Source organism: Ranitomeya variabilis, chromosome 1 (assembly GCF_051348905.1).
Source record: "Ranitomeya variabilis isolate aRanVar5 chromosome 1, aRanVar5.hap1, whole genome shotgun sequence".
NCBI classification, from domain to species: Eukaryota; Metazoa; Chordata; class Amphibia; order Anura; family Dendrobatidae; genus Ranitomeya; species Ranitomeya variabilis.
Window position 1 is genome coordinate 340,624,552 of NC_135232.1, and position 72,089 is coordinate 340,696,640.

Consider the following 72,089-nt stretch of genomic DNA (forward strand, 5'->3'; position numbering starts at 1 on the left):
GAGTCCTGACACCCACATAGTATATTGCATAGCCCACATAGTATATTGCACAGCTCACATAGTATATTGCACAGCCCTCATAGTACATTGCACAGCCCACGTAGTACATTGCACAGCCCACGTAGTATATTGCACAGCCCACGTAGTATATTGCACATCCCACGTAGTATATTGCACAGCCCATGTAGTATATAGCAATGTGGGCATCATCATATATCTGTTAAAAAAAGAATTAAAAAAAAAATAGTTATATACTCACCTTCCGTTGGCCCCCGGATCGAGGCGAAGCGTTTACCGATGTGTTGTGAATTCCGTTCTCGGACTCCCTCCTGTGGTCACGAATGGTACTTTGGTTAGTTCTGCTCTTGGACTTCCTCTGGTGGCTTTGAGTGGAACTGCTGGTCACTGAGGTTGGCTTTCTCAGCTGCCCTCGTTTATTGCTATGCTGGCTTCCCTATTTAACTCCACTCAGATCGTTACTTCATGCCAGCTGTCAATGTCTCAGTATTGGTTCAGATCTCTCTTGGACTTCTCTGAGGACCTGTCTACTCCAGCAGAAGCTAAGTCCTTGCTAGTTCATTTGTCGTTACTGCTTCCTGAATATATTTCTTAGTACTGCTAAATTCTAATCTAGCTTGCTATCATGATATTTCCTTGCTAGCTGGAAGCTCTGGGGGTGCAGAGTGGCACCTCCACACCGTGAGTCGGTGTGGAGGTCTTTTGCTTACTCTGCGTGGTTTTTGTAGTTTTTTTATGCTGACCGCATAGTTCCCTTTTCTATCCTCTGACTATTTAGTGAAGTCTGGCCTCCTTTGCTAAAACCTGTTTCATTCCTGTGTTTGTGACTTTCCTCTTAACTCACAGTTAATATATGTAGGGGGCTGCCTTTACCTTTGGGGAATTTCTCTGAGGCAAGGTAAGGCTTCTTTTTCTATCTTTAGGGGTAGTTAGCTCTTAGGCTGTGAAGAGGCGTCTAGGGAGAGTTAGGTACGCTCCACGGCTATTTCTAGTGTGTGCGATAGGAGTAGGGTTTGCGGTCAGCAGAGTTCCCACTTCCCCAGAGCTAGTCCCGATTTCTAGTTTACTCATCAGGTCATTCTGGGTGCTCCTAACCACCAGGTCCATAACACCGATGCTCCTCGCGCGCTCTGATCCCAAGAGTGCAATGCGGTCTTGCGAGATCGCAATGCATGAAACGGTCACCGGAGCATCGCGAGGAGCGGGAAAGGCCTGTTCTGGATCCGAGGGGCCGACGGACGGTGAGTATATACCTTTTTTTTTTTTAATTATTATTTTTAACATTAGATCTTTTTACTATTGATGCCACGTAGGCAGCATCAATAGTAAAAAGTTGGTCACACAGGGTTAATAGCAGCATTAACGGAGTGCATTACACCGCGGCATAATGCAGTCCGTTAACGCTGTCATTAACCCTGTGTGAGCACTGACTGCGGGGAGTAAGGAGCGGCCAATTTGCTGCCGGACTGTGCCCGTCACTGATTGGTCGCAGCCGTCAGACTTCCTCCATGAAGCTCCGCCCTCGGCCGCACCTCCGCCGCTAGCTCTGCCTACTTCTGCATGTGGCCTGCATGCGGCCTGCATACCTATCTTTAACATTAGGTATGCAGGTCATGCGGCTGTATGCGGATGTATTTCTCCGCATCGTCAAAACGACGCATGCAGAAGCATCCGCATACAGCCGCACGATCTGCGTACCTAATCTTAAAGATAGGTATGCAGGCCGCATGCCGGCCGCATGCAGAAGTAGGCGGAGCTAGCGGCAGAAGTGCAGCCGAGGGCGGGGCTTCATGGAGGAAGTCTGCAGCCCTCCGCAGCTCCTCAAAACGCTAGTGTGAACTAGCCTAATAAAAGTAATCACCCTTTAGAGTATATATCGCATTTTATTGAAGAAACCTCCCAATGATAACAGTATAATCTCCAAAATGAATAAAAACTCAAAATGCACTGTTCCAAATTATTAGGCACAGTAGAATTTCTAAACATTTAATATGTTTTAAAGTACTGAAAATGCTCATTTGTTGAATTTGCAGCATTAAGAGGTCACATTCACTGAACAAAAAAGCTATTGAACTCTAAAACATCCTAACTGGCAAAGTTACATGTTAACATAGGATCTAGTGATGAGCGAGTGTACTCGTTGCTCGGGTTTTCCCGAGGACGCTCGGGAGATCTCCGAGTATTTGTTAGTGTTCGGAGATTAAGTTTTCATCGCTGCAGCTGATTGATTTACAGCTACTAGCCTGCTTGATTACATGTGAGGATTCCCTAGCAACCAGGCAACCCCCACATGTACCTGGCTAATAGCTGTAAATCGTTCAGCTGAGGCGATGAAAACTTAATCTCCGAACACTAACAAATACTCGGAGATCACCCGAGCGTCCTCGGGAAAACCCGAGCAATGAGTACACTCAGTTATCACTAATAGGACCCCTTCTTTGATATCACCTTCACAATTCTTGCATCCATTGAACTTGTGAGTTTCTGCTTGTATTTCTTTGCATGAAGTCAGAATAGCCTCCCAGAGGTGCTGTTTTGATGTGGACTGCCTCCCACCCTCATAGATCTTTTGCTTGATGATACTCCAAAGGTTCTCTATAGGGTTGAGATCAGGGGAACATGGTGGCAACACCATGAGTTTATCTCCTTTTATGCCCATAGCAGCCATTGACTCAGAGGTATTCTTTGCAGCATGAGATGGTGCATTGTCATGCATGAAGATGATTTTGCTCCTGAAGGCAATTTCTGCTTTTTATACCATGGAAGAAAGTTGTCAGTCAGAAACTCTATATACTTTGCAGACGTCATTTTCACACCTTCAGGAACCTTAAACCCTTAATTTAATATTTTGCTGCACAACCTTTTGAGGCAATCACTGCAATCAAATGATTCCTGTAACTGTCAATGAGACTTCTGTACCTCGCGACAGATATTTTGGCCCACTCCTCAAGAGCAAACTGCTCCAGTTGTCTCATGTCTCGTGTCTTGTGTTTGAAGGTTGCCTTTTCCAGACGGCATGTTTCAGCTCTTTCCAAAGATACTCAATAGGATTGGGTCAGGGCTCAGAGAAGGCCACTTCAGAAAGTCCAATGTTTTCCTCTTAGCCATTCTTCGGTGTTTTCAGCTGTGTTTTGGGTCATTATCCTGTTGTAAGACCCATGACCTGCGACTGAGACCAAGCTTTCTGACTATAGACAGCACATTTCTCTCTAGAATCCCTTGATAGTCTTGAGATTTTATTGTACCCTGCATAGATTTTAGACACCCTGTGCCAGATGCAGCAAAGCAGCCCCAGAACATAAGAGCCTCCTCCATGTTTCACAGTAGGAACAGTGTTCTTTTCTTGATATGATTCATTTTTCCGTCTGTGAACATAGAGCTGATGTGCCTTGCCAAAAAGTTCCATTTTTGTCTCACCTGTCCATAGGACATTCTCCCAGAAGCTTTGTGGCTTGTCAACATGAAGTTTGGCAAATTCCAGTCTGGCTTTTTTATGATTTTCTTCAACAATGGTGTCCTCCTTGGTCATCTCCCATGAAGTCCACTTTGGCTCATACAACGACGGATGGTGCAATCTGACACTGATGTTCCTTGAGCTTGAAGTTCACCTTTAATCTGTTTAGAAGATTTTCTGGGCTCTTTTGTTACCATTTGTATTATCCATCTCTTTGATTTGTCATCAATTTTCTTCCTGCAGCCACGTCCAGGGAGGTTGGCTACAGTCCATGGATCTTAAATTTCTGAATACTATGTACAACTGTAGTCACAGGTACAACAAGCTGCTTGGAGATGGTCTTATAACTTTTACCTTTAACATGTTTGTCTATATCTGGCACTGTGTTAATTGATTGCTCATGGTACTATAAGTGTGGTGTTAACACACGGATGCTACAGTAAATACAAATATACATAGATTTTGAATACTTCAGGAAAAACTGGCACATTAGTGATTATCTAGGTTATATTTCTGGAGTGAAATCTTCAGCAGTATATACCATTGTGGAACTTGTCATGAAAATAGTGTCCTGCAGTCTAAAATTAAGCCTGGGGTCACAAGGCCATTGATTCTCTTATGTGGGAGAATTGGGGCCAACTATGTAAATACTAATGGATCAAACGCTATCAGAGGTGGTTCCAAGTGTCAGTGCACTGAGAGAATCGCAGCACAGGTGTGTAGAAGGTGAGGAAAGTAATTTCTTGAAATTTTTAGTAATGTGATGCACAAACCTGGCACTGTAATGGGCAGCTGATTTTCTGTCTGATTTATAAGTCAGCTGAAGCAGAAAGCTGAGCTCATTGTTGTAGGTTTCCAATATCGCATGAGTTTCGGAGGTCCAGCAAGCTGCTCAGCCTGGGCAAGTAAATTCAGTATAATGACAAAAATTTCTGATAAAATCTTGGCAGCTTTATTACACTTTCATTAAAATCAGGTCACAAACAGGACAGGGTTCTGGTGTTGGACTTGAACAGTCTTAATCGTAACATTATAAAAAGTAACATTATAAAATAAGGTCCCATGCAGGTCCGATGTGGTCCAGCGCTTCTCACAAGGTTCCCTAAATCTGGCCCTGTGGACTGTGAATAGAAGTAACATTACTGACATCTCCGCTCTTCATAGTCACCAGGTACTGACATCACCGCTCATCAAACTTGCTGGTTCATGCTGTGTTCAGAGAGAGCTGGTGACTGTGAATAGCAGTAAGGTTACTGGTATTCAGAGTCACTGGGGATGGAATCGGGGAACGTTGTGGGAAGTGCTGGACTACCTTTGACCTTTTATTATAATAAATTGGTGAACAAGGGGTAGCTGTTATGACCCCAATGGCAGAGGGTCTCAAAAGTACATACCAAGTCTGCAAACACAAAAAACCAGCTCATAGGGTAGTGGTAACTGGGCTGACCATATATCTAATCCTAGCACCACAAATAGCAGCAGCCGGGGAACGTGCCTACGTTGGTTCTAGACGTCTCGCGCCAGCCGGAGAACTAACTGACCCTAGAAGGGAAAAGATAGACCTTTCTTGCCTCCAGAGAAAAGACCCCAAAAGTTGGATACAAGCCCCCAACAAATAATAACGGTGAGGTAAGGAGAAAAGACAAACGTAAGAATGAACTAGATATTTAGCAAAGAGAGGCCCACTGACTAATAATAGCAGAATATAGTAAGATGACTTATATGGTCAGCAAAAACCCTATCAAAATTTCCACGCTGGATATTCAAGAACCCCCGAACCGTCTAACGGCCCGGGGGGAGAACACCAGCCCCCTAGAGCTTCCAGCAAAATCAGGAATCACATTTAGTACAAGCTGGACAAAAAATAAGAGCAAAGCAAAATAACCAAAAAACAAGGAAGCAGGACTTAGCTTAATTTTGCAAGATCCAAGACCAGCAGACAGGAGCAAACAGAAAGGAACTGATTACAACGATGCCAGGCACTGGACTGAGAAACCAAGAAGTTTATATAGCAACACCCCTGGACTAACGACCCAGGTGGGTGCCAAACTGAGGAAAGACAATCCCAGAGTCATATCACTAGTGACCACAAGAGGGAGCCAAAAAAGTCTAATTCACAACAGGTAGCGTCTTGTTTTAATTTCTCTCTTTTTCTTTATCTATATCTTTGCACATCTTTAACCCATTACTTGCCAAATTAAAATTTTTACAAGTACGGATTTTTCAGAAAAGGGCGTCCCAATATTCAATTAAAAATGACAATGACGTGATTTCCTATTTTGAAAACATTCATTTTACAAACACAACACAAAAAATTGGACCTAATTATAAAAATTATAAAATCTTAGTTGCTAGAAGCTAAAGATTAGGCGTCCCAAAAAAAGGACATTGGTAGATAATGGGTTAACACCGAACATCTGCAATTTCTGATCTGCCTTCTATTCCGGTATGTGGCACACAGGCGACACAGGGATAACACACATGTGCACACGGATGACACACAAGTATACAAGGATGATGCACACGTACCATAAGGATTTCACATGGACACGCAACCCTGATAACACTGGTACTGTTTTTTCCTGTATCCTTAAAACAAAGATGTTTAATGGGGCCTTAATGAGCAAAATGGGCAAGGCTCAATTTGTGCCTAGACCCTGATGTACATGCCAATTGCCAGATTTATCATGCGTCTCACTAAACAGTTTTGCAAATTATCTTTAGATCATTTTCACACTTTAGTTTGTCTGGTAAATGTGCTATTTATCATGTTTGTGGATAGATCATTGACCCATTACAAATAATGCATCTTTTCACGTGTCTTTTTTTAGCACTTATTGGGCTCAATTTATCTTAAGTGTCTAAACTAAAAATTATCCTTGTTGCCTATTGCAACCAATCACAGCACAGCTTTTATTTTATTAGAGTTGTATAAAAATGAAAGCTGAGTTGTGATTGGTTGCTGCAGGTAACAATGAGAGTTTTTCTTCTAGACAGTTTTGATAAATGAGACCCATTGTCTGTTAAAAAAAAAAAAGGCAACTTACTTTGATCAGTGTTGTGCATCAAACTTTCCAAAGTAAGTCAATGGGTTTTTGAAAAAAATGGATAGCACACGGATGTCATCCACACTCTGTCCATATATTACTGTATGTTCATCTTTATACAAGAAACAAGAAAATATAAATCAAAATGATTGCAAAATTTGACACAAGGACCAAAAATGGATCCTGCACACTGAAAATAAAATGGTCTGCTTGTCGTGTACGAGAAAATAGATGGTGTGTGATACCACTCTTAGAAGGAAGCGTGACTAAGGCTAAGATTCCACGATAAGCTTTTGATGAGTTTTTGATGTTTCAGATTTTCTGCACCTATTAAGCAAATTAGGGTACTTGCATTTTTCATTGCATTTTTGAGTGCTTTATTATACATGCATTTTTATAACGCTTTTGACAGCGTGGTTTTTGTCTCTTTTTGGTGTGTCAAATCTTACATAAAGTAGCTTTCTGTTTTACACTTCCTGGTGTTTGGCTTTGTCAAAACTTTATCGGTACAGTTATGTGCAAATTACGTTTGATATGTTTCCGCTGCGAAAATGCACTAAACAGGCATGTGCGTTAATTATTTGCAGAATTTCTCCATCTTATGGACATGAATGCGGAAAATCTACACATAAAACTCAGCGTATCCGCAAGAGAGATTAACATGCTGCAGATTTGATACATGCACCGGAGGTCAGTTTACAATGAGTAAAAAAGAAGCACGATGGGCATGAGATTTCTATAAATCTCATCCAATTTGCTGGAAATGTGCAGCATTAAATACTCTCTGAAAGCTTATTGTGGGCACACAGCCTTAGCCCCTTTCTGCCAGCTGACGGGATAGTACATCAGCTGGCAGTATCCCCCGCTTTGAGGTAGGATCCGGTGGTGACCCACCTCAAAGCCACGTCATGTCAACTGTTTTCAACAGATGACATGTGCGCGCGATGGGCGCAAGTGGAATCACAATCCACCCGCGCCCAGTAACTAGTTAAATGCCGCTGTCAAACTCTGACAGCAGCATTTAACAAGCGCTGCCGACCGCCTGGCCAGAAGTACTCGCACCGCTAACCCTCGTCACGTGATCGGGGGTCATCGGTGCATTGACATCACAACCAGGGGTCTCCTTGAGACCTCTATGGTTGTTGATGGCAGATTGCTATGAGCGCCACCCTGTGGTCGGCACTCATAGCAATGCTGTAATTCTGCTGCGTAGAGGTGATCTGTGCATCACCTCTATGTAGCAGAAGCGATCGAGTAGTGGATACTTCTAGCCTTCCATGGAGGCTATTGAAGCATGCCAAAATTAAAAAATATATATTTAAAAAATATAAAAAAATTAAAAGATATAAAAGTTTAAATCACCCCCCTTTCACCCCATTTAAAATAAAACAATAACAAAAAAATCAAACCTACACATATTTGGTATCGGCGCATTCAGAATCGTCCGATCTATCAATAAAAAAAGGATTAACCTGATCACTAAACGTCATAGCGAGAAAAAAAAAATTCAAAACGCCAAAATTACGTTTTTTTGGTCGCCATGACATTGCATTAAAATGCAATAACAGGTGATTAAAAGAACGTATCTGCACCAAAATGGTATGATTAAAAACGACTGCTCAGCGTGCAAAAAATAGGCCCTCAACCGACCCTAGCTCACGAAAAATGGAGACACTACGGGTATCGGAAAATTGCGCTCTTTTTTTTTAAGCAAACTTTGGAATTTTTTTTTACCACTAAGGCTGGGTTCACATTGCGTTCCCCCAGTCCGCTAGATGGACTACGTTACACCGTTGCATAATGCGGTGTAACGTAGTCCACTAGCGCCGCCATTGACTGCAATGTCAGATGCATCGCTAGCGCACGCCCACAATGGGCGTGCGCTAGCCATGTGCCGTCATTGAGTGACGGACCCTGAGATGCGGGCTGCAGCATTTCCGGGTCCATCACTGCTAGTGCAGATAGAGCTAGCAGATGCTCTATCTGCGCTAGCGATGTGCCAAAGTCACATATGTGTTGAACGGGCTGCTGTAACGCAGTGTGAAGCTAGCCTTAGGCTTCTTTCACACTTCCGTCGCTTTAGGGCCATCGCAATGCGCCGTTCTGTGGAAAAAACGCATCCTGAAAAGTTGCCCGCAGGATGCATTTTTTGCACATAGTCTTGTATTACCGACGCATCGCGACGTATGGACACACGTTCCATACGTCGTGCACTGGATGCATCGGTATTTGGCAGGCCGTCGTATCGAAAAAACGTTCAAGGGAACATTTTTTCGTACGTTGTGTCCTGCATTTCCTACCACGCATGCGCGGCCGGAAGTCCACCCCCTCCTCCCTGGGACTTTACAGTGGGCAGCGGACGCGTTGAAACACTGCGTCCGCTGCCCACGTTGTGCAGAATTTGCATAACATCCGTCGGTACGCTGCGCCATCACTTAGCGATGGCTCCTTACCGACGGAAGTGTGAAAGAAGCCTTAGATAAAAGAGAACCTAGACATATTTGGCATCTGTGTACTTGTAATGACCTGGAGAATCATAATGGAAAGTCAGTTTTAGCATTTAGTGAACCTGACAAAAAAGCCAAACAAAAAACAAGTGTGGGATTGCACTTATTTTGCAATTTCATCGTGCTTGGATTTTTTTTCCCGCTTTCTGTTACACAACATGGTAAAACCAATGGTATGATTAAAAAGTACAACTCGTCCCACAAAAAATAAGCCCCAACATGCCCATATTGATGGAAAAATAAAAAAATTTATAGCTCTGGAATGAATGGGAGCAAAAAGCAAAAAAAGCTGCGGAGGTGAAGGGGTTAAAGTGTGCAATCATTTGGCTTAAAGGGAATATGTCACTATAATTTTTTATTAATTTTATTTTATTAATCTGTAGATATGGGGTTAATCTGCAGGTTAATAGCGTTACTAACATGCCCGTAGCCTGCACATAGCTGAATATTGGAGGGCAAAAATGAACTTTATTCTCCCCACAAGCGTTCCGTTTCAGTGACGGGGGGAATTATACTGAGCAATGGCTGTAACCGCACCCCCGACCTTGACTGACAGCCGGCCCAAATGTCAGTGTTTTTTAGTTTTACATGTTTACTACTCATAAATCATTATCTTAAGAGAACTTCTCAGAAGAGTTTTTATTATGTGTTTTGTTAAAACTGAGTGAAGACAATTTTCATTTTCAAAGGAAGTCTTTCTCAATGTCAAGGGACAGTCTTTATGATGAGCAATTTCTTATCTAAGAGTTCCTAAATAAATCTGATAGGATGACCCATAAAAGAAAGGTTAGGTAAGCACTCAATTACTTTTACACCAAATTTATTTTCCAGACTGAGAACTTGTCAAGAAAAGAAGGAAGATTATATGAAAAAGTTTTTGCGATATCCGTTCGGTTCAATTTACTCAACATGTTTTTTCAATAAAAAGAGTCTGACAGGAGCAAATCCACTCCAGCCTCTTGTTCTGACAGGCACAAAGCCAGAGGAGGCCAGGTAACAAGGGTTAGCTTACCAAAACACTTCAGGTCAAGAGAAGTAGGTTAGAGGTAGCCATCTGCAAGTCTGCTATCTAATGACAAACTGTATGCAATACTGAAAGTAATACTGACTTAATAATGCTCCACAATTTATGGACATAAACATGTTTGGATCATATAAATGCCATCATTATTTGTTTACTACAATTATCACTTTATTAATGCGGTATATGATGCAAGCAGTGCTGTTTGTGAAGGTTCTCAATCTCCAAAATGTTGGAAAAACTAGAATTTAAGCAAATTATTTAAAGTATTGAAAATATAAAAAATATACACTCGTCAACATTGAAACTTCAATACAATACCAAGAAGAAAATATTATGGAATTATGGAATTTCCATGATCGATATACATGTTACTGATATACAAATGGTGAAAATATGGAAACAACATTTTCAAAAGTTGAATGTCTTTGTAGATACAAAACTTCAAGATGCTGGCAGCTTCCTTTGCAATTGCTGACAAATAACGTCTCAAATGTGCTTGATGGGATACAATTCAGAAAAAGTTGCCGGCCATGGTAGCTTGTTTTGGCCACAAAGGCTGCTCTCAGTAACTAAAGCAACATGCGGCTTGGTACCGTGGTGTTAAAAAAGGCTTATGGCACACTGTCATGTTTCCTCATGAAGACTTCTTAATGACACTGCCCACATGATTTCCGACCCAATCTGCAGCTATGATTTCATCAAAGACAAAAGCTCTGAAGAACTCCACTCAAGCCTAAAATTGCCATCTTGCTCTGCACCATTATAGCCTTTGAGACCAGTGGTGTGAGGTCAATGGAAGACCTGTAGCTAGAAGTCTTGTTCCTAGCCCAATATCATGCAAACTCTGATGGTTTGTGAAGACATTTTTGGATGTGTTTGGCTTGATATGTGAAGTCTAATTTCACTTTCAGTATAAAATAGGTCAATACTTGCCATTCTTCTAATCTGATGTGATCACTTGGGTAACGCCATAAAGAGGCCTTCACAAGGTAACTACTCCTACTTCTGGGATTATAGTGTGGGGTGGCATAAAGAACTGTAACTGACCCAACTAGTCTTCATTCTATGTACACTAGCACTAGTATCTGGGTATTTTATTAATTTAGTCATAGACGTGGTTCTTCGGCTATTTATCCAAAGTGTCCCAGAAGTCGTTTTTCATTCAAATGTTTTTATTGGTGTTTTTAATCAATTTTTTATAGGAAAAACACAAACAATAAAAGCCTAAAAGGTAGGGGGAAGGAAAATGGGGAGGGCATGGAAGAAGAGGGAAGGATAACAAGATTTTAATAGGGGGTCGGGGGAAATGGGGTAAGGTATATGAAGAGAGGGGATAAGGTTATTCCTTTAAAAATAGGGAGAAGACAAGTGTACAAAAAAAATCATGTCTTTAAAATTTACATGTAACTTATTAAAATTATAGCATTGTCCTAATTATGAATCAAATACTGTAAAAAAAGACAGAAAAATTAGTAAGACACATGTGGCACATTAAAAGTATCTTAATACTGTATATGGACACTTGCCGGGGACGAGATGTACCCCATCGACCCATGGGGGGAGGTGGGAATATTCAGTCTATGCATGTAGAAAAGCCACGGAAACACCTGCCCCTCATCAGTGTGGAGTAGGAAACTGGCTATTGGGAGCAGTGCCTAGTGAAAGGACTATAAACATAAGGATGAGTGACCTCGGGTAGATCAAAACATCCAACACCGCGGAGACACCATCACGTGTTTCTCAACGCAGTGATCCAGAACACTGCCCCAATCCCTTAAGGGAAATATGCAAATGCATGTAAAAAAGCTGCGGAGACACCATCACGTGTTTCTTAACGCAAGCAATGAATAGCCAGGTCTTTCACCGGGAAGGAACAACCACGGGAAGGGCAGCATCCAATAAAGGAAAACCACCTATACCAAAACAGCTGCAGCTGTCTGTGGATGGATACCATGTTTTGGTATAGGTGGTTTTCCTTTATTGGATGCTGCCCTTCCCGTGGTTGTTCCTTCCCGGTGAAAGACCTGGCTATTCATTGCTTGCGTTGAGAAACACGTGATGGTGTCTCCGTGGCTTTTCTACCTGCATTTGCATATTTCCCTTAAGGGATGGGGCAGTGTTCTGGATCACTACGTTGAGAAACACGTGATGGTGTCTCCGCGGTGTTGAATGTTTTGATCTCCCCAAGGTCATTCATCCTTATGTTTATAGTCCTTTCACTAGGCACTGCTCCCAATAGCCAGTTTCCTGCTCCACACTGATGAGGGGCAGGTTCCCACGAGGCAGCTGTCTGTGGATGGATACCATGTTTTGGTATAGGTGATTTTCCTTTATTGGATGCTGCCCTTCCCGTGGTTGTTCCTTCCCGGTGAAAGACCTGGCTATTCATTGCTTGCGTTGAGAAACACGTGATGGTGTCTCTGTGACTTTTCTACATGCATTTGCATATTTCCCTTAAGGGATGGGGGCAGTGTTCTGGATCACTGCGTTGAGAAACACGTGTCTCCGCGGTGTTGGATGTTTTGATCTCCCCGAGGTCATTCATCCTTATGTTTATAGGAATATTTAGTCTATGCTTCCATTCAGTCAAAGTAGAGTTTGGATATAAGTTTGTAGACTTGATAAATATCTGGAAGAATGTTTCAGGTAGAATGTGAAAGGGGAAGAGAAAAAAAATAAAAAAAGCTTATGTTTTATTTGTAATCCGGTTGTTAAGGGAAGATTATAATCCAGTGGTAATAGTCCAAACTGTAAAATCATAATTAAACTCCAGATGAGATCCGAGGTAGTAACTAGAGATGAGCGAATATTTCAATGGTCTGCAGCAATCAGCCAGGCATGAGGTATAGGTGTCTGGGACAGCGTTTACAGCTTTCAGTTTAACGTCACAGTAAGATGAAGTGGGTGATGGATCAGTTTCGGCCTCCTTTGCTTGGAACTCTGATACCACATGCAACATGAATATCAGTTTCATAGACTACCATTGTCAGAAAGTTTAATGGTGCACATTGAGAGGCCTGACAAATTTCAAGGGAACGTAAACAGTTCCTCAGAGTGACCAGCGTTGGGGTCATATGTCTCCTGGGACTCTTGATGCTGGGAGCAAGGAGGACCAGGTTGAGGATTCAGAGGATTCAGAGGCGCAGCCTCTTCGCTACTGAGACTGGACTGTGTGGATGTAAAAAAGCTGTAAAAAATATATATATAGGCTGCTGCACAGAAATATTATGTAGCTCCAAAATAATTTGATCTGTATATGCTGGAACTACCTTTTATTATTTGCCTCTAAAAAGAGCTGATTAGTATATCATTGTAGTGGAGGAAACCCTCCCTATTTCCCTCTAATCCCACAGTCTGTTACTAATACTAACCTTATAAAGCACAATGGAAAATAGCAGAGATTTGCAGCCTGTACTTGCAATGATGATAGCACCCACGTGCCTGCCTTTCACTCTCCCTCCTATTAAATTTCTCCCTTCGCTTTCTCCATCTAACAAAGAACTAATCTTCAGCTCTTATAAGAGCTTTTTGTAATGAATAACTCCCTATACGCTCCTATCACTCACCCTACGCTTCCACTACTCTCTCCCTATGCTGTTTCTGGCTGCATTGTGTGCAAGATGACACCTTCAGCCATTAAATATCCCCTGTGACGCTGTAAGGCCAGTCAATCACCGTAATGCCTGTTGTGGATTCTGTTTTTGGGCTCCCTCTGGTGGTTACAAGTGGTACTGGGTGACTTTGGTGGGTTGCGGTCTCTGGTTTCCACCTGTCCATCATAGGCTGGGTTTTTCCTATTTAACCTGGCTTTCCTGTCATTCCCTTGCCGGCTATCAATGTAATCAGAGTGTTTCTGTTTGCCTCTGCTACCTGCTCCTATAATCTGCTGGACAAGCTAAGTTCTGATTTTCCTGTTTTTTGTGTTCTGCCTTATCATGTTTTTAGTCCAGCTTGCATACATGTTGTGAATTTGGATTCTGGGCTCCCCCGGTGGTTACTGGTGGAATTGAACTTGTGTCATCATCTTCCCTGTTCACCTGTTCTCATCAGATCTGGGTGTCGCTATATAACCTGGCTTCTCTGTTAGTTGCTTGCCGGTCAACAATGTTATCAGAAGCCTCTCTGTGCTTGTTCCTGCTCCCAGACATCTACTAGATAAGTTGGACTTTCGTCCTTGTTTGTTTTTGTTTTTTGGTTCCAGTTCACAGCTGCAGTTTCGTTACTGTGTCTGGAAAGCTCTTGTTGATCAGGAATTGCCACTCTGGTATTATGAGTTAATGCCAGAGTCCTAAAGTAATTTCTGGATGGTGTTTTGTTAGGGTTTTCTACTGACCATGAAAGTGTGCTTTCTGTCTTCTGCTATCTAGAAAGCGGACCTCAAATTTGCTAAAACTATTTTCCTGCTGCGTTTGTTATTTCATCTAAAATCACCGCCAATATATGTGGGGGGCCTCTGTCTCCTTTTTGGGCATTTCTCTAGAGGTGAGTCAGGTCTTATATTTCCCTCTGCTAGCATTATTTAGTTCTCCGGCCGGCGCTGGGCATATAGGGATAAAAAGTAGGACATGCTACCTGGCTACTTCTAGTTGTGCGGTAGGTTTAGTTCATGGTCAGTACAGTTACCATCTTCCAAGAGCTTGTTCCTATATAGGCTTATGCTAGTTCTCTGGCCATGGAGATCATGACAGTTTGACCGGCCCACTAAAGGGTTAAAATCCTTGGCTGAGAAAGGAGAGAAATAAGAAGTCTGCTGAGAGTTGTTTTTTTTTTTTTTTTTTTTTTTTTTTTTTGTGCTCTTAATTGGATCACTTGCCAGTCTGTCTATGCTGCAGTCTTTCTTTTTTTTCTCTCTCCTTCTAATCTTTGAATGGCTCTGTGTTCACCTGTCTATAATGGATCTTCAGAGTGTAACTGCAGGTTTGAATAATCTCGCCACGAAAGTACAAAGTTTGCAAGATTTTGTTGTTCATGCTCCGGTATCAGAGCCGAGAATTCCTTTGCCGGAATTCTTCTCAGGGAATAGATCTGGCTTTCAGAATTTTAGAAATAATTGCAAGTTATTTTTGTCCCTGAAATCTCGTTCTGCTGGAGACCCTGCACAGCAGGTTGGGATTGTGATTTCCTTGCTCCGCGGCGACCCTCAAGACTGGGCTTTTTCATTGGCACCAGGGGATCCTGCGTTGCGCAATGTGGATGCGTTTTTTCTGGCCTTGGGGTTGCTCTATGAGGAACCTCATTTGGAACTTCAGGCAGAAAAAACTTTGATGTCCCTATCGCAGGGGCAAGATGAAGCTGAAATTTACTGCCAAAGATTCCGTAAATGGTCTGTGCTTACTCAGTGGAATGAGTGTGCCTTGGCGGCTACTTTCAGAGAGGGTCTCTCTGATGCCATTAAGGATGTTATGGTGGGGTTCCCTGTGCCTGCGGGTCTGAATGAGTCCATGACAATGGCCATTCAGATCGATAGGCGTCTGCGGGAGCGCAAACCAGTGCACCATCTGGCGGTGTCCACTGAGAAGACGCCAGAAAGCATGCAGTGTGATAGAATTCTGTCCAGAAGCGAGCGGCAGAATTTTAGACGGAAAAATGGGTTGTGTTTCTATTGTGGGGATTCTACTCATGTTATATCAGCATGCTCTAAGCGTACTAAAAAGCTTGATAAATCCGTTTCCATTGGCACTTTACAGTCTAAATTTATTTTGTCTGTGACCCTGATTTGCTCTTTGTCATCTATTACCACGGACGCCTATATCGACTCTGGCGCCGCTTTGAGTCTTATGGATTGGTCCTTTGCCAATCGTTGTGGGTATGATTTAGAGCCTTTGGAGACTCTTATTCCTCTGAAGGGGATTGACTCCACCCCATTGGCTAATAATAAACCACAATACTGGACACAAGTAACTATGCGTATTAATCCGGATCACCAGGAGACTATTCGTTTTCTGGTGCTGTATAATCTACATGATGATTTGGTGCTAGGATTGCCATGGCTGCAGTCTCACAACCCAGTCCTTGACTGGAGAGCTATGTCTGTGTTGAGCTGGGGATGTAGGGGGACTCATGGGGACGTACCTTTGGTTTCCATTTCATCATCTATTCCCTCTGAAATCCCTGAGTTCCTGTCTGATTATCGTGACGTCTTTGAAGAACCCAAGCTGGGTTCACTACCTCCGCACCGTGAGTGCGATTGTGCTATAGATTTAATTCCGGGTAGTAAATACCCAAAGGGTCGTTTATTTAATCTGTCTGTGCCTGAACATGCTGCTATGCGAGAATATATAAAGGAGTCCTTGGAAAAGGGACATATTCGTCCATCGTCATCTCCCTTAGGAGCCGGTTTTTTCTTTGTGTCAAAAAAAGACGGCTCTTTGAGACCATGTATTGATTATCGGCTTTTGAATAAAATCACGGTTAAATATCAATACCCATTGCCGTTGCTGACTGATTTGTTTGCTCGCATAAAGGGGGCCAAGTGGTTCTCTAAGATTGATCTCCGTGGGGCGTATAATTTGGTGCGGATCAGGCAGGGGGATGAGTGGAAAACCGCATTTAATACGCCCGAGGGCCACTTTGAGTATTTGGTGATGCCTTTTGGTCTTTCTAATGCCCCTTCAGTCTTCCAGTCCTTTATGCATGATATTTTCCGCGATTTTTTGGATAAATTTATGATAGTGTATCTGGATGATATTCTGATTTTTTCGGATGACTGGGACTCTCATGTCCAGCAAGTTAAGAGGGTTTTTCAGGTTTTGCGGTCTAATTCTCTGTGTGTCAAGGGTTCTAAGTGCGTATTTGGGGTTCAGAGAATTTCCTTTTTGGGATATATTTTTTCTCCCTCTTCCATTGAGATGGATCCTGTCAAGGTTCAAGCTATTTGTGATTGGACGCAGCCCTCTTCTCTTAAAAGTCTTCAGAAATTTTTGGGCTTTGCCAACTTTTATCGTCGATTTATTTCTGGTTTTTCGGATGTCGTTAAGCCATTGACCGATTTGACTAGACAGGGTGCTGATGTTGCTAATTGGTCCCCTGATGCTGTGGAGGCCTTTCAGGAGCTTAAGCGCCGTTTTTCTTCTGCCCCTGTGTTGCGTCAGCCTGATGTGGCTCTTCCTTTTCAGGTTGAGGTCGACGCTTCTGAGATCGGAGCTGGGGCAGTGTTGTCGCAGAAAAGTTCTGACTGCTCCGTGATGAGGCCTTGTGCCTTCTTTTCCCGTAAATTTTCGCCCGCTGAGCGGAATTATGATGTTGGGAATCGGGAGCTTTTGGCCATGAAGTGGGCGTTTGAGGAGTGGCGCCATTGGCTTGAGGGGGCCAGACATCAGGTGGTGGTATTGACTGACCACAAAAATTTGATTTATCTTGAGACCGCCAGGCGCCTGAATCCTAGACAGGCGCGCTGGTCATTATTTTTTTCTCGGTTTAATTTTGTGGTGTCATACCTACCGGGTTCTAAGAATGTTAAGGCGGATGCCCTTTCTAGGAGTTTTGAGCCTGATTCACCCGGCAACTCTGAGCCCACAGGTATCCTTAAGGATGGAGTTATTTTGTCAGCCGTTTCTCCAGACCTGCGGCGGGCCTTGCAGGAGTTTCAGGCGGATAGACCGGATCGTTGTCCGCCTGATAGGCTGTTTGTTCCTGATGATTGGACCAGTAGAGTCATCTCTGAGGTGCATTCTTCCGCATTGGCAGGTCATCCTGGAATTTTTGGTACCAGGGATTTGGTGGCAAGATCCTTCTGGTGGCCTTCCCTGTCACGAGATGTGCGAGGCTTTGTGCAGTCTTGTGACGTTTGTGCTCGGGCCAAGCCTTGTTGTTCTCGGGCTAGTGGATTATTGTTGCCCTTGCCTATTCCTAAGAGGCCTTGGACGCACATCTCGATGGATTTTATTTCAGATCTGCCTGTTTCCCAGAAGATGTCTGTCATCTGGGTGGTGTGTGACCGTTTTTCTAAGATGGTCCATTTGGTTCCCCTGCCCAAATTGCCTTCTTCTTCCGAGTTGGTTCCCCTGTTTTTTCAAAATGTTGTTCGTTTGCATGGTATTCCTGAGAATATCGTTTCTGACAGAGGAACCCAATTTGTGTCTAGATTTTGGCGGGCATTCTGTGCTAGGATGGGCATAGATTTGTCTTTTTCGTCTGCTTTTCACCCTCAGACTAATGGCCAGACCGAGCGGACTAATCAGACCCTGGAGACATATCTGAGGTGTTTTGTGTCTGCTGACCAGGATGATTGGGTTGCTTTTTTGCCATTGGCGGAGTTCGCCCTCAATAATCGGGCCAGCTCTGCCACCTTGGTGTCCCCGTTTTTCTGTAATTCGGGGTTCCATCCTCGATTTTCCTCCGGTCAGGTGGAATCCTCGGATTGTCCTGGAGTGGATGCGGTGGTGGAGAGATTGCATCATATCTGGGGGCAGGTGATGGACAATTTGAAGTTGTCCCAGGAGAAGACTCAGCTTTTTGCCAACCGTCACCGTCGTGTTGGTCCTCGGCTTTGTGTTGGAGATTTGGTGTGGTTGTCTTCTCGTTTTGTCCCTATGAGGGTCTCATCTCCTAAGTTTAAGCCTCGGTTCATCGGTCCGTATAAAATATTGGAGATTCTTAACCCTGTTTCCTTCCGTTTAGACCTCCCTGCATCCTTTTCTATTCATAACGTTTTTCATCGGTCGTTATTGCGCAGGTATGAGGCACCGGTTGTGCCTTCCGTTGAGCCTCCTGCTCCGGTGTTGGTTGAGGGTGAGTTGGAGTACGTTGTGGAGAAAATCCTAGACTCCCGTGTTTCCAGACGGAGACTCCAGTATCTGGTCAAGTGGAAGGGATACGGCCAGGAGGATAATTCTTGGGTCACTGCATCTGATGTTCATGCCTCCGATCTGGTTCGTGCCTTTCATAGGGCCCATCCTGATCGCCCTGGTGGTTCTGGTGAGGGTTCGGTGCCCCCTCCTTGAGGGGGGGGTACTGTTGTGAATTTGGATTCTGGGCTCCCCCGGTGGTTACTGGTGGAATTGAACTTGTGTCATCATCTTCCCTGTTCACCTGTTCTCATCAGATCTGGGTGTCGCTATATAACCTGGCTTCTCTGTTAGTTGCTTGCCGGTCAACAATGTTATCAGAAGCCTCTCTGTGCTTGTTCCTGCTCCCAGACATCTACTAGATAAGTTGGACTTTCGTCCTTGTTTGTTTTTGTTTTTTGGTTCCAGTTCACAGCTGCAGTTTCGTTACTGTGTCTGGAAAGCTCTTGTTGATCAGGAATTGCCACTCTGGTATTATGAGTTAATGCCAGAGTCCTAAAGTAATTTCTGGATGGTGTTTTGTTAGGGTTTTCTACTGACCATGAAAGTGTGCTTTCTGTCTTCTGCTATCTAGAAAGCGGACCTCAAATTTGCTAAAACTATTTTCCTGCTGCGTTTGTTATTTCATCTAAAATCACCGCCAATATATGTGGGGGGCCTCTGTCTCCTTTTTGGGCATTTCTCTAGAGGTGAGTCAGGTCTTATATTTCCCTCTGCTAGCATTATTTAGTTCTCCGGCCGGCGCTGGGCATATAGGGATAAAAAGTAGGACATGCTACCTGGCTACTTCTAGTTGTGCGGTAGGTTTAGTTCATGGTCAGTACAGTTACCATCTTCCAAGAGCTTGTTCCTATATAGGCTTATGCTAGTTCTCTGGCCATGGAGATCATGACACATACATATGAATCTTTGCTGCTGGTTGCTCTAGTGGGCTGAAATTACTCCCCATGTACCATGAGTTGGCACATGGGTCCCAGTAATTTCAGGATGGTTTTTTGAAGAAAGGGTTTTTCGCTGACCGCCTAGATCTCTTTTGTATCCTTCTGCTATCTAGCTGTAGCGGGCCTCATTTTGCTAAAACTGTTTTCATACCTGCGTATGTGCCTTCCTCTTAATTCACCGTCATTATATGTGGGGGGCTGCTATCCCTTTGGGGTATTTCTCTAGGAGGCAAGAGAGGTCTCCTTTTCATCTTCTAGGGGAAGTTAGTTCTCCGGCTGGCGCGAGACGTCTAGAGTCCCTGTAGGTACGTTCCCCGGCTGCTGATAGTGTTTGTGTTAAGTTCAGGATCGCGGTCAGCTCAGGTTCCATCACCCTAGAGCTTGTCCTATTTTTGTGCTTGCCCTTTTGGTGATTCCCTGCCATTGGAAGCATGACAGTATAGCCGGCCCGAAAGTTTGGGCTGAAGCAGGAGAAAAAGAAGTGTTGAGGGGGATTTTTTTTTTTTTCTTTCCTCAGAGTTTTGCTGCCTAGCCCTTAATTGCTGTCTAGCTTCTTCTTACCTCTTCTTAACCCTTGAATGGCTCTGACCTTAGCTGTTTAACATGGATGTCCAGAGTTTGGCTTCCAGCCTGAATAATCTTGCTGCTAAGGTTCAAAGCATACAGGATTTTGTTGTTCACACTCCTATGTCTGAACCTAGAATTCCTATTCCAGAGTTTTTTTCTGGAGATAGATCTACCTTCTTGAATTTCAGGAACAATTGCAAATTGTTTCTTTCTTTGAAATCTCGCTCCTCTGGAGACCCTGCTCAGCAGGTCAAGATTGTTATATCTTTCCTGCGGGGTGACCCTCAGAATTGGGCATTTGCATTGGCACCAGGGGATCCTGCATTGCTCAGTGTGGATGCGTTTTTTCTGGCACTGGGATTGCTCTATGAGGAACCTAACCTGGAGATTCAGGCTGAAAAGGCTTTATTGGCCCTCTCTCAGGGGCATGATGAAGCGGAAGTATATTGTCAAAAATTTCGGAAATGGTCGGTGCTTACTCAGTGGAATGAGTGCGCCCTGGCTGCAAACTTCAGAAATGGTCTTTCTGAGGCCATTAAGGATATTATGGTGGGGTTCCCTGTGCCTACAGGTCTGAATGAGTCTATGACTATGGCCATTCAGATTGATCGGCGTTTACGGGAGCGCAAACCTGTGCACAAGTTGGCGGTGTCTTCTGAACAGGCACCTGAGACTATGCAATGTGATAGAATTCAGTCCAGAAGTGAACGGCAAAATTATAGGCGGAAAAATGGATTGTGTTTTTATTGTGGTGATTCAGCTCATGTTATATCAGCATGCTCTAAACGCACAAAAAAGGTTGATAAATCTTTTGCCATTAGTACTCTGCAGTCTAAGTTCATTTTGTCTGTAACTCTAATTTGTTCACTGTCATCCATTTCCGTCGATGCCTATGTGGATTCGGGCGCTGCCCTGAGTCTTATGGATTGGTCATTTGCCAAACGCTGCGGTTTTAGTCTGGAGCCTCTGGAAGTTCCTATTCCTTTGAAGGGAATTGACTCTACACCATTGGCTATGAATAAACCGCAGTACTGGACACAAGTGACCATGCGCATGACTCCCGTTCATCAGGAGGTGATTGGCTTCCTTGTACTGTATAATTTACATGATGTACTAGTGCTTGGTCTGCCATGGTTACAAACTCATAATCCAGTCCTGGATTGGAAAACAATGTCTGTGTTAAGCTGGGGATGTCAGGGGGTTCATGATGATGCACCTCTGATTTCAATCGCTTCATCTACTCCTTCTGAGGTCCCTGCGTTTTTGTCTGACTATCGGGATGTTTTTGAGGAGCCTAAGCTCAATTCGCTCCCTCCTCATAGGGATTGTGACTGTGCTATAGATTTAATTCCTGGCAGTAAGTTCCCTAAGGGTCGTTTATTTAATCTGTCAGTGCCAGAGCATACTGCTATGTGGAATTATATTAAGGAGTCCTTGGAAAAGGGACATATTCGTCCATCTTCGTCCCCTCTGGGAGCAGGTTTTTTTTTCGTGGCTAAAAAAGATGGTTCCCTGAGGCCTTGTATTGATTATCGCCTTCTGAATAAGATTACAGTCAAATATCAGTATCCATTGCCATTATTGACTGATTTGTTTGCTCGCATTAAGGGGGCTAGGTGGTTCACTAAGATAGATCTTCGCGGTGCGTATAATCTTGTGCGGATAAAGCAGGGTGATGAGTGGAAAACCGCATTTAATACGCCTGAGGGCCATTTTGAGTATTTGGTAATGCCTTTTGGACTTTCTAATGCTCCTTCAGTCTTTCAGTCCTTTATGCACAATATTTTCCGTGAATATCTGGATGAGTTTATGATTGTGTATTTGGATGATATTTTGGTTTTTTCTGATGACTGGGAGTCTGATGTTCTACAGGTCAGGAAGGTGTTTCAAGTCCTGCGGGCCAATTCTTTGTTTGTGAAGGGCTCAAAATGTCTCTTCGGAGTTCAGAAGATTTCTTTTTTGGGGTACATTTTTTCTCCTTCTACTATTGAGATGGATCCCGTCAAGGTTCAGGCGATCTGTGACTGGACACAACCTACATCTGTTAAGAGTCTTCAGAGGTTCTTGGGTTTTGCTAATTTTTATCGTCGTTTCATTGCTAATTTTTCCAGTGTTGTTAAACCTTTGACTGATTTGACTAAGAAAGGTGCTGATGTTGCTGATTGGTCTCCTACGGCTGTGGAGGCATTTCAGGAACTTAAGCGCCGGTTTTCTTCTGCTCCTGTGTTATGTCAACCAGATGTTTCACTTCCTTTTCAGGTTGAGGTTGATGCTTCCGAGATTGGAGCGGGGGCGGTTTTGTCACAGAGAAGTTCCGATGGCTCGGTGATGAAGCCATGTGCGTTCTTTTCGAGAAAATTCTCGCCCGCCGAGCGGAATTATGATGTGGGTAATCGGGAGCTTTTGGCCATGAAGTGGGCATTTGAGGAGTGGCGTCATTGGCTTGAGGGTGCTAGACATCGTGTGGTGGTCTTGACTGATCACAAAAATCTGATTTACCTCGAGTCTGCCAGGCGTTTGAATCCTAGACAGGCTCGTTGGTCATTGTTTTTTTCTCGTTTCAATTTTGTGGTTTCATACCTGCCAGGTTCAAAGAATGTGAAGGCAGATGCTCTTTCCAGGAGTTTTGTGCCTGACTCTCCTGGAGACTCTGGGCCTACTGGTATCCTTAGGGATGGGGTAATATTGTCCGCCGTCTCCCCAGACTTGCGACGTGCATTGCAGGAGTTTCAGGCGGATAAACCTGATCGTTGTCCACCAGAAAGACTGTTTGTTCTGGATGATTGGACCAGTAGAGTCATCTCCGAGGTCCATTCTTCTGCATTGGCTGGTCATCCTGGAATATTTGGTACTAGAGACTTGGTGGCCAGGTCTTTTTGGTGGCCTTCCTTGTCAAGGGATGTGCGTACCTTTGTGCAGTCTTGTGAAGTGTGTGCTCGGGCTAAGCCTTGCTGTTCTCGGGCCAGTGGGTTGTTGTTATCCTTGCCTATCCCGAAGAGGCCTTGGACGCACATTTCCATGGATTTTATTTCAGATCTCCCTGTCTCACAGAAAATGTCCGTCATCTGGGTTGTGTGTGACCGCTTTTCTAAGATGGTTCATTTGGTACCCTTGCCTAAGTTGCCTTCCTCCTCTGAGTTGGTCCCTTTGTTTTTTCAGAACGTGGTTCGTTTGCATGGGATTCCGGAGAATATCGTTTCTGACAGGGGATCCCAGTTTGTGTCTAGATTTTGGCGGACGTTTTGTGCTAAGATGGGCATTAATTTGTCTTTCTCGTCTGCATTCCATCCTCAGACGAATGGCCAGACGGAGCGAACTAATCAGACCTTGGAAACTTATTTAAGGTGTTTTGTTTCTGCTGATCAAGATGACTGGGTTGCCTTTTTGCCGCTGGCCGAATTTGCCCTTAATAATCGGGCTAGTTCTGCCACTTTGGTTTCCCCTTTCTTTTGTAATTCGGGGTTTCATCCTCGTTTTTCCTCTGGTCAGATGGAGCCTTCGGATTGTCCTGGAGTGGACGTGGTGGTGGACAGGCTACATCAGATTTGGAATCAGGTGGTGGACAATTTAAAGTTGTCTCAGGAGAAGGCTCAGCAGTTTGCTAATCGCCGTCGCCGCGTGGGTCCCCGACTTCGTGTTGGGGACTTGGTGTGGTTGTCTTCTCGTTTTGTCCCTATGAAGGTCTCTTCTCCTAAGTTCAAGCCTCGGTTCATCGGTCCTTATAAGATCTTGGAGATTCTTAACCCTGTGTCTTTTCGTTTGGATCTCCCAGCATCGTTTGCTATTCATAATGTGTTCCATCGGTCGTTATTGCGAAAGTATGAGGTGCCCGTTGTTCCTTCGGTTGAGCCTCCTGCTCCGGTGCTGGTGGAGGGAGAATTGGAGTATGTTGTTGAGAAGATCTTGGATTCTCGTGTTTCCAGACGTAAACTCCAGTATTTGGTTAAGTGGAAGGGTTATGGTCAGGAGGATAATTCCTGGGTGGTCGCCTCTGATGTTCATGCGACTGATTTGGTCCGCGCCTTCCATAGAGCTCATCCTGATTGCCCTGGGGATTCTCGTGAGGGTTCGGTGACCCCTCCTCAAGGGGGGGTACTGTTGTGGATTCTGTTTTTGGGCTCCCTCTGGTGGTTACAAGTGGTACTGGGTGACTTTGGTGGGTTGCGGTCTCTGGTTTCCACCTGTCCATCATAGGCTGGGTGTTTCCTATTTAACCTGGCTTTCCTGTCATTCCCTTGCCGGCTATCAATGTAATCAGAGTGTCTCTGTTTGCCTCTGCTACCTGCTCCTATAATCTGCTGGACAAGCTAAGTTCTGATTTTCCTGTTTTTTGTGTTCTGCCTTATCATGTTTTTAGTCCAGCATGCATACATATGAATCTTTGCTGCTGGTTGCTCTAGTGGGCTGAAATTACTCCCCATGTACCATGAGTTGGCACATGGGTCCCAGTAATTTCAGGATGGTTTTTTGAAGAAAGGGTTTTTCGCTGACCGCCTAGATCTCTTTTGTATCCTTCTGCTATCTAGCTGTAGCGGGCCTCATTTTGCTAAAACTGTTTTCATACCTGCGTATGTGCCTTCCTCTTAATTCACCGTCATTATATGTGGGGGGCTGCTATCCCTTTGGGGTATTTCTCTTGGAGGCAAGAGAGGTCTCCTTTTCATCTTCTAGGGGAAGTTAGTTCTCCGGCTGGCGCGAGACGTCTAGAGTCCCCGTAGGTACGTTCCCCGGCTGCTGATAGTGTTTGTGTTAAGTTCAGGATCGCGGTCAGCTCAGGTTCCATCACCCTAGAGCTTGTCCTATTTTTGTGCTTGCCCTTTTGGTGATTCCCTGCCATTGGAATCATGACAAATGCCACCGAAAATGGCACCGGCATTACTGTGATTGGCAAGCAAACCCAGCATGTTCATTGGCTGCAAATAGAGCGCCAAACATGCTGGGCGTGTCACTCGAATATACCGAGACGAATATCAAATTACTCGCCGAGTAACGAATAGCCCGAATACCGCACTATTTGTGCGGTATTCACTATTTATTATCCTCATCACTATTTATTATCGCTCATCACTATTTACTATCCTCTTTTTTCAGGCTATTCGATTTCTAGGATGACAATTGATTACTACTAATTTACTTAATCACCTATTTGTTACAATATGTCTCAAATTAACAATTTTTTTTTTTTACAGCCATACCATCTATGACTGCCATTCAGCATTCCATTCTCTTCTCACATATCATCATTCCCCTGATACACACACCGGCTATTCCGTTTCCATGTCTAAAATAGACGCTGGTGTCCGCTTTTTACGCTGCAAGTGCCGACTCTCTCCATGTTACAGTGAAACACCGCATACTTTGATGCATGGACCCTATCCCTAGGTACAATTGGTTATCCCGGCTGTCTCTCCTTCCGGCTGCTGAATATTTACATCTCCCAGTTCTGCTCCCAGTTAGTGCTTCCCTCATGCACTGGATGACACCACACACGTTTCATTTTGCTGTCTAGTATGAGTACGGCATGCCTCCTCCTTCACTCCATACTAAGTCTTTTGTCACTTCATTGCAGTGACTTTTTGCATGTTTCTCACAATCACAAGTATATAAATCTGGTATCTCTCTACATAAATGAATGTAAAAACTAAATTTTGTAAAATGCTACTAGATGATAACAAATGATTCATAATTGTACAAAGAAAAAATCTATTACATTCTTCACCAGTAAGGTTAACCAAATGTCATGGGCAAGTAGTGGCTGTAATTAGCCTTAGGACAAACAGCAGGTCTTAACTGCAGGAAGTACGGCTGTTGTTAGATAATCATTTATTTTGGCTACTAAATCTTCAAGTTTTTAGAGGAAACATAGACAATTCTGAGCAAATTCACAAATAAGATTTTCCATGTTTGACACAGTTAAAATAAACCAAGTTATTAGCATTTCCATTTCATACTGTCATTCTTATGTCGCAATTAATTATCTTCAAGGTTCATATTGCTTTTGCAATTATATTTACCAAGCAGTGAAATTATATTTAACAAGCTAGTGGTAAGCAAAAACCCCAACAAATTGATATTTAAAATAATAAATATAAAAAATGCTATAATTACAATAAAATTTAATTGCTATAAAAAATATCAAAATAAAAATATTTTTATCACATAGTATTGAGATGCTTCATGTTTTTATGCCGATAATTTTGTTTAGTGCATTAAAAGGTAGCAGTCATATACTTTTGTCATGTACTCTGTTAGGGCACCACCTTTGAGGGCTATGTCTGCTGCTGCTCAAGAACCTCTGTGACTTTACTCTTCTACTTGTAATAATCATTTGATGAATAGAGTCATGAACTTGAAATATACAATGGATATAAAATGTCTACACACACCTGTTAAATTGCCAGGTTTTTTCATGTTAAAAAAATACCAAGATAAATCATTTCAGGACATTTTCCAACTTAAATGTCGCTCATTATAACAAACATTTTTTTTTCTTTTTTCAATCAAAAAGATTTCAAAGAACCAAAACAGCATTCAATCTTTTGGGTCGGAGTCTATCAGTACTGCACATTTAGAATTGGGAATCTTTGCAAATTCTTTCTTGCATTAGCTCTTCAAATCTGTCTAATTGTGAGGGTGTCTCCTGTATACAGACCTCTTCAAGTCAACCCACAGATTTTCAATTTGATTCACGTCTGGGTTCTGACTGGGCAATTCCAAAACTTTTATCTTCTTTTGGCAAAATCATTTTTTTGTTGATTTGAAAGTGTTTTTAGAGTCATTGTCATGCTTGAAGGTGAAAGCCCTCCTTTTCTTCAGATTTTTAGCACAGGCATGAAGATTTTGATCCAAAATTTACAGATATTTGGAATTGTTCATAACTCCCTTCACTTTGACTAAAGTCCCAGTTCCAGCTGCCAAAAAAACAATCCTGAATCTAAATGCTGCCTCCACCATGTTTGACTGCAGGCATGGTATTGTTTTAGTCATGCGCAGAGTTGGTTCAACCTTGGTCTCATCAAGTCAATAACACACTTTCCCACATACTTTTGATATTTTTACAAAATCATAGCCAGGCTTGGATGTTTTTCTTTGTAAGAAAAGGCTTCCATCTTGCCACCCTACCCCACATTCCAGGCATATGAAGAATATGAGAGATTGTTGTCACATGCGGTACACAACCAGTAATTGACAGAAATTGTTGCAGCTCTTTTAGTGTTGTTGCAGGCTTCTTGACAACTTCTCAAACCAAGCTTCTTCTTGTCTTTTCATCAATTTTTAAAGGACATCCAGTTCTAGGTAATGTCACTGTTGTGCCAAGTTTAATTTACATCTTGGTTATAACCTTCACAGTGTTCCATGGAATATCTATCCACTAGAGCCAAAAATAAGCAAAATAAATATATTGGCAAATACCCCTTCTGGAAACTTTCCTGATGTCTTCTAACACAGGTGAAAGGGTTTATATCACAATATCACAGAATCAGAGATAAGCATACAGTAGAGAACATGCTTTTAGGTAGTGTGAATTCAGCACACAAATAGTTTTTCTTTGTAATGAAAAGTTCTACAACTCTCAGGTATATTTTCTGTATCAATATTTCATAATTTTCAAGATCTCTGCTTACAGATATTCAATTGGAAGTTTAATTGTCAAATAGGCAAAAAATCCACCCTGGTCATGTGGCAAACAGGTACACGGATCGATTCAGGACATAGAAGTGATAATTTTACTGTAAAAATGGTGATACATGCACCTGTGTGTCCATCTAATGGTCATCCCTCAAATTTTAGAACTGTTTTTATCCTTGCAAACTGTTAAATGTAAAGTAGAATAGGAAAGATTCTTTGACTACTTGTGCTCTGCCAATTTTTTCTTCATTGTTGAGTGCCAGCAGGATGCCAATCTTGTGGGGTTTTCATAAAATCTACAAGAATGTGAGATGTAAAACTGGATAAACAAGGTTCATTAGATAAATGTTTTACAGGAAGAAAACCTTTTCTACAGGCATTTCATAACATTCCCTTAGGATTAACATTATGATCGCTGGTATAAATACATAGAGAGGGCCAATCACACTCTATGATGGGACCCTAAGTAAATATTTGAATTTCCTGACATAAAGCAGATGATCTGCTGTGTGTGGTAAGACCTCTATTTTCTCTTTCTCCATGGCCAGCATAAATCACACACTCCTTCATGTGCTGTGTAACAATTTTATTGCATTTTGTGCAGTGAAACTTTGATTTTTCATTTACACAGTGACATTTAAAAACAGTAGGCTACAAAATAGTGTCTTAATAGCAATACGTATCCAGCAACAGGTTAATGTTTCCAGTCAGTATATTATTTTTGAGTGTCTTCACAGCCATACATCTAATACTTCTTATTGAAGCCCATAATAACCACCCATGAACTCTGTTTTATAGGTTCCACTGACAGAGGCTTTTCTATTAGAGAGCACTCGTTCATGTTGTAAAAATTTATGGTACTGTGAAAAAAAAGTATTTTCCTTTATCATAGTTTAGTCCCCTATTTGTACATACATTTTCAGAAAAAGGGGTTGTCTCAAGATCTTCTGCAGGAGTGTACTGCTACTCAGCCTCCTAGCTTCCTGCTTGCTGAAGAACATTATGCTCCTGACTTTTTGACACCTTGGACCAGCAGCATTGTTACACCACTGTCCCAAACTGTGCGCTCTTCAAAGCTGCAAGTAAAGGTAGATTTGACTCTAAAGCATTGGAGGAGTGAAGTGACAATGGAGCTGGCAGGACAGCTTTAGAATACTGCTTTCATCAACTCTATTGGAAAGTGATTGTAATTAGTGATGAGCAAGTAAACTCGTTACTCGAGATTTCCGGAGCACGCTCGGGTGGTCTCTGAGTATTTGGATGTGCTCGGAGATTTAGTTTTCGTAGCCACAGCTGCATGATTTGCGACTGCTAGACAGCTTGAACACATGTGGGGGTTGCCTGTTTGTTAGGGAATTCCCACATGTAATCAAGCTGGCTAAGAGATGTAAATCATGCTGCTGCGGCGATGAAACCTAAATCTCCGAGCACATCCAAACACTCGGAGACCACCCGAGCGTACTCTGGGAAACCCGAATAACGAGTATATTCGCTCATCACTACTTGTAATCACTGCGCTCTATGTCTAGGAGACCAGTCACTGCTAGACTGCAGAAGTGGCTAGTAACCTAGGAACTGATTAGTAAACAATAAAATTAAAGATTTTTAATAAGAAGTAAATTGCAAACTTATTTTAACAAGGACTTTTCAATTTTATGAATTTATCATGATGAAAATAACCCCTTATTTTGGACAAAAATAGAGTTTTGGTTATCACATTACATTTCATTTTTTTAACACTCATCACCATTTGTAAAAAGTACCATTCCAACACAAGTGAATCCCAGAAATCCCGAAAATTTTAAGTGTTGTCCAAACTACTGCCGAATGCATAGGTGATAAGTTGGGTCCTAAGGGCTTCTCTTTAGACTGTCTAGTTTAACCTTGATTACTTGGCGCCAAAAATTTGCACTAACTTTTGGTGCATTTTTTGGGATACTATGTCACCACTTCTTTTTCTAGTGATCCTATTCTGCCTTGTTGAGTAAGCCGCTAGAATTGTGGCCCATTTTCAGATTAGGACATGTTGCTCATTATAGTTATAAAAAAGTAGCAGAATGGACATTTCTAAGGACATTGTGATTGGCACAGTTAAATGAGCACTGTTATGCTGTGGATAGCTCTTATGGAAGACAGAGGCAATATGACTGGTGATGGGCCACTGTAATGTGCACTGTTAATAGGCACTATTAGGGGCAAAATATCGTATCTGTATGTAATGTGTGTGCTATTTCTATTATGTGAAACTTATTGTAAAGTACTTGAGGGTAGTGTAATACTATAGAACTTGACGGACAGACTGTACGGCCGGGGTCACACTTGCGAGTGCAATGCGAGAAACTCGCGCATCAATACCCAGGACTGCCACCAGCACTCATTACCGGAACGTTCAGCTGCATAGAAATACATATTGTACAAAAAAAGGAAAAGAGTCATAGCTAGATAAATAGAAAATAGATACCAAATTTTATTAAATACAAATTAAACACACCATACAAAAATTATGTTTAAAAGAAGCAACGTATAGAGCAATCAAAAATAGGCCAGTAAATGTATATTGGGTTAGTGACAAAATATCGCCCAAGATAGTGAGTGCCAGCAGACCTGCAGCACAACTAGGGATGTAAAATCTTAATTGTCACATGAAGAGAAAAACAGAACACTGGATAGTGACTAGTTAGTATAGCTTAGGGTGGACAGAGTAACTGTCATAATCAGGCTCACAGGTGCAACCAGCTACCAGCGGCTGATTTATAAAGCATATCCACCCATTAAAGTGTACCAAACTAACAAACTCCAGCGGCAAAAGTATATCAGCTGACAAAGAAAGATAATAAATATACATGTGAAGTCACATAACATTACCCGTCATGGTGTAGTGCAGGGCGGCTGGGACTCTCCCCGACGTACGTTTCAGTACGAATGACCTTCCTCAGGGGGCGTGGCTATTACTAGAAAGTGTCTCAGTATTTATATGCGTCCGAACTGATCACATGGTCAGAAGGCACCAATAGGAATAAGCTGGGCGCGCACCATCGCATCGCTGCCCATCACCGCACAGCGGCACCAAGAATCCGGACCCAGGTCACATGGGGCGGCCGGCGCCTGGCCGTCACCAAGCAACCTGGTACACGGAAGTCGGCACCGTCCCACGGCATGTTAGCAGACAGTGAAAAGGTACCGTGCGCGTCAGACTGCACCAGGGCTATAAAGAGATAATATATCGGCGTTTATACTGCAACCAGCAAGTGCTTTTTTCCGTGCTGCAGATACAACCATATAATATGTATTGAATCCGAAAAATGACACCCATTTAAAATGACACCCAAGGGGAGAAAAGAAGGGGGGAAGGGGGAAGGGAGGGGGAAAGGGGAAAAGCGGAGGAACAATAGGGAACATAAGCTGTATATTATAAATATTACAGTAGAGATGTAGTCCGTTTCTTCCCACCACATATAGCATCGGGTGAATAGATTTTCCTAATAGATGGCATAATTCCAGCACAATTTCCGATGATGGAAAAAAGAGGAGCACTTTTCTTCCATCCAAGTAATGCCATATGTAGTCATATGCGGAACAGATAAAGGTCATCACATTAGGATGTAGTCCATTTCTTCCCTCCACATATGGCACAAGGTAAGTAGATTTTCCTAATACATGGCATGATTCCAGCACAAATCCCAATGCTGAAAAAACGGGGAGCACTCTTCTTCCATCCGAGTGATGCCATTTGTAGTCATATACGAAACAGATAAAATTCATCAAATAAGGATGTAGACCATTTCTTCCCTCCACATATAGCACCAGGTGAGTAGATTTTCCTAGTAGATGACATAATTCCAGCACAAATTCCAATGATGGAAAAAAGGGGAACAATTTTCTTCCATCCAAGTGATGCCATTTGTTGTCATATACGAAGCAGATAAAATTCATCACTTGAATTCAAAAAGAAAAAGACAACACAGTGAATAGAAACGAACAAATAAAATGAATAAAATAGCCATAAAATCAAATCAGTGACAGGACGGCGACAGGGACACATGCGGGCAAACACAGAAAAACCCTGGTTACAGGAATGAGGCGAACCCTTGTGACTCGTTTAACCCATTCGGGGACATTGTCCCCAGAATGGTGATCCATCTACATTCCTTTTGGGCTAATAGACGTTTAATGTCTCCACCACGGATACCACACTGGACATGCTGGATGCCCCTCACCATGAATGATTTAGGATTGCACTGATGGAATAGTTTGTAATGCCTGGGGATTGTCTTCAATATTGTCAGGTCAGCGACATTTGCCGCTGCCTGGATATCTCGTACATGTTCCCTTGTGCGTATTCTCAATTGGCGCGATGTCAAACCAATATAGATTTTGGGGCATCCACATGTCGCATAGTATATCACCTGAGTAGTGGCACATGTGATATACTGTTTGATGGAGAAATTTTTTGCACCGTCTACTGAAGAGAAGTTGGCTATTCTCAGAGTGTTTTTACAGGCCACACATGTCCCACATGGGAAACAGCCCTGTGGGGGGCCTCGGGATGTAAAAAAGCTCTTGGTCACCGGAACATAGTGACTTTGGACTAGGATATCGGCCAGATTCCGGCTCCGTCTAGCCGTCATGAGGGGATTTTCTGTCAGACATTTGGCCAAGACTGGATCAGTATGTAGGACATTCCAATGTCGCTGGAGGCATTCCCTCATTTGGCCCCATCGTCCATTGTAGGTAGAGATGAACCTAATGTGATCCTGTCCGTCTTTCGTCCTTGCCTGAGAATGCAAAAGCGCAGCACGATTGCTTTTTTTGGCCCGCACATAGCCCCTTCTGATGCTTCTGCCGCTGTACCCGCGCACCCGGAACCTATCAGTCAGGTCCGCGGCCTGCCGCTCAAACCCCTCCTCGGTAGAGCAAATTCGTCTTATCCGTAAAAACTGTCCCACCGGGATGGCCCTTATAGTGCTCCCCGGATGGCTAGATTTAGCATGTAGCAAAGCATTGACCGAGGTGGGCTTCCGATAGACATCGGTCACCAATTGTAGATGTGCATTGGTAAAAATCTTGATGTCAAGGAAATCCACCTCGGTCCTGCTATATTTATAAGTCAATTTGATGTTAAAGACATTTATATTCAAGCCATCCATGAAGAGCTGCAGCTGCTGTTCATTACCTTGCCAAACAATAAATAAATCATCAATGTACCTTAGCCAGCACTGCACATGGTCCGCAGCCTGGGCGCCCTCCCCGCCGAAAACGCCCCTCTCCCAGAACCCCAGAAAGAGGTTAGCGAAAGAAGGCGCACAGGCCGCCCCCATGGCAGTGCCGCACTTCTGAAGGTAGAAGATGTCACGAAAAACAAAAAAATTATGGGACAGAACAAACTGCAGCAATTCAAGGATGAGGTCACACAAGGGGCCATCCCAGTTACTATTGGAGAGGAAAAAGCGACAGGCCTCAAGACCATCGTGATGCCGGATGCACGTGTACAGCGACTCCACATCAGCAGTAACCAGTATCATGTCTTGATCAAGTGACATGCCATCAATTCTGGCAAGGACATCCATTGTATCCCGGGCATAGGAGGGCAGAGATTCCACAAGCGGTCTCAGGTAATAATCTATAAATTTGCATACAGGTTCACATAGCCCTCCTATGCCCGACACAATGGGTCGACCAGGTGGGTCGGAGGGGTCCTTATGGATCTTTGGTATAAAATATATAGTGGGGATCCTTGGGAATTTAGTTAATAGTCCCTCCAAAACCTTTTTGGGGATAATCCCCTTCTCAAATGCCTGGTATAGGACCATTTCTAATTCAGTGGAAAAAGTCAATAGGGGATTATGATCCAAGCGTTGATAGGTTTTTTTATCTTTTAACTGCCTGGATGCCTCTCTCTCATATAGATGTTGTGGCCAGATGACTATGTTTCCCCCTTTGTCAACCGGCTTGATAACTATATCATTATAGTTCTTTAATTCATTTAGGGCCCTGCGTTGTAGGTTGGTGAGATTGTCATTGCCCCATGTTTCTGATATACGTCTAAAGTCGTCCATGACCAGTCTAGTGAAAATATCAACTGCTGGGCAGGCTGACAAAGGGGGGAAACGGGTAGACCGTGGATATATAGAGTGAGGGAACATACCTGAACCAGTGGGTTCCTGTTCGTTTAGTAATTCCTCAAGGGCATTTAAGGCTTCTTCTTCTGCTTGGTCAGTGTTAGATTGTTCACCCATACCCTTCGTGTGTAATTTTCTAAGGATCAACTTTCTCGAAAAGAGAAAGAGATCCTTTATAGCTGTAAAAGAGTCATAATTATTTACAGGGGAAAAGGTTAGACCTTTAGAAAGAACCTCAATCTGTGGTGGAGTAAGTATGTGATTAGATAGGTTGATTACCTGAAGATGACTGTTTTTATTTCTCTTATCCTGTTTATTTAGTTATGTGATCTTTCGTTTGGTCACCTGGGTTTCCTTATTGGGGAACATATTTATGGGTTCTGACACTGCCATAGTTGGCTTAGAAGAATCTTCACTAGATGCATAGGATGTCATAGATATAGATTTTGATCCAGACCTTCTCCTAGGTCCTCGTCTTATTTGACGTGCTTTACGGTTCCATCTGTATACAGTGTTGGTCTGCTTATCGCTTATATCCCTCTGAAATTTCGTAGTTTTTAGCGTACATATCTCCTTTTCCCATAGAAATACATGCAGCCTCACACTCCGGTCCCGAGTGCCAGTGGCAGTGCCGGGCATTGATGCGCGAGACTCACACAAGTTTCTCGCATTGCACTCGCAAGTGTGACCCCGGCCTAAGACTGAGAAACTGAACAGCGAGTGGGGAAAAAAAAGTACACTATTTTTTTAAATGGATTATTTTGCAATCTGTTTCAAACTAGGCACTGTCAGAATAAAATTGTTCAAAGAGCTCTTCGGCAAAAAAAAAAATCTTCATAACCTCCTCAAACTGTGTTAAAAGATGTTTAGAGAAAACAGAAAGTGTTCCACAAACTCCTCAAAATAGGAACATTTTTTAAAGTGGTTTCTGCTTCAAAACTTGCTGTTTTTGAACACTTCAAAAATCTCCTTTTGAACATACCAAAAAGACTGAAGCTGATATTTGATTAATGGAGACCTTTCTTTATAACTTTTAATCATATTCATAAATGTAAAGAATAGGATGAAAACTAATATATGTGCACATAAGTCTATTTAAGCCATGAAGCAATGCAATCAGAATGACTGATAAATAATATATCCTGGATAGGACATAATTGCTGGTATCTTTAAAAATCCTTCCAAAATTACAGTCATTCTTAGGAAATTACATCCTCAGGAAATCTATGTAATCAGAGCATCATTTAAGAAAGACTGTTGTGTTTTATAGGAGATGGAAGTAAATGGATTTGTAATTTATGTTATTAAGTAATTGTTGAGGCTCCGAGACAATGCCATTTATTTAGTGATTATGAGTTCCAGAAATGCTGCTGAAAATAACTCATTGATTGCTGGAAATAAGGCCAGGCTTACATGCTATGTTACACTATAGATTTAAGATGCAAGGGCAGTATAACACATGTGGGACATAGGGACAATGGTAGCATTGGCAGATTTATATATGTATATGCTGCCAGTGTCAAATGACCATTGAACATGTTTTCCAAAAAAAAATGTAACAATAAGGCCGGGGTCACACTAGAGAGTTTTACGGACGTATGAGAGGCGCAAAAACTACGCATTGCACACGGACCAATGATTCTCTATGGAGCAGCTTCTATCTGCTGTATATTTCTTGGCTGAATTTTACAGGCTGAGAAAATCGCAGCATGCTGCATTTGTCAGCGTATTGCACAAAAAATCAGCCAATGAAAGTCTATGGGGGCAAGAAAAATATGGATTACACACGGACCATGCATGTGACATGCGGGAAATACGCACCGGTGTTCTATAGAAATGCCGGTAATTCAGTGCGGTGTACAGCAAAATCACATTGACAGGTTAGAATAGAATAGATAGAATAAATGTCTGCACATAGTATAGGTATATATATATATATACATATACATACATATATGTCAATGAGACACATCTATATCTATCTATCTATCTATCTATATATATATATATATGTTTTTATATATATATATATATATATATATATATATATATATATATATATATATATATAAACAGTATATATATATATATATATATATATATATATATGTATACTAGATGGTGGCCCGATTCTAACGCATTGGGTATTCTAGAATATGTATGTAGTTTATTTATCAAGTTTTCAGAATAATGCAATTTATACACAGGATTAGTCTGTCGTCTGCGCCTGTCGCTCATTGGTCACGCCCGGCCGGCCGCGATCAATCAGTGAAGCTCCAGGTTTTTGAGGGCCCCGGGCGAAAGAGTCTCAGTGGGCCCCCCTCTTTAACACATACCACAATTCATGATGCACAAATACAGCAGAGAAATATACCACAGCCAAGTAGCATATAACACAGCCCACGTAGCATATAGCACAGCCACGTAGCATATAGCACAGGCCACGTAGTATATAGCACAGGCCACGTAGTATATAGCACAGCCACATAGCATATAATACAGCCACGTAGTATATAACAGCCCACGTAGCGTATAACACAGCCCACGTAGTATATAGCACAGCCACGTAGTATATAGCACAGCCACGTAGTATATAGCACAGCCCACATAGTATATATAGCACATCCCATGTAGTATATAGCACAGCCCACGTAGTATATATCACAGCCAATGCAGTATATGGCACAGCCCATTCAGTGTATAACACAGCCCATGTAGCATATAGCAGAGCCACGTAGTATATAGCACAGCCAAGAAGTATATAGCACAGCCCACGTAGTATATAGAACAGGTCACGTAGTATATAGCACAGCCCACATAGTATATAGCACAGCCCATGCAGTATAACACAGCCCACGTAGTATATGGCACAGCCCACGCAGTGTATAGCACAGCCCACATAGTATATAGCAGAGCCCACGTAGTATACAAAACAGCCCATGCAGTGTATAACACAGCCCACGTAGTATATAGCACAGCCCACGCAGTATATAGCACAGCCCACGTAGTATATAACACAGCCCACATAGTATATAGCAATGTGGGCACCATATCCCTGTTAAAAAAAAAAAGAATTAAAATAAAAAATAGTTATATACTCACCTTCCGGCGGCCCCTGGATCCAGGCGAGGCGTTTAGCGATGCTCCTCGCGACGGTCCCAAGAATGCATTGCGGTCTCGCGAGATGATGACATAGCAGTCTCGCGAGACTGCCAGCCGCGTCCAAACAGCGACGCGGGATTTCCGTTACAGACAGACAGACACGACAGATGAAAGTGACTCTTAGATGATTATATAGATAGATTTATATTTAATACAGAGCTATGTAGCATAAAAGCCAGTAACTCAATTGCCGACTTTTGCTATCTCCTTATCAAACCCGACAGGATATGAGACATGGTTTACACACAGTAAACCATTTCATATCCCTTTTTTTTTGCATATTCCTCACTAATAATGTTAGTAGAGTGTGTGAGCAAAAATTTGGGGTTAAAATAAAGGGTTAAATCGCGGAAAAAACTGGCATGGGCTCCCGGGCAATTTTCTCTGCTAGAGTGGGAAAGCCAGTGACAAAGGGCAGATATTAATAGCCTAGAGAGGGACCATGGATATTGGCCCCCCCAGCTAGAAACATCTGCCCCCAGCCACCCCAGAAAAGGCACATCGTAGACTTGCGGTGATGCACCCCCTGCTGGCATAAACTCATATGAACTCTAGCGTGGGAATTTTTATGAATATTTTCTCACGCTAGAGTTCATATGAGTCTATGCCACCAGGGGGTGCATCACCGCAAGTCTACGATGCTACGTTCCCCTGCTTTCAATTAATTCCCCAGATTTTACAAGCAGGAGCAAGAACTGCATTAGCAGGCTCCTGGTTGTAAAATTATTTAACCCCTTCAGATGGATTTACAGCTTGGGACGTGACTGAGCACCAGAAAGGTTTGGGATATTGTTGCTTTTTTCTTTTTTTTTCTTTTACAGAACGGCGGTCTTCAGGTGGATTAAGTGTACAACAAAGATTTTACAACCCCATGTGTATATTTATTTCAATAAAATACTTTATTCTTAATGTGTGTGTATTATTAACCCCTTAATATTATTGGATTAATAATGGATAGGTGTCTTATTGACACCTCTCCATTATTAACCAGGCTTAATGTCACCTTACAATAGCAAGGTGACATTAACCCTTTATTACCCCATATCCCACCGCTACTCGGAAGTGGGAAGAGAGAGGCTAAGTGCCAGAATAGGCGCATCTTACAGATGTGCCTTTTCTGGGGTGGCTGGGGGCAGATGTTTTTAGCCGGGGGGGGGGGGGCAATATCCATGGTCCCTCTCTAGGCTATTAATATCTGCCCTCAGTCACTGGCTTTCCCACTCTGGCGGAGAAAATTGCCCGGGAGCCCACGCCAGTTTTCTCTGCAATTTAACCCTTTATTTTAACAGCTAGAGCCCCCAAATTTTGTACACACACTCTACTAATATTATTAGTGAGGAATATGCAAAAAAAAAAGGGATATGAAATGGTTTACTGTATGTAAACCATGTCTCATATCCTGTCGGGTTTGATAAGGAGATTTTTCTGCTATCTAGCGCTGTATGAAATATAAATATATATATATATACTATATGTGTCTCACTGACATATATATATATATATATATATATATATATATATATATATCTATAATATAACGCTGGGAGCGTCACTCTGTCCGAAGCCTCTATAGACTGCGCAAGCGCACGCGCCGGCGCAGTCTAGGCCCCACAGAGCGACGCTCCCAGGAGATCGCGGTATGCGTAAACACTGAACGCTCACCGCGATCTCCAACGGAGAAGCAGGGACCGCCAGGAGGGTAAGTATGATATATTTACCTGTCCCGTTCCTCCGTTGCGCGCTGCCCCTCCGTCCTCCGGTCCACATCCTCTGCCTGTGACGTTCACAGTTCAGAGGGCGCGATGACGCGCTTAATGCGCGCCGCCCTCTGACTGAACAGTCACAGGCAGAGGACCCGGAAGACAGACCGGCGCGCAGCGCTGGATCAGGGCCAGGTAACTATAGCAAGTGCCGGGGGCCTGAGCTAGCGGCGACTCCGGCACCTGACCCCCACAGCGCGCCGGTGTCCCCGCCTGCTCAGGCCCCCAGCACCGCCGCGCACAGCCTGAGCCACCGCACCCAGCACAGCCTGAGCCACCGCACCCAGCACAGCCTGAGCCACCGCACCCAGCACAGCCTGAGCCACCGCAGCCAGCACGGCCTGAGCCACCGCAGCCAGCACCGCCTGAGCCACCGCAGCCAGCACCGCCTGAGCCACCGCAGCCAGCACCGCCTGAGCCACCGCAGCCAGCACGGCCTGAGCCACCGCAGCCAGCACCGCCTGAGCCACCGCAGCCAGCACCGCCTGAGCCACCGCAGCCAGCACCGCCTGAGCCACCGCACCCAGCACGGCCTGAGCCACCGCACCCAGCACGGCCTGAGCCACCGCACCCAGCACGGCCTGAGCCACCGCACCCAGCACGGCCTGAGCCACCGCACCCAGCACGGCCTGAGCCACCGCACCCAGCACGGCCTGAGCCACCGCACCCAGCACGGCCTGAGCCACCGCACCCAGCACGGCCTGAGCCACCGCAGCCAGCACCGCCTGAGCCACCGCAGCCAGCACCGCCTGAGCCACCGCAGCCAGCACCGCCTGAGCCACCGCAGCCAGCACGGCCTGAGCCACCGCAGCCAGCACGGCCTGAGCCACCGCAGCCAGCACCGCCTGAGCCACCGCACCCAGCACGGCCTGAGCCACCGCACCCAGCACGGCCTGAGCCACCGCACCCAGCACGGCCTGAGCCACCGCACCCAGCACGGCCTGAGCCACCGCACCCAGCACGGCCTGAGCCACCGCACCCAGCATGGCCTGAGCCACCGCACCCAGCACGGCCTGAGCCACCGCACCCAGCACGGCCTGAGCCACCGCACCCAGCACGGCCTGAGCCACCGCACCCAGCACGGCCTGAGCCACCGCACCCAGCACGGCCTGAGCCACCGCACCCAGCACGGCCTGAGCCACCGCACCCAGCACGGCCGCCCACAGCCACGCACAGCCGCCGCACCCAGCACAGCCTGAGCCACCGCACAGCCTGAGCCACCGCACCCAGCACAGCCACGCACAGCCGCCGCACCCAGCACAGCCACGCACAGCCGCCGCACCCAGCACAGCCACGCACAGCCGCCGCACCCAGCACAGCCACGCACAGCCGCCTGCACTCAGCACCGCCACGCACAGCTGCCCGCGCTCAGCTCCGCCACGCAAAGCCACCCACGCACAGCACAGCCACATACAGCCGCCCGCACTCAGCACAGCCGCCTGCACTTAGCACAGCCGCCCGCACTGATGGGGGCGCAGGATGGAGCAGCACATGATAGGGTGGAGCAGCACATGACAGGATGGGGGCGCAGGATGGAGCAGCACAGCCACCGCACCCAGCACAGCCACCGCACCCAGCACAGCCGCCCGCACCCAGCACAGCCTGAGCCACCGCACCCAGCACAGCCACCGCACCCAGCACAGCCACGCCCACCCAGCACGGCCACGCACAGCCGCCTGCACTCAGCACAGCCACGCACAGCCGCCTGCACTCAGCATAGCCACGCACAGCCGCCTGCACTCAGCACCGCCACGCACAGCCGCCCGCACTCAGCACCGCCACGCACAGCCGCCCGCACTCAGCACCGCCACGCACAGCCGCCCGCACTCAGCACCGCCACGCACAGCCGCCCGCACTCAGCACCGCCACGCACAGCCGCCCGCACTCAGCACCGCCACGCACAGCCGCCCACGCACAGCATAGCCACGCACAGCCGCCGCACCCAGCATAGCCACGCACAGCCGCCGCACCCAGCATAGCCACGCACAGCCGCCGCACCCAGCACCGCCACAAACAGCCGCCGCACCCAGCACAGCCACGCACAGCCGCCCACACCCAGCACAGCCACGCACAGCCGCCCGCACCCAGCACAGCCTGAGCCGCCGCACCCAGCACAGCCGCCGCACCCAGCACAGCCGCCGCACCCAGCACAGCCGCCGCACCCAGCACAGCCACCGCACCCAGCACAGCCACGCCCACCCAGCACAGCCACGCACAGCCGCCCGCACCCAGCACAGCCGCCCGCACTCAGCACCGCCACGCACAGCCGCCCGCACTCAGCACCGCCACGCACAGCCGCCCATGCACAGCACAGCCACATACAGCCGCCGCACCCAGCATAGCCACGCACAGCCGCCCGCACCCAGCACCGCCACGCACAGCCGCCGCACCCAGCACAGCCACGCACAGCCGCCCGCACCCAGCACAGCTGCCCGCACCCAGCACAGCCGCCTGCACTCAGCACAGCCACGCACAGCCGCCCACAGCCACGCACAGCCGCCTGCACTCAGCACCGCCACTCACAGCTGCCCGCACTCAGCACCGCCACGCACAGCCGCCCACGCATAGCACAGCCACATACAGCCGCCCGCACTTAGCACAGCCGCCCGCACTGATGGGGTGCAGGATGGAGCAGCACATGATAGGGTGGAGCAGCACATGACAGGATGGGGGCGCAGGATGGAGCAGCACAGCCACCGCACCCAGCACAGCCACCGCACCCAGCACAGCCACGCACAGCCGCCCGCACCCAGCACAGCCACGCACAGCCGCCCGCACTCAGTACCGCCACGCACAGCCACCCGCACCCAGCACAGCCACCTGCACCCAGCACAGCCACGCCCAGCCGCCCGCACCCAGCACAGCCACGCCCAGCCGCCCACGCACAGCACAGCCACATACAGCCGCCCGCACTCAGCACAGCTGCCCACACTCAGCACAGCCGCCCGCACTGATGGGGGCGCAGGATGGGAGCACATGACAGGATGGGGATGCAGGATGGAGTAGCACATACCAGGATGGAGACCATATACCAATATAAATGCTCGCCACCCGGGCGTAGAACGGGTTCAATAGCTAGTATATATATATATATATATATATAGACTGTATATATGTTTTCCCGAATATTTGAGCTCATGGATCCAGTATATGTCCATTTTGCAAGGTTGCGAGAAAAAAACACAGTTCGGATGCCATACGAATTACATACGGAGGAAGACATGCGTAAAATACGCAGCCACACCCTGCCTACGGATGACATACGGATCACTGTTTTGGGATCATTTCTGTGTATTACACCTGTAAAAAATGGACCATATTTTCATACGCCAAGTGTGACGCCGGCCTAAGGGGTTTATTTTATTGATAAATCAATTAAATGTATCAGATAGCATAACTGTACTAAAAATGCACTGTGTGAACATAACATGGCTTATGCCTTTGCAGATTGAGCGTTCCATGAGTATATCTTCAGAGAAAATCAGACATGACTTTTAATCCGAGCATGGACAACATCTGCATGTAGTTTGTACATTCTCCCCAAGTTTGCATGAGTTTCCTCAGGGTTCTCTAGTTTCCTCTCCTACTCTAAAAACATACTGATAAGTATGACATTCCTATGAAATTGGCCCTAATGTGTGCTTTTGTGATAAGGAATGTAGATTGTAAGTGCATTTAGAGAGACTGATGATAGTGATGGAAAATCTTTGTACAGTGCTGCAGAATGTGTTGGAGCTATATAAACAATGGGAAATAAATGATCAAAATTATCCTTAATTGATTCAAATAGATGCGAGCTCATCACCTTGATACAGAGGCAGGTAAAGATGAAACTCATGTTCAAATGTTAAAAAGCGCTTTCTCTAGCCACCTTTGTTGTACCAAGTTACATATGATGATTTGAGCTGAAATGGGGACAATGTTCAAGTACGGTAAGAAAGTCCAGGGTGCAGTTGTGCTTACCTTTTTGGGTTGTGAAGAGCACAACTTCCCCTAAAGCATGTAAGTATCAGCTACTTCTCTGAACTCATTACCTGTATTAACCCCTTCACCCCCGGAGCTTTTTCCGTTTTTCCGTTTTCGTTTTTCGCTCCCCTCCTTCCCAGAGCCATAACTTTTTTATTTTTCCGTCAATTTGGCCATGTGAGTGCTTATTTTTTGCGGGATGAGTTGTACTTTTGAACAACATCATTGGTTTTACCATGTCGTGTACTAGAAAACGGGAAAAAAATTCCAAGTGCAGTGAAATTGCAAAAAAAGTGCAATCCCACACTTGTTTTTTGCTTGCCTATTTTGCTAGGTTCACTAAATGCTAAAACTGACCTGCCATTATGATTCTCCAGGTCAGTACGAGTTCATAGACACCTAACATGACTAGGTTATGTTTTACCTAAGTGGTGAAAAAAAATTCCAAACTTTGCAAAAAACAAAACAAAACAAAATTGCGCCATTTTCCGATACTCGTAGCGTCTCCATTTTTCGTGATCTGGGGTCAGGTGTGGGCTTATTTTTTGCGTGCCGAGCTGGCATTTTTAATGATCACATTTTGGTGCAGATACGTTCTTTTGATCGCCCGTTATTGCATTTTAATGCAATGTCGTGGCGACCAAAAAACGTAAATCTGGCGTTTTGATTTTTTTTCTCATTACGCCGTTTAGCGATCAGGTTAATGCTTTTTTTTATTGATAGATCGGGCGATTCTGAACGCGGCGATACCAAATATGTGTAGGTTGGGTTTTTTTTATTGATTTATTTTGATTGGGGCGAAAGGGGGGTGATTTAAACTTTTATATTTTTTTTATTTTTTTCACATTTTTTTTAACTTTTTTTTTTTACTTTTACCATGCTTCTATAGCCTCCATGGGAGGCTAGAAGCAGGCACAGCCCGATCGGCTCTGCTACATAACAGCGATCATCAGATCGCTGTTATGTAGCTCAAATGCAGGTGTGCTGTGAGCGCCGACCACAGGGTGGCGCTCACAGCCACCGGCGATCAGTAACCATAGAGGTCTCCAGGACCTCTATGGTTACAATGTACAAGCATCGCCGACCCCCGATCATGTGACGGAGGTCGGCGATGCGCTCATATCCGGCCGCACGGCCAGATGCGGTAGTTAAATGCCGCTGTCTGCGTTTGACAGCGGCATTTAACTAGTTAATAGCGGCGGGTGATCGCTATTTCACCCGCCGCTATTGCGCGCACATGTCAGCTGTAAAAAACAGCTGACATGTCGCGACTTTGATGTGCGCTCACCGCCGGAGCGCACATCAAAGCGGGGGTCCCGACATGTGACGTACTATACCGTCACATGTCGGGAAGGGGTTAATTGCACCTGTTAACCTGTATAAAAGACACCTGTCCACAAACTCAATCACTCTCCAACCTCTCCACCATGGCCAAGACCAAATAACTGTCTGAGGATACTAGGGAAAAAATTGTTGACTTGCACAAAACTGGCATGGGCTACAGGATAATAGGCAGGCAGCTTGGTGAGAAGACAAAAACTGTTGGCACAATTATTTTAAAATAGAAGAAACACAAGATGACTGTCAATCTTCCTTGGTCTGGAGCTCCATGCAAGACCTCGTGGGGTAAGGATGATTTTGAGAATGGTCAGGAATCAGCCCACAACTACACAGGAGGACCCGTGTCCAGGCCTGTTTGAAGTTTGGCAGTTACCATCTAGATGACCCAGAGGAGTCAAGGGAGAAGGTCATGCGGTCAGATGAGACCAAACTAGAACTTTTTTGGTTTCAGCTCCACTCGCCGTGTTTGGAGGAAGGAGAAGTACAACCCAAAGAACACCGTCCAAACCCTGAAGCATGATGGGGGAAGCATCATACTTTGGGGGTGCTTTTCTGCAAAAGGGATAGGACGACTGCATCGTATTGAAGGGAAGATGGATGGAGTCATGAATCGCAAGATTTTGAACAACAATCTCCTTCCCTCATCAAGAGCATTGAAGATGGGTCATGGCAGAGTCTTCTAGCTTGACAATGACCCAAGACACAGCCAGGGCAACTAAAGAGTGGCTCCATAAGATACATTTCAATGTCCTGGAGTGGCCTAGCCAGTCACCAGACCTGAACCCAAAAGAAAATATCTGTAGTATATCTGTATGGAGGAGTGGACCAAAATCCCTGCTGCAGTGTTTGCAAACTTTGTCAAGAACTAAAGGAAACGTCTGACTTCTCTAATTGCAAACAAAGGTTTCTGTAACAAATTAGAAGTTCTGCTTTTCTATTGCATCAAATAATTATTTCATGCAATAAAATGCAATTATTTATGTAAAATCATATACTCTGATTTTCTGGATTTTTCAGGATTTTTCTTAGGATTCTGTTTTTCACAGGTGAAGTGTACCTACAATAAAACTTACAGACCTCTCCATTCTTTGTAGGTGGGAAAAATCGACAATGTATCAAATACTTATTTTGTCGACTGTATAAGCTGGTAGTTTTGTCTTGAGAAAGGCACAGTATAGCCCTGAAATGCATTGATAAATAAGCTATATATACTTTGTACCTTATCCTTCTGTGCAGCAATTTATCCATAGTAAATCCATACCCATCTCCAAGGTACATATGAAGGAAGACTCCAAAACTTTGTTCAATTATTCAAGCTTTTATACAGTTGAAAATGTAACATTTTTCAATATGTAGTCATCTTTTCTACAGCTGTTGCTAAAGTGCAGAATCCAGCATTAATGACCATAGGGCATTTGGATAAAGATGGCTAAATGCTGCATTCAAACATCTGAACATTAATACTATAATAAGCTTCTGAGGTTGTTGTTATAACTTGATAGAAGGGATTATCACCGCACAAATATGTCATTCTTCAGCATCTTAGTCACTTATCCTCCACAGCAAATTAGTTCCTATGGTTAAGAGAAAATGAAATAATAATAAACATTTTTGTATTTAGTAATTTGTAGAAAACAAGTCCCAACTACACCATATGCCTTTTAGGTTTACAATTCCATTTTTATTATTGCCATAATATATATTTAAAGGCTTTAAAAAGGTACATACACTTATCTTGGTTATATAACATATGACAGGGGATGAAAGCCAAGGGGATTGAGTGTGTCTGGGTTCTGAGACCCCCAACGATTGCTCAGAATACTAGTGTTATGACCGTGTACACACTCACATGGGTAACAGAAAAGGGAAAGTTCAATCACAGGGAGATGTGTCATGATCTCCATGGCCAGAGAACTAGCATAAGCCTCAATAGGAACAAGCTCTTGGAAGATGTAACTGTACTGACCATGAACTAAACCTACCGCATCATCTAGAAGTAGCCAGGTAGCATGTCCTACTTTTTATCCCTATATGCCCAGCGCCGGCCGGAGAACTAAATAATGCTAGCAGAGGGAAATATAAGACCTGACTCACCTCTAGAGAAATGCCCAAAAAGGAGACAGAAGCCCCCCACATATATTGGCGGTGATATGAGATGAAACAACAAACGCAGCAGGAAAATAGTTTTAGCAAATTTGAGGTCCGCTTTCTAGATAGCAGAAGACAGAAAGCATACTTTCATGGTCAGTAGAAAACCCTAACAAAACACATCCAGAAATTACTTTAGGACTCTGGCATTAACTCATAATACCAGAGTGGCAATTCCTGATCAACAAGAGCTTTCCAGACACAGTAACGAAACTGCAGCTGTGAACTGGAACCAAAATACAAAAACAAAACATGGACGAATGTCCAACTTATCTAGTAGATGTCTGGGAGCAGGAACAAGCACAGAGAGGCTTCTGATAACATTGTTGACCGGCAAGCATCTAACAGAGAAGCCAGGTTATATAGCGACACCCAGATCTAATCAGAACAGGTGAACAGGGAAGATGATGTCACAAGTTCAATTCCACCAGTAGCCACCGGGGGAGCCCAGAATCCAAATTCACAACAGTACCCCCCCCTCAAGGAGGGGGCACCGAACCCTCACCAGAACCACCAGGGCGATCAGGATGGGCCCTATGAAAGGCACGAACCAGATCAGAGGCATGAACATCAGATGCAGTGACCCAAGAATTATCCTCCTGGCCGTATCCCTTCCACTTGACCAGATACTGGAGTCTCCGTCTGGAAACACGGGAGTCTAGGATTTTTTCCACAACGTACTCCAACTCACCCTCAACCAACACCGGAGCAGGAGGCTCAACGGAAGGCACAACCGGTGCCTCATACCTGCGCAATAACGACCGATGAAAAACGTTATGAATAGAAAAGGATGCAGGGAGGTCCAAACGGAAGGAAACAGGGTTAAGAATCTCCAATATTTTATACGGACCGATGAACCGAGGCTTAAACTTAGGAGATGAGACCCTCATAGGGACAAAACGAGAAGACAACCACACCAAATCTCCAACACAAAGCCGAGGACCAACACGACGGTGACGGTTGGCAAAAAGCTGAGTCTTCTCCTGGGACAACTTTAAATTGTCCATCACCTGCCCCCAGATATGATGCAATCTCTCCACCACCGCATCCACTCCAGGACAATCCGAGGATTCCATCTGACCGGAGGAAAATCGAGGGTGGAACCCCGAATTACAGAAAAACGGGGACACCAAAGTGGCAGAGCTGGCCCGATTATTGAGGGCGAACTCCGCCAATGGCAAAAAAGCAACCCAATCATCCTGGTCAGCAGACACAAAACACCTCAGATATGTCTCCAGGGTCTGATTAGTCCGCTCGGTCTGGCCATTAGTCTGAGGGTGAAAAGCAGACGAAAAAGACAAATCTATGCCCATCCTAGCACAGAATGCCCGCCAAAATCTAGACACAAATTGGGTTCCTCTGTCAGAAACGATATTCTCAGGAATACCATGCAAACGAACAACATTTTGAAAAAACAGGGGCACCAACTCGGAAGAAGAAGGCAATTTGGGCAGGGGAACCAAATGGACCATCTTAGAAAAACGGTCACACACCACCCAGATGACAGACATCTTCTGAGAAACAGGCAGATCTGAAATAAAATCCATCGAGATGTGTGTCCAAGGCCTCTTAGGAATAGGCAAGGGCAACAATAATCCACTAGCCCGAGAACAACAAGGCTTGGCCCGAGCACAAACGTCACAAGACTGCACAAAGCCTCGCACATCTCGTGACAGGGAAGGCCACCAGAAGGATCTTGCCACCAAATCCCTGGTACCAAAAATTCCAGGATGACCTGCCAATGCAGAAGAATGTACCTCAGAGATGACTCTACTGGTCCAATCATCAGGAACAAACAACCTATCAGGCGGACAACGATCCGGTCTATCCGCCTGAAACTCCTGCAAGGCCCGCCGCAGGTCTGGAGAAACGGCTGACAAGATAACTCCCTCCTTAAGAATACCTGTGGGGTCAGAGTTGCCGGGTGAATCAGGCTCAAAACTCCTAGAAAGGGCATCCGCCTTAACATTCTTAGAACCCGGTAGGTACGATACCACAAAATTAAACCGAGAGAAAAATAATGACCAGCGCGCCTGTCTAGGATTCAGGCGCCTGGCGGTTTCAAGATAGATCAAATTTTTGTGGTCAGTCAATACCACCACCTGATGTCTGGCCCCCTCGAGCCAATGGCGCCACTCCTCAAACGCCCACTTCATGGCCAAAAGCTCCCGATTCCCAACATCATAATTCCGCTCAGCGGGCGAAAATTTACGGGAAAAGAAGGCACAAGGCCTCATCACGGCGCAGTCAGAACTTTTCTGCGACAACACTGCCCCAGCTCCGATCTCAGAAGCGTCGACCTCAACCTGAAAAGGAAGAGTCACATCAGGCTGACGCAACACAGGGGCAGAAGAAAAACGGCGCTTAAGCTCCTGAAAGGCCTCCACAGCATCAGGGGACCAATTAGCAACATCAGCACCCTGTCTAGTCAAATCGGTCAATGGCTTAACGACATCCGAAAAACCAGAAATAAATCGACGATAAAAGTTGGCAAAGCCCAAAAATTTCTGAAGACTTTTAAGAGAAGAGGGCTGCGTCCAATCACAAATAGCTTGAACCTTGACAGGATCCATCTCAATGGAAGAGGGAGAAAAAATATATCCCAAAAAGGAAATTCTCTGAACCCCAAAAACGCACTTAGAACCCTTGACACACAGAGAATTAGACCGCAAAACCTGAAAAACCCTCTTAACTTGCCGGACATGAGAGTCCCAATCATCCGAAAAAATCAGAATATCATCCAGATACACTATCATAAATTTATCCAAAAAATCGCGGAAAATATCATGCATAAAGGACTGGAAGACTGAAGGGGCATTAGAAAGACCAAAAGGCATCACCAAATACTCAAAGTGGCCCTCGGGCGTATTAAATGCGGTTTTCCACTCATCCCCCTGCCTGATCCGCACCAAATTATACGCCCCACGGAGATCAATCTTAGAGAACCACTTGGCCCCCTTTATGCGAGCAAACAAATCAGTCAGCAACGGCAATGGGTATTGATATTTAACCGTGATTTTATTCAAAAGCCGATAATCAATACATGGTCTCAAAGAGCCGTCTTTTTTTGACACAAAGAAAAAACCGGCTCCTAAGGGAGATGACGATGGACGAATATGTCCCTTTTCCAAGGACTCCTTTATATATTCTCGCATAGCAGTATGTTCAGGCACAGACAGATTAAATAAACGACCCTTTGGGTATTTACTACCCGGAATTAAATCTATAGCACAATCGCACTCACGGTGCGGAGGTAGTGAACCCAGCTTGGGTTCTTCAAAGACGTCACGATAATCAGACAGGAACTCAGGGATTTCAGAGGGAATAGATGATGAAATGGACACCAAAGGTACGTCCCCATGAGTCCCCTTACATCCCCAGCTCAACACAGACATAGCTCTCCAGTCAAGGACTGGGTTGTGAGACTGCAGCCATGGCAATCCCAGCACCAAATCCTCATGTAGATTATACAGCACTAGAAAACGAATAGTCTCCTGGTGATCCGGATTAATACACATAGTTACTTGTGTCCAGTATTGTGGTTTATTATTAGCCAATGGGGTGGAGTCAATCCCCTTCAGAGGAATAAGAGTCTCCAAAGGCTCTAAATCATACCCACAACGATTGGCAAAGGACCAATCCATAAGACTCAAAGCGGCGCCAGAGTCGATATAGGCGTCCGTAGTAATAGATGACAAAGAGCAAATCAGGGTCACAGACAAAATAAATTTAGACTGTAAAGTGCCAATGGGAACGGATTTATCAAGCTTTTTAGTACGCTTAAAGCATGCTGATATAACATGAGTAGAATCCCCACAATAGAAACACAACCCATTTTTCCGTCTAAAATTCTGCCGCTCGCTTCTGGACAGAATTCTATCACACTGCATGTTTTCTGGCGTCTTCTCAGTGGACACCGCCAGATGGTGCACTGGTTTGCGCTCCCGCAGACGCCTATCGATCTGAATGGCCATTGTCATGGACTCATTCAGACCCGCAGGCACAGGGAACCCCACCATAACATCCTTAATGGCATCAGAAAGACCCTCTCTGAAAGTAGCCGCCAAGGCACACTCATTCCACTGAGTAAGCACAGACCATTTACGGAATTTTTGGCAGTAAATTTCAGCTTCATCTTGCCCCTGCGATAGGGACATCAAAGTTTTTTCTGCCTGAAGTTCCAAATGAGGTTCCTCATACAGCAAGCCCAAGGCCAGAAAAAACGCATCCACATTGCGCAACGCAGGATCCCCTGGTGCCAATGCAAAAGCCCAATCTTGAGGGTCGCCGCGGAGCAAGGAAATCACAATCCCAACCTGCTGTGCAGGGTCTCCAGCAGAACGAGATTTCAGGGACAAAAATAACTTACAATTATTTCTAAAATTCTGAAAGCTAGATCTATTCCCTGAGAAGAATTCCGGCAAAGGAATTCTCGGCTCTGATACCGGAGCATGAACAACAAAATCTTGCAAACTTTGTACTTTCGTGGCGAGATTATTCAAACCTGCAGTTACACTCTGTAGATCCATTATAGACAGGTGAACATAGAGCCATTCAAAGATTAGAAGGAGAGAGAAAAAAAAAAAAGACTGCAGCATAGACAGACTGGCAAGTGATCCAATTAAGAGCACACTAACTACTAGAGAAAAAAAAAAAAAAAAAAAATTTTCAGCAGACTTCTTATTTCTCTCCTTTCTCAGCCAAGGATTTTAACCCTTTAGTGGGCCGGTCAAACTGTCATGATCTCCATGGCCAGAGAACTAGCATAAGCCTCAATAGGAACAAGCTCTTGGAAGATGTAACTGTACTGACCATGAACTAAACCTACCGCATCATCTAGAAGTAGCCAGGTAGCATGTCCTACTTTTTATCCCTATATGCCCAGCGCCGGCCGGAGAACTAAATAATGCTAGCAGAGGGAAATATAAGACCTGACTCACCTCTAGAGAAATGCCCAAAAAGGAGACAGAAGCCCCCCACATATATTGGCGGTGATATGAGATGAAACAACAAACGCAGCAGGAAAATAGTTTTAGCAAATTTGAGGTCCGCTTTCTAGATAGCAGAAGACAGAAAGCATACTTTCATGGTCAGTAGAAAACCCTAACAAAACACATCCAGAAATTACTTTAGGACTCTGGCATTAACTCATAATACCAGAGTGGCAATTCCTGATCAACAAGAGCTTTCCAGACACAGTAACGAAACTGCAGCTGTGAACTGGAACCAAAATACAAAAACAAAACATGGACGAATGTCCAACTTATCTAGTAGATGTCTGGGAGCAGGAACAAGCACAGAGAGGCTTCTGATAACATTGTTGACCGGCAAGCATCTAACAGAGAAGCCAGGTTATATAGCGACACCCAGATCTAATCAGAACAGGTGAACAGGGAAGATGATGTCACAAGTTCAATTCCACCAGTAGCCACCGGGGGAGCCCAGAATCCAAATTCACAACAGAGATGCCACACTTACACATAACTGGTCCAGACTAGAAAGGCCCTAACCACCCAACTGAAGCCATCACCTCGGACCTAACTCCCTAATAGGCCATTGAGGGGTTTCTCATACCTCTGAGGAACCAGAGGGCAGGCCACAACACACTGCAAACAAAGGAACAGGAAAGTGTAAACTAAGATATGAAAACCCAGGGTGAGAAATTATTACACTTTCATATAAGGTAGAGATGGAAAACTAATGCGAACCAAAATAAAAGGAACAAGTAACATCTCAGAAACATAGCAGTAGTTAAAGGAAAAGGTGCCGGGAAGGAAACAAGGTAAACCCCTCACTGAAGACAGAAGAACACCCATCCACCAACAAAGTGCAGTGAAGGGTGAACATATAAAACTCCACCCAGAATGTGATATCGCAAACCAAAATGGGAAAATAAGAAACACCTGGAAAGGAGCAAACCAAGAAGGGAAATTAAAATCAACAGAAACCATCAGCATTTGGACAAAAATAAACAAATTACCATAATGCAACCTCTGTAGGTTGCTTCTATTGTTCCTCCAGTACCATAGGTGATACAATCATATACAGGACTCCTGAAGCCAATCAATGACCTCAGTGGTCATGTGATGTACATGCAAACATCACTGCTAAGACCAGTGATTGGCAAGGTTGGCAAGAACCACTGGAGGGGCAGCTTATAGGTGGCGGGAGATTTAAAAATAAGTAATGCTTGTTTCATTATTTTCTCACTTTCCCTACTCTTTGCCATTTATAAAAAAAAACCACAATAAACCACACATTATAGCTACCCTCGCAGGTAGGGGAGCGGTGATGGGGGGCTGGCGTAGGTTCATTGTAAGATAAGCAGAGATGGATTATCGTCTATGCCGACACCATTAGGGGCAGTGATTTTCTGCAGAGTTTTTCTTTAAGAAGGCATTACAGCTAAAGCAGCCCAGGAATTCTTACTTATCTCGCTCATGCCTCAATGCTTTTTTTGTCATAGCTTTGACAATACAGTGGAAGTCACATTATTTCTCTAGTATGCATGTCTTCGGTCTATAAAGTGTAGAAATCCCATAAAAACATTCACTTTCATGGGTGCTTATCCTATTAGGCCATCTAAGACAGCAGACGTTATTGGATCTAGTCTGCACTGTTACACTCACCAAGTGCCTACCCAGTGAATGGTTTCCAGATGTCGCTTTTGGGGACTTACAGGATTTAAGTTGAATGTATTTGAATGTGCTTCCTGTATCCTGATTCTTTATCAATCACAGTGGACAGTGTTGGCGGTGGGAAAACAGCTAATGAGTGTCTGTAATATTCGATATTTCTGAATAATGCTACAGAAACACGGCTCCTCGGGGATAGACATTTGCCGAGATATCCTGTTTCCGAGCATGAGATAGATTTCAGACGTTCTATCCATCACAGAAAGCAGGACTGCTGAAACAAGGGAACCATTAATGACATTAACATTTTTACTTTAGAAAATTGCAGCCAAATAGCTTTTTCACTTTCTGACCTCAGAATGGCAGCTGTAGAGACACAATCCTGTTTTCACTGCACCAGATTATCTGTAACAAGTTATCGTTAACTTTTCTATGTAGCACATATTTTTCTGTTACCATCCCTGACCACTTTACCAGATCTGTAATATGGACACATGGATGTGCTATAAAAGATTATTTGCAGTTATGCATGCATTTACCATAGTACCGTTCCTAAATCATGTGTGAAATTTAAAAAAAAAGTACCTTCCCTTAGAGGAACCAAAGTTAGGAGCGGGAATGTTATTTTATGTTGTTTGTATTTCATCTAATTGGCGACCAGGTTTTTGTTCTATTATAAGTGCTGAACATCTGGACATCGTAGAGGGGCCCCAACTTTCGATCCACACTATAACCTACAGAGCGAGTCTCTGATAAGCTGCTGCTCTCGATTTTATTACATGGATAGCCATTAGTCTGCTCCCCCCATCACCTGTATAAATAGATTTTCAGGTCTCATATAAATAAGGCTTAGACTATATGCACATTACGCTTCTGCCACACATTTGTGGCTCCACCGGGACTTTCATCCAAAGCCCTGAAAAAACGGATTCAGATGGAACTCAAACTGAGCTATTCACTATAATGATGCAGACTCGCTTTGTGCAAGGTCTGTTTTTTAGAGGGGTGCAAAAGCTTTTATGCCAGCCTAAAAAGATGGACACTGCTGAAAAAAAAGACCAGATAAAACACCAAGTGAATTAGTGAATCATTCTAGTCAATGACTCCTTTGGGGTTTCCATCTAAATTCTATTTTTCAGCGCTTCAGATGGAAGCCCCAATAGAGGCAAAAAATTGTGACCTCAACATGATGTGAATCTAGTTAAAATAACTGTATAACGTAAAGTTCTACAATTATCTAATATTCCATATAGTTCAACTTAATACCATGTTCAATGGATGAGAACAGTCTAATGAGAAGCTGCAAACCAGAATGTACCTCAGTCTCAGCAGATAGGTGGATACTATTCTATCCATTATAGGCAATGATCAGTATGTAAAATACAGATGCATGAAAGTGTCTGATACTTTATAGCAAACTATGAGCCTACAGTTAAGGCTGTTTAGCTCCCAGGGTATTTCCTTGGCTCTATTTAATTATATCCACTTCCTAAAGAAGACTAAGACAAGGTATGCATGGGCTTGTGTTCTCTTTCTCAGCATCACCAATCACTTTAGGTTTGAAAGTAGACATGATGTTTCATTCACAGTCTCAGAAAGTCAGGGTGGCTCTTGACGCTTGAGACTAACAGCAGTGAACAGCAAATAAATTTTAGGCCCTTAAAACCCAAGATAAAAAGGTTAACCTTGGCATTGCCAAATAGTGGAACCTAGTACTATTGATGGAGTCCCTTTGATAACGTGTCTTTCATTGAGCTGTGCATGCTGTGAGCAACTTTGATATTAAAAAAAGATATATTGATACTTATCTTAGTGGCTACTACTGATGAACGAACATGCTCAGATAACGTCAAATCTGAGCATCTGGGCGTGCTTGAATATTATGTTAGAGTCCCTGCGGCTCCATAATTTGCGGCTGTTAGACAGTCTCAACACATGTTGGGATTGCCTGTTTGTTACACCTTCCCCGCATGTGTTCAGGCTGTCTAACAGCAGCAAATCATGCAGTCGCAGGGATTCTAACATAATATTCGAGCACGTCCAGATGCTCGGATAACATCCAAGCGTGTTCGGATAAAATGTTATCCGAGCATGTTCACTCATCACTAGTGGCTACCTAGTGGCTACCTTTAATTAATAAAAGTGCTCTAAGTTACCATCTTCTTCTTCTTAATATTTTTAGATCCCCTGATATATAGCTTTCAGCCTGATTATAATTTCATGTTTTTCTCTTGTGGTGATGTCCCTCCCAGTAATTTAGGCTGGATTTAATGGCTGGGTGTATCAAGAGCACTTTCTTCATAAGCTCAAAAATCAGCAGAGCTTCTATCCTGCACTTATTTTCTCTTCACCTGTTTCCTCTGCCTTTCACGAGATTCTTTCTCCCCCCTAGCCATGCTATGGAAATATCTGTACGACCATGACCTTGCTTCTGTCTTTAAGAGTGCAGTCAGATTGCCATATAAATTGGACTGAGATCGGACCGCAATGCATGGACTGGCCGGCGGCTCTCCCACGTCATTTTTTGGGGGTCGTCCCCCATTTTAATAACCAGTAAAGGCTAAGTATACAGCTGCGAGCTGATATTAAGAGCCTGTGAAGCTCCGTGTTTATTATCCCCTTCCCAGGCTATAAACATCAGCCCCCAGCTGTTGGCTTTCCCTCAGCTGGTTATAAATATTTGGGGGATCCCACACCATTTTTTTCTTTAATTTATTTATTTATGACAGCAATATGACTAAATACATGCATGCACAGTTCTTGTTATTTAGCAGTTAAACAACTGTTAATGACTTTGTGTCTCAACTTAGCGGGAGCGTCTCTCAGTACTAGGCACGTCCCCGTTGTAGTGTCTATGAGCAACTCTGATCGTTACACAGGTCCTAGCAGGACTCACCAGTATTTCCCACTAGGCCACAAGTCCTAGATATGTGAGTCACTGGATACACAGTGTGCTCATCGCACTAGCCATCTCAGTTCCCTAATGCACCACCCCATCCCACACCCTGTACGTCTATGCTAGAAGTAACGGCTCACAGGAACAGTCCTTTGCTACCAGCAGATCATTTCCCAAGCATGGTTTGGATCTGGTCACGGACTTCTACTGGTGCTGTTTATGGTCTGCTACTGGTGCTGCTTATGGACTTCTACTGGCACTGCTCACGGATTTCTACTGGCACTGGTCATGGACTTCTACTGGCACTGGGCACAGATCTTCCTCATAGCTCAGGCCTTCTTTGTCATCTGACCTCTCTCAGACCCTTCTGTCACGATGGTGGCTGTAAGCCCTCCAAGCAGCCACAAAACCTCTCCACGTGCGTGTTCTAGTGCCAACTGCCTCTCCTCAGCCCAGCCTGGCCTTTTATAATTAGTAACTGTGACACAGGTGTCACCTGACCTGATGTCATCTTTTAAACTTCCTGTGGGAACATCGGTTTCCACTAACAGGTTCCTATTATTGTAATTCTTTACTTTCACGTTTGACCAGCAGATGGCTGTGTTTTCTTGAAATTACTCAGCTAGGATTAAACTTCAATTGTACTCCTCTCTTGTCCACTTTCTTACACAACCGATGCTCTGTATTCAGACGGGTGGACAGAAAACCTGCCATACCTGAGCATATCCAAACAGAAAAAAAACACAAATTGAATGAAAATGATATTTTTCCTTCCTTATAATATACAAACTTGAAGAGAAAAAAGCTGACAATGGTCAGTCTAGGATACAATGTTACCTATTAATTGTGACCCTCATGAAATCTATGACATTGCTCCAAGTGTTTAATTAATCTGATAATGATCAATCCCGTAATCAGTGGTCAGTATACATCAAGACCTATTGTACAGGCATAACTAGTCACATATAAAAATAAGAAATGGGAAAATATGGAACAACCTCGCACAATTTATGAATCAGTTGGTGTTGTTTTATAACAGTCCATATTCAGATGGCTCCTGTTGCCAGCCTTAATTGGTCTGGTGTTAGCGCTATTGGTCCCTATTCAACATGCTGACTCTGGTCAACCCCAGAGACTCCCGCCCTGACAAGGGCAGTCCACAGCTGACCCACACGTCCTGATTGGCTCTGGATTGTCCCTACATGCTTCCTGAGCCGTTTCCTTGTTTAAGCGTATGTGCACACGCTGCGGATTACTCTGTGGACTATTCCGGACTGATTTTGGTAAATCCGCAGGTAAACCGCACTGCGGATTTCCTACGGATTTAACTCGATTTTTTTGCAGATTTTGTGCGGATTCCACCTGCGGTTTTACACCTGCGGATTCCTATTATGGAGCAGGTGTAAACCGCTGTGGAATCCGCACAAAGAATTGACATGCTGCGGAATAAACAAAGCTACGTTTCCACGCTTTTTTTTTGCAGCAGGTGCACTGCAGATTTTGTTTTCCATAGGTTTATATGGTACTCTACAACGCATAGAAAACTGCTGCAAATCCGCAGCAAAATCCGCAACGTGTGCACATGCCCTAAGATTTAACAGGGGAGAAGGCACACGTCAGCGTATCAAAAGTACGGGGCTACCACTCCCTCCTACGAATGTGCATTGTAAGGTGCCTAAGACTTTGATTCCACAAAACCCTTTTAATATAAAATCTATTGTGAAAAACTGACCTATAGCATTAATCGCTTTGGTGCTGACATTCGCTAGGTTTTTGATTTGCAGCAAATCCATAAAAGAAAAAAGAAAAAGAAAATAAAAAATGTGTTTAGTTAAAGAATATAAAACATGCAGTGCATTTTAGGGCATTTTTCCAGCTAACGTAGTGTATTTTGTAAATTATAGTTGTATCTGGAGTTGCTTGGATGTAATGATGCTTATCTGACATATCGCTGGTTTTGCCAGACTGCTTGGAATCTTTTTGAAGAACATAAACAAATAAAAGATTAATTACTAATCAGAATAAAACACAGAACTGTTTCACGGTGGTTTAAAATAGTCGTGAATAATTGTGAGAATTCCAAAACATAACAACTATCGTAAATTCTAAACATAATCTTCATTGAAATCTCTATTACATTTCGCTGAGGGTAGAATCATCCTCTTCCTCTTGAACCCTTTTAGCTTGTATTACATTGAACAGCGTAGTAAACCGAAAGGTAGGCCATAGGGTATCGGTGAAATAAAGGTATGTAATTTGTTACATATATATATATATATATATATATATATATAGATATATATATATAGATATATATATATATACAGTATATATACAGTATATATACTGTATATATATACTGTATATAAACAAACAAAAGTTTACATGAGAACTCTGTAAGCGCTAAGATGTGTGCAAACATTGAATATATGAAAATTGAACTCCATTACTGCCATAGAGATATATTTATAAAAATGAAGGTACTTAACACATAAATTAGCAAATTCAGAAAGCCAACTAGCTGTGACAAGGCATACCTTTCTTTGATGGTAACTAAGTTTAATATCCCATCAAAGAAAAGTATGCCTTGTCATGGCTGGTGGGCTCTCATGAATTATATATATATATATATATATATATATATATATATATATATATATATATACATATATATATATATATATATATATATATATATATATATATATATATATATATACACTCACCGGCCACTTTATTAGGTACACCTGTCCAACTTCTTGTTAACACTTAATTTCTAATCAGCCAATCACATGGCGGCAACTCAGTGCATTTAGGCATGTAGACATGGTCAAGACAATCTCCTGCAGTTCAAACCGAGCATCAGTATGGGGAAGAAAGGTGATTTGAGTGCCTTTGAACGTGGCATGGTTGTTGGTGCCAGAAGGGCTGGTCTGAGTATTTCAGAAACTGCTGATCTACTGGGATTTTCACGCACAACCATCTCTAGGGTTTACAGAGAATGGTCCGAAAAAGAAAAAAAATCCAGTGAGCGGCAGTTCTGTGGGCGGAAATGCCTTGTTGATGCCAGAGGTCAGAGGAGAATGGGCAGACTGGTTCGAGCTGATAGAAAGGCAACAGTGACTCAAATCGCCACCCGTTACAACCAAGGTAGGCCTAAGAGCATCTCTGAACGCACAGTGCATCGAACTTTGAGGCAGATGGGCTACAGCAGCAGAAGACCACACCGGGTACCACTCCTTTCAGCTAAGAACAGGAAACTGAGGCTACAATTTGTACAAGCTCATCGAAATTGGACAGTAGAAGATTGGAAAAACGTTGCTTGGTCTGATGAGTCTCGATTTCTGCTGCGACATTCGGATGGTAGGGTCAGAATTTGGCGTAAACAACATGAAAGCATGGATCCATCCTGCCTTGTATGGAGCATCTTTGGGACGTGCAGCCGACAAATCTGCGGCAACTGTGTGATGCCATCATGTCAATATGGACCAAAATCTCTGAGGAATGCTTCCAGCACCTTGTTGAATCTATGCCACGAAGAATTGAGGCAGTTCTGAAGGCAAAAGGGGGTCCAACCCGTTACTAGCATGGTGTACCTAATAAAGTGGCCAGTGAGTGTATATATATATATATATATATAAAATATTATTCAATTATTTATTTTCAAATGGAACCATTCAGCATGGGTTTTTTATATTTGGAAGTAGGAATTAGTATATAGGTGCTCTTCCCCCAATAAAAATGTGTTTTTTTATAGAGATCCTAGACATAACGCCAGGTTCACATTGCGTTAAAGCAGCCCGTTCAATGCATAGCCTTGATGGGCTGCGTTAACGCTATACCATACACGCCATCGCGTTATGCTATACCGCTAGCGCACATGATTCATCTGTGCTAGCGGTGACGGAGCCTCAGACGCTGCAGCCTGCATCCGAGGCTCCGGCACTGAATGATGGGACATCGCTAGCGTATGCCGATTATGGAATGCGTTGGCGATGCGCCCGATAATAGGGGTTAATGGCAGCGTTAATGGACTGCGTTACACCGCGTTATGGCACGGTGTAACGCAGTCTGTGTAATAGACTGCCCGGACGTAATGTGATCCCAGCCCAAGAAATATACAGTAGAAGCCATATGCAAATCAGGCTGGAATTGCACTTGGTGTGTATCAAGATAGTTGGGAGAAGCAGCCCAAATGCTTGCTTATGACATGGTTTTATTTTCTATTAGATAACCATGATGCAGCATCTTTTCTTAAAATTTTGTGTTGTGATATTTTTTCCTCGAATTCCACATTAAAAGGACATACATGACAACTAAGTAATATCATCTTTCATGTTGATGGAGAACTCTGACAGCGCGTAATCAGTGCCAACAGTATGAACTGTGTAGGGGCACACATTATTTACAAGGGAAATAGTAACTCCCGGCTGTAGATTTATTGATATGTTTCATACTACTCAACGTGTTTGCATACGAGTATCAGGGCATCTATCACCTTACCCATATCTCTTTCACAAATCTGTTGTTTTGACTATTCACTTGCATTCCGGAAATCTCAATATTTTCATTTGGAGAAATATTTCCTTGTGTTTTGTGCATTACATTAGCCATGAAATGTATTTATGTGGGCTTTCATGTGCTCAAGGCTAAAACAAAGAATACTATTTTCATCAATAAACAAAAGGTATGCCTTTTCTATTCTCCGGGCATAAAACACGATTTGTTAAACTGCATGCCGGAAATTCCAGAAACAAGTTAACCAGACAGATTTAAAAAAAAAAAAAAAAAAGGTACTAGACTGAATGCTTTTCAATACATAAAACTGATGAACAATAATATAATTTTAAATGATGAACTTCTTGAACCGGCAGGTAGTGCAAAATCCTGACAGTGTGGATGGTACACATTATTAGGATTTGGCATGATACAGTGACTGCCAAAAATTAGCTTATTTACTGTCAGTAGTGACGCATAGGTTTGCATAACTGCTAAGAGCTAAATATCTGGAAGTTTATGGCCAAGATCAGTTGCTACATTTTTCACTTACAATTTGGGTTGGTAAGGTGAGCATAGTTTTTCACATTGACAATAATTAATGCTTTATTTGTGTATGCAATATAAAAAAAATAATTTTACTTTTGGTGACAGTGAATTTTATTTTATACAGGTTGGCACTACTGTCCTATCATCAGTGGCTGCCATTGGTCCTCCTCCCCAAGAGATCTCAGCCCTGAATGCGAAGTAGTCGAGCTTCCTGAATCATTATCTGGTGCTTAGACTATTCAGTCATTATCTGAAATTCCTGCTTAAAAGAAAAGCAAAGTAGTGGCATAAGTGTTCAGTCTGGACTAGTCTTGTAAGGCTGTCACCTGTTTCTATGCCTGCTGAGAGAACCTGTCATGGGTGGAAGGGAAGTAGCAGAATAATGTCAGTGCTGTTAACAAGCAAATGTTTTACAGTTAGGTCCATATATATTTGGACCGAGACAACATTTTTCTCATTTTGGTTATAGACATTACCACAATTTAATTTTAAACAAAACAATTCAGATGCAGTTGAAGTTCAGACTTTTAGCTTTCATTTGAGGGTATCCATATTAAAATTGGATGAAGAGTTTAGGATTTTCAGCTCCTTAACCTGTGCCACTCTGTTTTTTAAAGGGACCAAAAGTAATTGGACAATTGACTCCAAGGCTATTTCATGGACAGGTGTGGGCAATCCCTTCATTATGTCATTCTCAACTAAGCAGATAAAAGGCCTGGAGTTGATTTGAGGTGTGGTGCTTGCATTTGGAAGGTTTTCCTATGAAGTAAACATGCGGTCAAAAGTGCTCTCCATGAAGGTGAAACAAGCCATTCTTAAGCTGTGAAAACAGAGAAAAAACCCATCCGAGAAATTGCTACAATATTAGGAGTGGCAAAATGTACAGTTTGGTACATCCTGAGAAGGAAAGAAAGCACTGGTGATCTCATCAATGCAAAAAGACCTGGGCGCCCACGGAAGACAACAGTGGTGGGTGATCGCAGAATAATCTCCATGGTGAAGAGAAACCCCTTCACAACAGCCAACCAAGTGACCAACCCTCTCCAGGAGGTCGGTGTATCAATATCCAAATCTATCATAAAGAGAAGACTGCATGAAAGTAAATACAGAGGGTTCACTGCACGGTGCAAGCCACTCATAAGTGTCAAGAATAAAAAGGCTAGACTGGACTTTGCTAAAAAACATCTAAAAAAGCCAGCACAGTTCAGGAAGAACATTCTTTGGACAGATGAAACCAAGATCAACCTCTACCAGAATGATGGAAAGAGAAAAGTATGGCGAAGGCGTGGTACAGCTCATGATCCAAAGCATACCACATCATCTGTAAAACACGGCGGAGGCAGTGTGATGGCTTGGGCATGCATGGCTGCCAGTGGCACTGGGTCACTAGTGTTTATTGATGATGTGACACAGGACAGAAGCAGCCGAATGAATTCTGAGGTATTCAGAGGCATACTGTGTGCTCAGATCCAGCCAAATGCAGCAAAACTGATTGGTCGTCGTTTCATACTACAGATGGACAATGACCCAAAACATGAAGCCAAAGCAACCCAGGAGTCTATTAAAGCAAAGAAGTGGAATATTCTTGAATGGCCAAGTCAGTCACCTGATCTCAACCCAATTGAGCATGCATTTCACTTGTTAAAGACTAAACTTCAGACAGAAAGGCCCACAAACAAACAGCAACTGAAAACCACCGCAGTGAAGGCCTGGCAGAGCATCAAAAAGGAGGAAACACAGCGTCTGGTGATGTCCATGAGATCAAGACTTCAGGCAGTCATTGCCAACAAAGGGTTTTCAACCAAGTACTAGAAATGAACATTTTATTTAAAATTATTGAATCTGTCCAATTACTTTTGGTCCCTTTAAAAACAGGGTGGCACATGTTAAGGAGCTGAAACTCCTAAACCCTTCATCCAATTTTAATGTGGATACCCTCAAATGAAAGCTGAAAGTCTGAACTTCAACTGCATCTGAATTGTTATGTTTAAAATTCATTGTGGTAATGTCTATAACCAAAATGAGAAAAATGTTGTCTCTGTCCAAATATATATGGACCTAACTGTATATATCCGACACACTTCAATGGATATACTCCTTATAATTATTCCCAATCACCTTACAAACCACTTTCAAAATAACAGGGAAACACTAATACAAAACTATAACATAACTCATAGGGTGATTCACACTAGAGTATAAATAAATCCATTTTTTTCGTTGCAAAGAAACTCATCAAACACCATATTGTAATGATGATGCCATATTCTATCCAGCACCCCAACATGTGTTTCATTTTGTCAGGAGAAGAAGGAAGCGATATGTGTCCTAATGTCTAATATACATTTTTTAACTTTAAAGAATGTTTCAAAATGTCCAATTATGCAGGGACTTGCTCAGCAATTAATTTTCTGGCTTCTATAGAAATAAACAGAAAAAGCCACATATGCACATCTTCCTCCCCTTTACATTGCCTTTCCTGAGATAGATGATGGTCACATTTATGGCAGATCTCATTGATGTGCCATAATCGGATATGCCATATCAGACATTAATGGTATATATCCTACCTTGTTTAATCAGCAGAGAAGATCAAAAGATAATACAAAGCCAAACAGCTGTATCTATTTCATGTGAAGACTTCTTATGAACAAATGAAAAACATACTTTTTAAAAGGGTTAAATATATAATAATTAACAAAGTACTGGAGATAAGCAGTGGATAGGAGGGTGAAATATAACAGCCGACATAGAGGAAGAAGCGTCTGAATGCAGTAAAGAAGGGAGGGTTGTTGGTACCCACATGCACATTACTAAAAATACATAGGGCCCAAATCATTGAGATTAGTGTTGTGCATGTTAATACTAATGAAGGAACTACTGAAGTAAGATGCTCTTAATTCATTAAGAGGTGCGCATCACTAGATGAATTGGCACACCTTACAACTAGTGTGTGCCTTTGCCAGAAATGCTACTCAAGTCAGGTGGCTTAATTTATTGACACCCGAGTGGTGTCAATTTTGATGCATTTTCCAGGTGAGCTTCACCATTCACCTCCACCCCCTGTCTCCATCCACTTTGGCTGAGCTGGCAGGGACTGGTGTAAAAATGCCAAAAACTTCAAGTTGCGCAAAAATTTTGAAACACTTCAAGGTGTTTTACAACTTAAACAACTTTATGAATCAGAGCCATTATTTAGATCGGTGTTTCTCAAACCCCAGTCCTCACGGACCCCAACAGATCATGTTTTCAGGATTTTATTGGCATTGTAGAGAGGAGAGAATCTGGGGCAATTTCTGGTGACTTGATCACAAATGCGTCACCTTTGCAATAGTAAAAAAGTCCTGAAAACGTGACTTGTTGGGGGTTGTGAGTATTGGTCTTTGGGAAACACTGATCTAGATCAATATTAACCATTTGTATTTTTTCTAGAATTTCAAAATTCTTGAATCTCCCACTTTTTCAAGATGGTGAGTATCAATTTCCTTAATCTAACTCTTTTGCATCCTATACCATTTTTTCCTCTGCCCGCCTCCATTTTATACGACATCACTGTTCATTCTCTTCTAGTTGACCTTTATTCCCGATGCTTGCTCTGCATGTCTCAAACCTCTCCATTCACATTTCTTTTATGTGTTATGCCACTACTTTCTCAGCACCCACCAATCCCAAGAAAGGCTCTCTTCAGAGCCTCGGCTTTATGGTCGTAGGTTGAGAACGCACAAGTCTGCGCCATTTTTTGTCTATGGAACTGCTAGAGCAGTAACATAGGTGATAAATGGACAAGACGTGCACATGCAAAGCTCCTTTCTTGGTATTGTTGGGAGTCCCAGACAATCAGTAAGTTATCCTCTATCCTGTGGATAACAGTAAATAGGGGGTAAGTTTCTTTTTTGGGAAAGCCAATTTAATCTTTCCATTCATGGCCTAATGCACACATAGCCTTGTATCCTAAACATTACCTATCTCTAAGATCATGACACCAGAACTATGAGATGGAAAGTCTAGATACTAACAGATCCACCGCTCCATGTTTTACAGGAATCATTATAGTTGTAAGCACTTTGCTTTGCTATTTTACAACAGAAACTCAATCACTCACACTTAATATTGTACAGACCACCATCATGGCAATAACTCTACCTATAAAATATTAGAAAATACCTCTAATGACAACTGTTTGCTTTTATTAAAGATGAATAATCCCATTAGCTCAGCATTATCCATCTGCCGTTGTCAGTTTTTTGGCTTCGCCATCTCAAAAACAATTTCTTTCTAATTCAAAATGCATTTCGACCTCAGAGCAAAGGTGTAAAATTACAAGTGGAGAAAAGTCTCTTTGTTTAGGTAGATGTTAAATTCCCAAATGAAGTACCAGACTAATGTCAGTGCTGTGAACGATCAATGTTTCACATGTCCAACTAACATTAAAGAGGTAAAGCTAACCCTGTCTTTTAGCCCCATGCAGAAAGAGAAAATTAAAAAAAAACTTAGAGTGAGGTTTTTCTACTAATTTAGTCAGCACATTGATGGTGGATCCAGGAGAGTAAGAATGCATGGTTCACAAGACTAATGTATTTCATATGATGTCTATTTTCAATGTGCTCCTTAAAGAAGCTTTAAATGCATTAAAATAAAAGATAAAATATTAGCAACATAATTATTTCTCTCCAAAAACATATATTTAGTATATATTTAGCATACTTTTTCCCTCCAGTCTCCTTCACACATTTCAGAAAACTGAAGTGTGTGACAAGGAGGCCATCTACAGCAAACTGAGCCTAGAAAGAGGACTGGGGAATGAAGAATATGAGCCTAATATGAATCTGCCTCAGTGGCCACATGCCATACCTGCAGGCCTCGCCACTGAGGATAGTGATTGGATGTGGATGTCTTATGAAAAATGTATGTGATTTCACAGTGCAGCAATGAGCAGCCAGGTATTCATTTTTACTTTATACCATTTCCTACTTTTGGGTAACTTTCATTAAATTGTTGATTACTTTATTCAGTGCTGCTCTCGTCCTGCGGCACCATCTGATGACCACAGCTTCTGACTGGTCGGAAGTCAGAAGCTACGTCACAAGCTCTCAATGAAACTCTATGAGAGCCGGAAATGGGCTCCCGTAGACTTGTTTTGCATTGTGTCCATCGGCTCGCTCCAGCAAATACTCTGGTAGCCAACAGGTCACAAACTGCCAGAGACTGACGGCAATGGTGGTGATAACAGATGAAGATGTCGGAAGGTGAGTATAAACAGGGGGCAGAGGACTTAAGGTACCTTCACACTAAGCGACGCTGCAGCGATATCGACAACGATGCCGATCGCTGCAGTGTCGCTGTGTGGTCGCTGGAGAGCTGTCACACAGACAGCTCTCCAGCGACCAACGATGCCGAAGTCCCCGGGTAACCAGGGTAAACATCGGGTTACTAAGCGCAGGGCCACGCTTAGTAACCCGATGTTTATCCTGGTTACCAGTGTAAATGTAAAAAAACAAACACTACATACTTACATTCGCGTCCCCCGGCGTCCGCTTCCCTGCACTGTGTAAGCGCCGGCAGTAGCAGGGCACAGCGGTGACGTCACCGCTGTGCTTTGCTTTCCGGCCCGCACTGACACAGTCAGTGCAGGAAGCTCTGAGCAGCAGCGCGGACGCCGGGGGACGTGACAGACATCAGAGGGTGAGTATGTACTGGTTTTTTTTTTACTTTTACAATGGTAACCAGGGTAAATATCGGGTTACTAAGCGCGGCCCTGCGCTTAGTAACCCGATATTTACCCTGGTTACCATTGTAAAACATCGCTGGCATCGTTGCTTTTGCTGTCAAACAGGACGATACACGCCGATCTGACGACCAAATAAAGTTCTGAACTTTCAGCAACTACCAGCGATATCACAGCAGGATCCTGATCGCTGCTGCGTGTCAAACACAATGATATCGCTATCCAGGACGCTGCAACGTCACGGATCGCTGTCGTTATCGCTGCAAAGTCGTTTAGTGTGAAGGTACATTTAGATTTGAAGTACCACTCCAGCAGTGAAATAAACACAAATGCTGTAGTGGTGCTTTAAGACCTATACACATTAAATTAGATACACATTAAGCCCCATACACGCTAGATAAAAGTCGTCCAAAGCCGTCAATTTGAGCCAAACATATAATATGTATTGGGCCTCCAGACTTTGTCACTTACATATGAAGATAGGAGAGATAAGTATCTGGCCTGTTCATTGTCAACAGCCCATTCTTGTATTTGCTGGCGAGATAAACCATGCCAGGTGATTATTGCAGCAAATCTCTTGTAGAGAACATAGGAGCACTTGGCTGAGCTAAATATGGGGGAGATTGTTAAAGGCAACCTGTCAGCTGTTTGGCCGATATAAGATGCAGCCACTGCCTTTCAGGGCTTATCTACAGCATTCTATAATGCTTCTGTGCAAACGTACGTATCTGCCCAGTTGAGGGCAGAGTAAAGTACTGCAGTGCGCAGGTGTTGGGAAAGGTCAGAGAGGGAGAGCGATGAAGCAACAGGAGGGCGGCATCGCAAGAGGATGGGAGGTGCCAGACCTGGACCTGCAACACCCATCGGATCGGACCGCACCAGACCGCCCCCCAGGTGAGTATAATAAAAACTAATTTTTCTTATCTTTCAGGTTGCACTGGGTGCTTATCTACAGCATTATAGAATGCTGTAGCTAAGCACTGAAAGGTGGTGGCCAAAGCTGCTGACAGGTTTGCTTTAATGGCTGAATATTCATTCTGCCAATAGCTATCTAATGTGTATGGCCAGCTTTACACCTGTATGAACTATTAAAGAGGTTTTCCAGCCATGAATAAATTTTGTTGTGACATGCAGCTTGGGGAATACTAACGGTGTATAAGTTTCTTATCATTAGGTTTTGGCTCTGTTTGCCGATTCCAGCTGTCATAATGCAACCAGTATATGAACTGCATACTTGTTGTCATAGTCAGAAAAATCACAGTATCTAAGGCTCTAGTTGGCATTTGGCCACAAATAGCAGAGACAAATTTTAAATGGGTTGGCCACCTTTGGGGTAAATATATATCTATATACAGTCATTGCCGAAAGCATTGGCACTCTTGAAATTGTTCCAGAAAGTAAGAATTTCTCCCAGAAAATTATTGCAATTACACATCATGTTATACAGTGGGGAAAAAAAGTATTTAGTAAGCCACCAATTGTGCAAGTTCTCCCACTTAAAAAGATGAGAGAGGCCTGTAATTGACATCATAGGTAGACCAAAGTTATGAGAGTCAAAATAAGAAAACAAATCCAGAAAATTACCTTGTCTGATTTGGCAAGATTTATCTTGCAAATTATGGTGGAAAATAAGTATTTGGTCACCTAAAAACATGCAAGATTTCTGGCTCTCACAGACCTGTAACTTCTTCTTTAAGAGGCTCCTCTGTCCTCCACTCATTACCTGTAGTAATGGCACCAATTTGAACTTGTTATCAATATAAAAAACAATTACAGTCCTCTCTCATCTTTTTAAGTGGGAAAACTTGCACAATTGGTGGCTGACTAAATACTTTTTTTCCCCACTGTACACATGTTTCTGTAATTTACGTGTATTGGAACAACACAAAAAACAAAGAAAAAAGGCAAATTGGACATAATTTCACACAAAGCCCCAAAAGTTGTCAGAACAAAATTGCTTGCACCCTCAACTTAATATTTGGTTGCACACTCTTTGGAATAAATAATTGCAATCAATCGCTTCCTATAACCATCAAAAAGATTTTTAACCCTCTCAACTGGAATTTTGGACCACTTTTCTTTTGCAAACTGCTACAGGTTTCTCATATTTGAAGAGTGCCTTCTCCCAAAAGGAATTTTAAGATCTGTCCACAGATGTTCTATGAGATTTAGATCTGGACTCAGCGATTTGTTTCTATGCATTTCTGGGTACTTCTTGAAGTATGTTTGGGGTCATTGTCCTAGTGTTGTGCAGGTCGGAGTATACATTTTCAACTCAAAATCATATCGGCTAATACTGTGTTGCAGTCAAGACTCAGGAAGTACCATTTGCTAATCAAAATCATTAGGGCTATCATTGGGGTTTAGCCAGGAGGCCCCATATGCTAATCAGAATGATTAGGGCTAACAGTGTTGTGCAGGCCGGAGTACACATTTCCTACTCAAATTAGTTTAGGCTAATACTGTGTTGCAGTGAGGTCTCAGGAAGCCCATTTGCAAATCTAAATCGTTATGGCTAATATTGTTGTTCAGTCACACTATCTCAGAAAATAAATACTGATTGTTCATTTAGTGACAGGTGACTGACAGGTCAGGGCCTAAGGTTGTGAAACAGCTGGTTTAAAGAGGGGAAGGGTACATATAGCATGAGTTGGAAAAAGCGAGGTCATGGTGGAAGGTGGGATAGTGGATGGCAAGCTCTGCATCAAGTGTCCTCTCCTCCTCTTCCTCCACCTTAACATCACACACAGTAAAATCCTCATAGGTGGCACCCCAATCACCTTTGTGTCCACCCAAATCACAACTATTCAACCGCCCAGCTAACTGTGGGGAACTACAGATGGGCCAGTCTGAAGAGATGTTCACACATTCTATTCCTTGGGCATCAGAGGTCTGTTCCAAAGATTCACAGAATCCAGAGGAGGAAAGCATCTGCACCGATACCCAAAATTTTTTCCCTGTTGGATCTGGGACTGATGAGGTAGGGTTCGAGCAGAACCCAGACCCTCATCACCAGACACTAACCCCCGGGGATAGAGGTGATCCTAGTGAGACTCAGATGCCTCATGTGCACGCGGACTGTACTTTGCGGTCAGGGCAGGATGAGGAGGAGGGTGACAATTATGGAGAGAAGTTTGAGAACAGAGAGGATGACAATAAGGTTGCAGATCCCACCTGGTGTGAACCCAGATGAATGCAGCTGAGTAGCTCAGCATGAAGTGATGCCACAACGACAAGCACTGCATCCTCAGCCAAAACTCTGGCTGTGTCCAGCAGCGGTCTCGGGTCTGAATTTCGCATGGGCAGCAAGGGTTGCCTTGCCTGGGCCTTTTTTAGGACCAAAAAGGATGACCTCTTTGTAAAAAAAGGCTCAGTAAAGGCAAACATTGCAATAATTTGACTACTACATGCATGAACCGGCACATACGCTATCAACATGAGTTAGTCTTGGAAACTGACTGGGCTAATATGCAGACTAGCGGGCCTCAGAAACTACCGGCCAACCCATCAATGCATCTGCTGCTTCTTCCTACATCACTGTGGCAAGTGTTCTTATACAGGTCTCTGGTGGTAGAATCTATATTTCTTTACACGTTACAATCGGGGTCAGTGAGAGCCAGAGCTGTTTTTGTCTGATCACACACACCAAGCACAACACATCTTTCTCAATTCACCATAGCATCTCCGCCTGCACCTCATTCACAGTCCAGCAGATTGTCGTGTTTACCCTACTCCACCCTCTCTCAGCACAGAAACCAGCCCTCAGTCCCGCAGTTGTGGTCACTTAAAAGATTGTTTCCTCCTACACATGCCAACGATAAGAACTTGAACTTCACCATCTCCAATCTGTTAGCCATGGAAATGCTACCTTTCCGCCTGGTGGATACAGACACTTTCAAAAAACCTATGGCCGTCGCAGTCCCCTAGTGCCAGTTGCCCAGTCGACATTACCTCTCTAATAAAGATGTGCCTGCACTACACCAGAATGTCACAGACAACGTCACCTATTCCTTGAAAAAAAATCTATGTCTATGTCTTCCAGGGTGCATTTCACCACTGACACCTGGGTGAGCAAGCATGGTCAGGTGTATTACTTCTCGGTGGCACTGGGTGACTCTGGTGCCTGTGGGGGCAGGCAGTCAAGGGTCTGCTCCACAAGTCTTGGAATCCCCAAGGCTTGCAGGGCAATTGAGGATGGAGAACTAAACTACTAGACAACAAACATTGAGGACAAAATTACTAAACACCTAAGGTATGGATAACTAAATCATTACACACCAAGGGATGGTGAACTAAGCCACTAGACACCTAGGGTTGGAGCACTAAACCACTACACACCAGAAGCTGGAGAACTAAACTACTAGACAACAGGGCTTGGAGAACTAAACTACTAAACACCTATGATTGGAGAATTAAACCACTACCCACCAGGGGGGTGGAGAACTAAACCACTAAACACCAAGGGATGGTGAAATAAACTACTAGACACCAAGTCATGGAATCCCCAAGGCTTGTTGGACAAACCTCTGCATCTAACACTTTCTCCACTGCTTCTGCCTCCTCCACCTCCTCTACGGCCTCCACCTGCGCCCTCAACTTCTCCCTTAATGAGACACATGTTCCAATAGAAAAAAGAGAATCCCCTCCACCTCCATACTGTGCAGCCAGGGCTCTGCAATCAGGCAGTATTTAAATTAATATGCCTTGGAGATATACAGTGCCCTGCGAAAGTATTTGGCCCTCTGGAACTTTTCAACCTTTTCCCACATATCATGCTTCAAACATAAAGACACCAAATGTAAATTTTTGGTGAAGAATCAACAACAAGTGGAACACAATTGTGAAGTTGAATGAAATTTATTGGTTATTTTAAATTTTTGTGGAAATTCAAAAACTGAAAAGTGGGGCGTGCAATATTATTCGTCCCCTTTACTTTCAGTGCAGCAAACTCACTCCAGAAGTTCATTGTGGATCTCTGAATGATCCAATGTTGTCCTAAATGCCTAATGATTAGAGTTGAGCATTCCGATACCGCAAGTATCGGGTATCGGCCGATACTTGCGGTATCGGAATTCCGATACCGAGTTCCGATACTTTTGTGATATCGGAAATCGGAATCGGATCCATATTCATGTAAAAAATAAAGAATTAAAATAAAAAATATGGATATACTCACCTCTCCGGCGGCCCCTGGACCTTACCGCTGTAACCGGCAGCCTCCGTTCCTAAGAATGAGCGCGTGAAGGGCCTTCGATGACGTCGCGGCTTTTGATTGGTCGCGTGCCACTCATGTGACCGCTCACGTGACCAATCACAGG